Source organism: Lutjanus erythropterus, chromosome 21 (genome assembly GCF_056507025.1).
Source record: "Lutjanus erythropterus isolate fLutEry1 chromosome 21, fLutEry1.hap2, whole genome shotgun sequence".
Lineage (NCBI taxonomy): Eukaryota > Metazoa > Chordata > Actinopteri > Lutjaniformes > Lutjanidae > Lutjanus > Lutjanus erythropterus.
Genome location: NC_139337.1, coordinates 3,065,689 through 3,137,777, shown reverse-complemented (window position 1 = coordinate 3,137,777; position 72,089 = coordinate 3,065,689). Strand labels below are relative to the sequence as shown.

Here is a 72,089-nt window from a genome sequence, read left to right as displayed (position 1 = left end):
TCCATAGGTCACTTTATAAAGTCAGAACACAGTGAGAGACCACACAAAGACCAAGAACGTAACTATGACAGCAGTTCTCAGATCTTTACATCGAGTTCTGTTTAATCTGATTCATTCAATTTTTTTTTTCATTTAGTTTTTAAAATTCAGTTATTCCTATTTATGTGTCATCTTACATTGCTTGTCTCTTTTGTATCTAAGGTCCCAGTGCTGATCTTGAACTTCTCCTTGTCCATCTATATCATATTTTGGTGCCGAGCATGGACCACGTGGGGCATGGCTGAGAGGGTTATTAAAGAGATATTTCACCCAAAAATAAAAATTCAGCCATTATCTACTCACTATTATGTTGATTAAAGGTCGGGTTTAGTTTTTTAGTCCACAAAACACTGCTGGAGTTTCACAGGAAAACAACATTGCAGAATGTCCCAAACAATTGAAGTGAATGGTGACCAGATTTCAAAGAGAAAAAACACCAGAATAAAAATGTAAAATGTCTCCATACTGCTTGTCTGGTGTAATCCAAGTCTCCTGAAGACCCAACATGCCAAATTGACTAAAAAAAGTTACACTGTCTGAACTGAATGCTAGTGTCGTGACGCTGTGCAAACAGCATGTCGGGACTTTAGGAGACTTGGATTTTGCTAAATAAAATATTCAAATAAGATTCAGAGCTCACTGTCACCAATTTTTGAAATGCAGTTATTTTTGAAACTCAAACATTCAAGTTTATCTGAAGAGAAAAAAAAGCAAATTTTCTCAACTAAAGATTATTGGTTGACAAAATTTTTTATTTTATTTTTTTTTTTTTTTAGTTTATGTCAAAACCTACGAGTTTGAGTTGGGCACAATACTCAAAAATCTATTGTAGTTTTAAGTTGAAATTTGGATTGTCTTTACTGTTTTTTTTTTTGTTGTTGTTTTTTTTACAGTGTTATAGCTGTATTTCATTTTCTTTGTGGTAGCTTCCATCATATTCTGCCTAAATCTGCATAGTATGTGACTTTGCGGTGACATTTTTCCCTATTGGATTCAGGGAAGCAAAGATGGTAGTCTGGCATAGTCTCTCCACAGTGCTCAGTGCTGGAGAAAGGTCGGGCTCCACACATACGCAGTCTGCTATAGGGGAAAAATGCCCTCTCTTGTTCACATTTCGTTGAAGCAATCACAGACGTTTTGGATGTTTTTTGCAGCTTTGGTGCTGCTGCAAATAACTGTTGAGAAGGCAATTTTTTGGTGAAACAGGTGCATGTTGGGCAAGCTCTGGCATTAACATGACTACATCACTGGCAAACTTGTTTACATTCATACCACTAGTGTCCTAGGCCCTAATTTGCTGTTTAAAACCATAAAACTGGATTAAAGCCCAAATGGTCTGTCCTAGTGGTTTGACTTTCATCATCAACTGTCAAATGAAGTTGGAAGTTGTTGTGTCTCCATGTGTAATTTTCAACCTGCATGTTTTGCACACTGCAATTCATTTGTGTTCACCACTGCACTGCGTGCTGAGGATGGGTGAGACCAAACTTTTTAAATTCTCTCCTGCAACTTGATTGGATGCTGCCAGATTGGTTCAAACAAAGTAGATCTGTGTTCATGTTGGTTGACTCAGAAAATGAAGAGAATTATTTGATTTGTGGCACACTTTTTAAATATAATCTTCAAGTCATAAAGGCTCAAGTCCAAGTGAAGTCACAAGTCATTAGTTGTAAGTTGAGTTGCAAGTCTGTTTTGATTTTGTCAGGTCCACTCTAAAAAGTCATCATATTTCTGATTTGAGTCCAAACCTCTGCCGATAAGTTAATGTCAGACCACACTTGTTCAAAAGTTGAAAGAATTTCTCCTTTACTTTATTACAATGTCACACTCAGTGACTGTGAACCATACACACTGTGACAGTTTCTTTTTCTTTTTGGAATATGTGGGATTTTAAATGTATCGCCTCCTGTGTGACTGGTGAGAAGTTGAGCTGAGGCAGCAACGTTTCCAGTTTATTTCCTCATGACACTGGAGCAGCTTCCCTCTAACTGAAGCACATCTCAGCTGAGTGAGCATGGGACTGTCTGTGTCCACATTTCCATACGGTCTGCTGTGTGTGTTTCTGATCTGTATGCTGCTGAGAGTTGCAGTCGCTGGGAGCTCACCCTTCAGTCGCCTCAGCCGAGATCTCAACTGAACTCACTGTCCTCTTCTGTTTACTGCTCTCTCTGCTGCCTCACACTGACGAACACAGCAATGAAATGTAAGCAAATGTTAATAATGTGTATGCCTGTCAGGTTGTTCACATCCCATTTTCATGAATGCAACATCCCAAGAATGCCTGGACAGACTTTCTTTGAATTTGGCACAAACATCCATTTGGACAGTGTATATTAAATATTAAATAAAATAAATTACATTTTTTGTTTACTTTTTTACTTTGACTTTTGGGTATGAGCAATATGGATGTATATGTGTATATATATATACACACACACGCACACGGTATCCTTTAGCATCAGCATCACCAAGGGACGTGACAAAGACGTCAATATTTGACAACCTGGGAAAATAACGGTTGGTCTCTTGTGCTAAAGTTTGATTTTTAGTTGACCCATCCACACTCTCCTGAGGTCATTTTCAGTTGCATCTTCTGACTCACATAAAAACTGATACAAAAAGTTACCTTATTTCACCTGCTGCAGTGGATGGAGGAACTAAATTTTATATATGTTTTATTTAAGGTTGAATGCTGTGTGCCAACCATGACTTCTGACCCAGTAGAGGTGTGTGGTGTTAAAACTGCCTTACTGGCCTTTTCTTCATGCTCAGCCATAAAATGTGTCCACTGCCAGTGTCAGTATCACACCCAGGTGATTTACTGGTGAGTTTCTGGAACTGGATCCTGCTACTTCCTGTGAATCCTCACTAAAATCTGGGCCCATTTCTCTGGTGTCTGTGTCTATAGTCAGTGAATTACCTAGAGCAGATGACACGCCCAGTTTAAAGACACAGCAGGAGTACCGGTGTAGGAAGCTAAGACAGGGCAGATATTTCACGTCATGGTTGGTGGAGACAATAAACATGTCCCAACTGGTGCTGTGAAACGAACCAGATTACTTTGTCTTATCATTACAAAGTCTGCTGCAACTAGAAGAAGTAGAACATAGGTGGTAGAACCTTAGTTCTCCTTCTGTGTTGTCTGCCTGTTCTTTCATTGCCTGTTGTCACAAAGTTTCAGAGCGACAGAGACACTAAGCACAGTAAAAGCTTTTAGTCGCCTGGCACACAATGAGGGGAGACAGAGACACTGTGCTGCTGCCAGAGGAGTGCTGACTGGGATTACAAAAAATTACAATTCAATAAATTTTTGCATATTTCTCACTTTACCCTGAGGGTCTGAATAACTTCTTAGATTTGCCAATTTATATATTAAATATTTTGGCAGTTAAAAAAAAAAAAACTGCAGCTATAGGTAGGGAAGTGGAGCAAACTACTGTGAGGCATTTGAGAGGGTAGAGATCTTTAAAAATGTAAAAGCACATTGTTTTGCATAAATTAGAACAGGTGCTTTGTCATAATACTGAATCTCCCCAACTAACATTGACTAAACACTGACTGACAACAGCGGTTATATTTTTTTCCCCAAAATTATAGCAAGGGTTAATTTAGTAGTCCCTGGGATATGGGTAGGGACAGGTGCCTACTGTCCCTACCCAGTTTTACATCCTTGAAGCTACACAATGTACTGCTGTGGACAGTGGAGTCAGTAGCAAAACATATTTTATCAACAAAAAAAATCAAAAGTTTAATTATAAGCTATATTTAAAATATTTTCACCATTTTACCTTGTGGAAAACAGGAAACCGACATTGTATAAGCCAAATATCACACTCTGCAAAGCCACCAGACTCCTTTGTTTGTATTATTGTGTGACTTCTGCAAACCTGATATAACCTTTTAAATGCTGAAGTCACACAAGAACACAGACAAACACACTATCATAGATGCGCAACTCCCTGGATAGTGTTTATGAAGTATTCTGTGTGCACTCAGTACTAATACTAACAACTAGGCTATCACATTTTTTACACCATAATTCATAATAATCTGACAGTAAGATATCCCATGGCCCATGGTGAATACACATACTTAGAACCAAAATAATTTAGCAACCGCAGTGGTACAGCCAGATCATTGCAATGTTTCATAAATGCTATGAGAACAAAAACCACAGTCCCATGACAAGTTTTCACGTTCAGTGTTGATGCTATTTCAACATAGATTCCATCACTTTTTTAAAGTCCAGAGGGGATGTTCTTTTTCAAAATCACTCAAGCAGCTGTGACAAACCCCAGATTTATCACTGCAAAGATATTTAGATATAGATAGATTTGTTTGGTACCCCAGACGTAGTCTTGGTGATTTCGGTACTGTAGTATCTAACCACTTCCCTACATGTTTTACAACTTTTTCCCAAGATGGGTAAACAGGTTTACATGACCAGATTTCACATAGAAACGTTTCTGTTTCTGCCTGCCATTTCCAACATTTCACCTTTAAAATTATTAAGAGATGTGCTTTGAATGTTAATAAGGTGCCAGAGAACATTTTTAATAAAGCATCAAAGTAGAGCTTGTTAATTAAAAAATAAACAAATAAATAAATCATCAGCCCTCCTGACAGAAGTCTCCGGTAGAGCTGGGTATCAGTGCTTAATAACTTTAAGGTATCAGTTGAAATAACACTGTACCAAGTACAAGTAGTCAAACAGTAACGTCAGTCAATCCTTTTTGTACTCAGATTTAGAACAACAATACTATTTATATAGTTTTGCTTGCAGCCAATCACTGCAAGCATTCTTCCTGAAAGAGAACATATGATAAAAGTTATCAAATGAAGTATTCTATTGGTATCACTTTAGGGGTTTGGTATTTGTACTGGTGTCATAATTTTTTAAACAATACCCAGCCCTAGTCCCCAGTGCCCTCAAATCCTTTGCAATGTTGAAATGTGATTTTCCCCTGTGGGCATCAAATGTCTTCTGGGCATCTTTTCCTTTTGATCATAGCTGTTGTAAATATAATTGGACCTTATGTTTCTGTTATTTTATCCAATATTATTTGAGTGATTCTGGTAAAAATTAATTTTACATCACAACAAAAGCTTCAAACTTGATCTCCTGTTGGCCCTGACACTTTGCTCATTGCTCCACCTGCTGTATGTTGTTGTTGAGCAGGTTAGAGGTGAGGAAGTTTGCACCAATCTTAAACAAAATGTAAAAGTAGCTTACAAACTAACTTTTATTGTGCAATTCCTCAACAGAATCAACTTTCTCTAGACTCATTTCTCACTCTGAAGAAAAGTTGCTCTCTCTCCCTCCACAACAAACACAGTGAACATTTCATTTGCACAATGCCTATTATATTTGTGTGAACGGCTGTAAAATGATAAAAAGCCCAACACTGTTCACAACATTGTCATGTCCAAAATGGTTTTCAGCTTCTAACAATGTCTCCACACACAGCTGCGCTTTATTCTGGCAAGAGAATTCTGAGTTCTGACTTTGTGACTCCTTGATCCATAAAAGATGATGGCTCTGTTTCTTTCTTCAGCATCACATTATGAGAAAATGCAAGTGGTTTCTGACAGTGTATAACAGACTGAGTGTAATTGTGCCATCCTCTGCAAAGCTATGTTTCCATCTCTCACACATTTAAAATACATGTCCAGGTCTTTTTTCCACAAGAAGAAAGACTAGACAGGGAAGAAAGACTGTATCTGGTAAAATCCTCTAAAATGTTGGTGATTTACACACCTTGAAATAAGTTTGAAAGCATTTTTCAACCCCCTTTCAAAAATCTTCAAACGGCTTATTTTGCTAAAAATATGTTCAGCTAAAATCAGGCTGGTGAACAGACTGGCCCTGCTAGAGCATCCTGTAAATGTGGATTCCACGACTACAGTAAGTAGTTGTAGTATCTCTGTCAATTAAATGCTTAGTCTTAATCTATGAATATGGTAAATGAGGTTTCAGATCATAAATCTGTTCTCCCTATCAAACCAACCAAGCAACAGTCCGGTGTAACGCCCACATTACTGCTACCCTTGCAACATTCCTATCAATCTCATGCGTGAGAAAGACCCTGAGATACTCCTTTCATTGAGGCAGCAACTCACTCCCCACCTGCAGGGAGTAATCCACCGTTTCTGGCAGTTTCTGGTTTGCTGAACCCACTAGAACCTCATGATCTCCAAAAAGCAACGCAAATGTACAACAAAAGGCAGCCTTAGTGGCGCCATTTGACACTGACTGAGAACTTGTTTGACTTTGTGCCAAGGATATGGACACTGCTCTTGCATTGGTTATACAAAGATTGGATGGTTCACAGTCCAGACCTACTCCATACTCCCACAATACCCTCCACAGAATTCCCTGGGGGACATGGTTGCAAACCTTCACCAAGTCCACAAAACACAGCAATCCTGCAAGGGTAAAAAGTTGGTCCCCTGTTCCACATGAAAGACAGAATGTGCACTGTTCTTCCTATAACTGGGGGTCAACAATCAGTCCAGCATGTCCTGGGGAGACTGAGCAGTGTCCACTTCTCCTTTTTTCTGTTCTTTCTGAAAAATTTATGTTGGTTTGAAGCTTTATTGTTTAGAGGCTGTTGCTATCTTACTATCAAGACTGAACTAGAGTGGTGTTTTGCATCTTGTTTCTGCTTTTTGTTCTGAGTTTTGCCAAAATCTTTATCTTTCTTTGACAAGATTGTTGACATCTGACGAGTCAGTTGTTCTTCTCTCTGTCTTACACCTCATCATCAGCTATTCATTGAAAGGTATCCTCTGCATCTCTGTATTTAACTCCCTCAGACCACTCTCAGGAAAAACTGGAATATATCTCTCATTTATGGTCATGTCCCTGCCTTTTGAAAGTTGGCCAGTGTAAAGAAATCTGGCCTCTGTTCCCCTCCATTTCCAAATTGCAGACATCTTTTAGGTGCTTTTTAATCCTGAAGTCCTTGAAAGACTATTTGCTGAGCACCTTCTTTAAGTGGTTTCAAGAAATAAAGTCAGTGATAGTTTTCAGTTTGGCTTCCACTAAGAGCACAGTAGGGAAAATACACTTTGGAGTGTCAAAAATGACAAACCTTTATAAGTTGCAGTTGAATATTGGACTTCAGTGCTTCTTGACTTGAATGCTGCTACAATTGCTCAATAAGTACCTGTATGCCTTTATGTTATTATGAATATTTTATTTTTAGGTAGAGGCCATGAATAAGCCACTATGAGTTTGCTCTATGCACAAAATACTTATATTCTCAAGTTTTTGCCTTTCAAAAATCACTATGAAACTTGATAAACTTTGGGGGACAGCATACATATCAAGTGCCCCAGGGGTCAATTGTTGTTCATGTGCCATGTTTGTTTAGAGCAGCACTTTAATCGTGCTTGAAATGTTGAGCCGTCGAGGACTGATGCCGACAAAATTCTGTCGACCCGAATCCAACCCTCATTAGCATATTTCAGCCCGAATCCATTACAGCCTGACATTTTTCTTTAACAAGCTTTCCTCTGTGCACCAAGCAGTAGGAGTTTTCAGTGACAGGGGACGGGTAATTGGAATTGGCAACAACTAAATTGGGGAGAAAAAATGCAAATAAATAAATAAGTAAATATAGTACAGACTGAACCCAACATAAGCCCGTGAATTACATAAGAAATAAGGCCAGATCTGACCAGAACCCATCGCACCCAGTCAGATTTGGGCACAGATCTTAGAGATGCTTTCATATTATGCATCCCTATACCTTGCCATTTCTTTGTGAATGACATACAAATATATTAATCAAATCTGTTCTTAATTGCACTGTATATAATGTCTGCCACTAGGGATTTCTCATTAAAAATAATATCAAAAGATGTAGTTTGATGACATTGTAAAGTAGTGTGGAATCATAGGCGTTATTGTCTGTTGTTACTGTTAAAAAACACCATTGCCTGTAATGATGTATCTGCCATGAAATCATGTGTGTGGATGTGGTAGTTAGTTTTATTCATTGCCTTCCTTCCTTCCTTACCCTCTAATATAGACCATGTTTCCCCCAGAGGTTATACCAACAGGCAAACAAATGAAATTCACTGTTAATGAAAACAATAGACTTCTCTGGGTTCAACCATTGTTTGAAATATTACATCACAGATCTAGTCGTACTCTCTCCACAGCAGTCAGTGCTGGAGACAAGTCTGGCTGTTGATTGCCTTGATTGTACTTTTCTAAAAAAAAAAAAAAAAGAGAGAAAAAAAAAAACACTCATCTTGGGTAGCACTAAGCCCTGGATGCATCGATGGTGCTGCTGCAAAATCACGTTGACCGGGAACTTTTTTTTTGCTGGACAACTTGCACATGGGGAGGTGAGCCCAGACATTAAAATGACTGCATCACTGTAAAAGAGAAGGTCACAACTCTTAGCTGTACTATTAGCATCTCAGCTGCTAATTTGCCATTTTAAGTGAGGTTGCAGCTTGGAGGTTGTTGGTGATTCCTGGGGACCTGACTGAGAAAGATCACCCAATGGCAGGCTTATATGATAAGTCAGACTACATATTGTGGGTGCTTTTCATTACGTTGAATTTTGCCTCCTCGTCTCCTCTCTCCTTTGTCGACCCAGAAGTTGTTTCCCCTCCACCACGATGAAAGATATTCCAATTGCTTAAATGCACCTGGAGAGATGAGGAGAGAGGAGGCCATATAAATGACGCACTCCACGTTATCCTGAACACAATGAAATAATTTTAATTACGCAGTTTATTCTCAGTTACATGATGAAACGCAATATCATGCATCGTCAGTCTGTGCATGATGTGTCTGACACTTTAGGATATAAAGGTGACTTTAACTTTTTTTTTTTGAGTGATCGTCAAACAACACAAACCAATGCATATATTAGATGATTTAAAAGAAAGTTTAAATGATCCACACATTTAAAACAAATTACAACATTAAAAACTAGGGCTTCTATGGACATTCAGCTGCAGTCCCTTTGACAGCTAATACAGCTGTGCAACACGTCATCAGTAATTGACGTCGCTTTGGACTGATGCTGTGGAACAAGGATTTTTCATTTTAGAGTTTCGTCTCCTTCGTCCTCGTGTCTTTTCCTCGCATCCCTCTTTCATTTCCTCACTGGGTGGAGCTAAGACGTGTGGAAAGTGAGCAAGTGGAGGAGACGAGGAGACCAATTTACCGAATGAAAAGCACCCTGTATGTTTGATGACCAAGACATGAAAGAAAAAGAAATTTAAATAAACTCCAAAGACAGAAAATGATTGAATGATACAACCAACTTGGGGTTTTGCCGTATCATATCTGTCACAATATACAGTATAGTTATTACTTTATTCATGCTGGTGGAGAAGTTACTTCTAAAAAGGGGGAGTGACTCCACTAGTGTGGAACTGGTTGGGTTACAAAAGATCAGATGTACAAAAAACCACTGTAATATGTGAGAAGTGTAAGAAGACTCAGTTGAATATGAGGACAGACCAAAATCCAGTGAAGTCCCCTACAACCAACAATGGTCCAAGAGGAAAATAACAACTTAATGTGGAAATGACTAATAAATCAAATGTTTCAGAGTGTGTGTGTTTCTAGATTTTGAAGAATGTGTCTAGTAAAATGCAGCATGCATGCATAATTTGCAAATGGTATGTGTGTTGCCATATGCGTGGTTACATGCATACATGCACATAACTGCATATGTGTGTCTGAATGATTGTTTGCAAAGATTTGCAGGCTCTGTGTGTGTGTGTGTGTGTGTGTGTGTGTGTGTGTGTGTGTGACTGTGCCGTAATGTATTGTTGAACTGATGAGCGCCTCTGTGATTTGCATTTTGTGCGAGTTCTGCCAATGCATTTTCAAGTCTGTTTCTCCTGCTGTATTTGTGTGTGTGTGAACATGAACGCGTGTATTTACAAGATCTCTACATGTGTCGCAGTGTATGCATCTTAGTGTTTTTTTGTTTTGTTTTTTGAAGTGCTGTATGTGTTTGCTTGCACACAAGTAAGTGTGCATGTGTGTGTTGCAGCTGTGTGCAGGAGATGGGCTGTAATAAGAGTTTGGAGGGCCTCCTTCAGGCAGACATATCAAAATGCAAATGGAAGAGGCAGCCATTTTCAGTCCAAGACTCAATGCTGTGATGTATTCTGACCATTGTGCTGCTGTGAGAGGCTCTGTTTGTGACTGTGGAGCTCCTGCAGCTATAAAGTTTAAACAAGCACATCATGTCTTTGGCCATATTTTCATTTTGCTACACTGTATAATTCTTATTACCATGGCTACAGACTGTTTTATGAATAGCTTGTTTGACAATGCTTTGCTGCTTAACAGCTGCGTGACTAAAAGAGCCACAAACAACTTGGTATTTAATTTAACCAGCTTTTAACCAAAGTTTATCTTCACTGAACCTGAAGCTTTTGCCCTGTCATTTCTGTACTGTAGACAGACATTTAACTGTGAAGAAAATAGGAGGCTCATATTCTGTATTTATCGTCTGTCAACAAATCTCATGTGTAGGCCCAGAGAGACACAGAAAAATATAACCAATAACTGTAAATTCATCTAAAAAAGGTTTAGGCAATCTGTGTACCTTTTCTACACCTTCTTCGAGGTTGGCATTAAAACTTCCAGGTCACAAATTGAACAAATAAAATTTTGAAATCAAGTTCGACCAATAGCCCGTTTTTTTTAATTTTCTATTTTTGATGTGAGCATAAACTTGAAAGTACAATAAACAAACTGTTATTTGCCTTTTCATTTAAGATTTACAAATAAATAACAAAGCAACAATTTTTTTTTTTTTTTTTTCATTTTCTGATTTTGGATTCGCGATTGAATGGTACACAGACTGAACAGTTTCCTGTTGATAGTTAAAAAAAATGAAAACATCCAATTTTCTGTTTTTCTTCAATTTGCTTTTAAATGGAAGAGAATGTGTTGGTCCAAGAAAAACTGATCCTTTTTAATATCAAAAACAAAAAACAGGAAATGCATCCTTTTCTGTTTTTTTGTTTCCCTATTTCTCAATGGGAATTGCTAGACGGATAGTTTCCCGATTTTGATTGTCTTATTTTAAAAAAAGAAATCCGTTGGCCACCAAGTACACTGACTTATGAGGTCTGGGTGATGACTTAAGGAATACGGTCACCGATACAGGCAGCTGAAAAGCGTTTCTTCTGTTGGGTGACTGGACTCAGCCTTGGAGCATCTGGAGAGATCTCCCTCGCGTCGAAAGGAGCTAGCTGAGGTGGTTCTGTTCGGGCATCATTAGGATGCTTCCTGGATGCCTTCTTTTGGAGGTTTCCAGGCACATCCAACTATGGGTAGACACTCAACTTGATAAACATCTCATCCAGCCTGAGAACACCTGGATAAGTGTAAGAAAATGAATGAACTAATGAAGTAAGTGGAAATTCTGTTCTGGTGGTGATGCTAAGGGAAATTAGCAGGTCATAAAAGTAATATCCTATGAATATCCACAGCAAACTTGTGGAAATCCTGGGATGTGTTTTGTCTAATTGTGCCTTATCATGGATAACCATGTTAAGAGAAGTTGAAGTTCGCCCAACAAGTCAGGTCGAGGGTCTGTGAATATTATGAATCACCCTTTTGGGATCATGAATATGCATACCAGACTTTATTACAATTTCTTTCCACAATTTTCTTTCTCTCCTGCTAGTTCACACTAAGTGCTGCAAAAAGAGATGTTCTAACAGCAACTGGAAACGTCAGGACCAGCAGTAAAAACAAAACTTGTCAGCTACAACATCTATATTTTGCAAACTCTATGCACAGAGCGTCTCCAGCTGGACTGATCAAAAGCCTGGTCTGTCTGCCTGTCTGACTCACTGGTTTTAAGGTGACTAAGTTAACAAAAAAAAAAAAAAAAGCTAGAAAGACTCGACTGTAGAGCAAAGAGAGAAAAAGAAAACAAACATTGTGAGGCAAAACATGAAATATACATGTCAAAGGAAGCGCCTTCTGCCTGCTGAAATGTCAGACTTTATACACAGCCCTGCTTCAAAACACGCAGCTTGACATTTGTGTCTGTTTGGCTTTGGTAGAAAACTGGTAAATACATGTACAGACAGCTTGTGGTTGTATGTGTGTGTCTCAGAGCTGTCATTAAAGTAGATGACATCTGATGTATGTAAATCAGCTTCATGAATATGATGAATGAAGTCTTTTTGTTATGTTCAAATCAGCCCTCTTTTACATTTATTAACAAAAATCTGTTACCTTACTGAAAACAGCTAGCTAGACAAGGGTAGGGATGGGTATTTCAAGCCAAAATGCTATTTGATGTTCATTGTGCATTATTTGACAATTATTCAAAAATCGGACACCTCCCCCCTCCCCGCCGTGCACGCACAACCACAGAGGAAGCCATTTGCACACAACAGCAACACACAGGAATCCACAAAAAGCAACATGAAAAACGGTTACAGCATCTGATCGCCTACTGTCGCCCAGTATTACACAAGTCCAACAGCGCCCAAACCTCTGGGAAAAGCCTTGTTAGCAACATAGTAGCGCTGAATTCAACAGGATAACACAAACACGGCAAACTTCGAGCTTTTGCTTTAAGTCGGGTCACAACAGCTGGTATTTATCCATCACTGAGCTTGAACCCATACCGGCAGGTGCTTGTCAAGAAAGCAGTCATTTTTGTCTTCAAAAATAAACTTCGTCCACTCATCTGTTCCGTCCTCTGAGGGGGCTGATGTAATGATTTGTGCTGCTTCTCTGACATAGTGTCAGTTTGGAGCCACTAAATGTTCAGCAAACAGTCAGTCACTCTGAAATAAAATGCACCAGGGTCTGCAGATGTACCGTCGGCGATACACCTGTGCCTGTAACAACATCTGGTAGTATTGCATTATTTCCAGGTGCCGGTAAAATAAGGGAAACAATTAAGGGAAAATACTTAAGATTTTAAAAGACAAAACGACTGTCACATGAACTATCTGAAAATCATGACCCATCCTTAGACAAAGGTAGGAGAGGTGTGATTAGACCTTAAAAAGGCTTCTGACATTGTGAACCATAATCTTGAACAAACTCGGTATCTTTGATGTTTTAGAGCAAGCAGCCAGCTGGTTTGCATAAAATCTCAAATGCAGACAGCAACGCATTAAAATCAGTGAGTAATATTCCATCTCTGACAATCCAGGATGCATATTCCACAAAGATTTATATTAAGGGCCTCCGTTTTCCAGCTTACACGAGTGCTGAAAAAGAGCTAGTTGTCAAAAATATACTGATGACACAATCATCTATGTATCAGCTAAAACATTTATGAAATTGATTTGTAAATGTGTGAACAATGTCACCTCAGCAGTCACAAAAACAAATACCAACAGAATAGCCAGCAGACAGTCACTAACTGGTAACTGCAGGGTGGCACAGTGAAAAACTTCTTTCAGTCAATCATCTTTTTAAGAAAAAGGAATACATTTTTGGAATACCCTACTCATCTGATAATGTTTCATGAAACGGTGAAACTGAAACCAAACTTACAATTACTGTTCTCTGATGATGCACATGGACATGTACAGGGTTGGGAGGAAAATGTATTCTGATAAAAGTACTGATTTACTGTTAAAATATGTAGTCAGTAACCTAATCCAAATATCCCAATATTAAAGCAATGTAACTTGATTACTCTGTTACTTTTAGATTACCTGAAGTAGCCTTTAGTCCCATTACTTGTAATCTATTACTCCCCAAGTCTGGACATGTACACAGAGAGAGACATATATAGCCTACGCATAGATAAACATACAGACTCATTAGACTATGTGTGTGCATGCAGGTGGACACACACCTAGAAATATAACACACAAAATCCATGAATTAGCACATGCAACATATGCAAATTCTGTAATTTTTCTATGATCATGACCAATGTATGAGAATGTCACTATAAATGATGTGCTCAGTTTAACTAATGTACTCTTGGTAATGATGATATGTTATGATGGCAAATATTAGCAGTGATGTGAAGAATTGTATGACATTAGCTTTTAGCTGAAACATGCTATGTTTGGTATGAGCTCAGCTGATTTGATGTGATAAGATATTTTTCTCAGCAGCTAAGGCAGCGCATGTTGCACATGTGCAAACTGGACCTCTCAAAGCTGCTGTCACCAGACTGGAGTGGTTTCTGTGCTTAGCCTTTGCCATGAAAATATTGAAATTTTACAATCACTGCAGAATTGACTTAATCCAAGTTCAACTAACCAGGAGACGTAACATATCAGTCTACACCTGGTTGTAGTATCCAGGTTCAGTCACCCAGTGGTGTTTGTCAGCTGGGCTGCCCTGCTGCAAACAACACCTAGCAGGTTTTGCTTAGATAAAATACTGCTGCAAGAGCTCCTTCATCAATATTTAATGGACCCCCCCCCCCCCCCCCCCCCAACACCACTGCTGGGATACAGGATGACTCTGAGAAGAAGAAGAAGTTTAAAAGTGAGGCATCAGAAAGAGCTAATTAACAACTGAGAGAAAAATGAGCTAAAACCATGAAAGGAGAGAAAAGCAAAGAACGAGGAACTGAAAAACAACGAAAAAAGAGGAAAGCTGACCGAGGGAGAGGAAAGAAAAAAAAAAAGCGGCGAGTTTCTGGAGGACCCGGCAGCCGACCCCGGACTGCCGGCCTCACACTGACACCGCTGTCACAGAAAACTCATAAATAGCATTAAGAATGCATCAGAGCTGTGGTAGCCCTGCTCCTATTGTGAACTGGGGATGAGAGTTATGTTGAGGAAAAGAATGGAGCACGTCTATGAATTATTGACAGTGCTGTATCAAAAGCAGCAGGAGGATAATATTTTTGTTGTTCGGTGAAAGCAAAAGCTGACTGGCCAGGCTGGAGACTGCCAGCCAAAACTGTCTGCCTTCACTTTTCCATACAGAAATGTAAAAACCTTAAGGGAAAATGTAGTTTTTGTAAGTATTTTTGACTATGAATTGTTTACCACTGTCCACTACGATAGTTTTCTTTCCTTTTTTTTTTTTACATGGCAGATAAATTCCCCATCTGGAACAACAAATGTTCCCTTATCAGTCATGAAGTTGACATCATGTGCTGTAATGACAGAATAAGAATCCTTCACAAGTGACAAAAAGTCCCAGAAAAACAGCTAGAATGAAATTCACCTGAGTTATTTTTTTCAGATGAGCCTTGAGGTCACTGTGTTCTTGTCATTGACTGAACAGTCAATGGCTTTGCCTTTTATACCAGGCTCATAAAGTGCCTCTCTTTCACCGCTGCACGTCAATAACCCATGGCAACCACATCGGCTTTGTTTCAGTCTCCGCCACATCACTCAAAGAGCCTGAGACAAATGAAGAGGAAGGGAAAGGCTTCGGCAAACATGCGAGAGCTGGACTATTTTCAGGTCCTGGCTGGGCCGCTGGGCCCGTCCACCTTCCCACATGGTGTTCACCCTGTCTAATGTCTGTAATTACCCCCAATGACGCGCCTGACGAACAGAGGAGTCGACAGTCCAAACTGAGGCGGGAGGTGCTGAGGAGGTACACCTCACTGTGAGCAGATGTGTTCATGGGTTATGCATCCTGCCTGGCATCACCAGAATCAAATCATTTTTTGATTTCCAAAGGGGATATTATCAACACATGGAGGGCAAAATGCCTCTACACGCAACTGGACAGACCTTCAGCCAAGGAGAGCAACTAAACCTACCACATAATGGTTTTTTTCTAAGTAGAACACAAGAGGGCTTACCTTGTGAGGCAGTGGGATTCACAAGAATTTATGTTTTGGTAGGCTGGAAAAAAAAACCAAAAACATTTTGTATCTAAGTTTCTCTTCTTCACAGCTGCAGCACTCTTTACAGGATCTCAGTTTGTCACTGTTGTCCTGCTGTAATGTGTTTTGCAGCTTTGAAGCCTCGTAAATGTTGATCTGAAAACTGCACTGTAGAGACGGAAAAGGTGAGAAAACAAAAAATTTCAAAGAAACACACTGCAGTAGATTTGAGTTTTGAGCCCAACTCAGATTCATAAGTTTTGAGTTCAGTTCATTTCAAAACTTAAGAGTTTGAGTTGGACTCAAAACTCAAAAAATCTATTGCAGTGTCTTGAAATTTTCAGTCTTCTAAACTATTTTTTTTTTTTTTTTTACAATGTGTGCAGGAGCTGGCAGAAATCATGTGACTTGCAAATTTGCAATTGTGTGTGCAGATCTTTGAAAAGTGGGTGTTGGAAGAAAAAGTAAAATCTGCAATATGGGTGTACATACACACACATATGGGTATGTGTTGGAGAAACTCTAAAAAGAGCACTGCAGCTGTGAAGACAAACTCAAACACAAAATGTTTGCAGAGATTTGCTTTTTTTCAGCCTTTCAAAAGTGTTCAAAATTTGGTATCAGCTTTGCTCTTTTAAATTACATTTCAAGCGCTGAAATACTGAATTTCATTTTTCATTTAATGTCTTTTTTTTCTCCGTTTCAAATAATGGCGTGATATTCTGCCCACAGAGGACTGGGATTGAGGAAATAAGGCCAGGATGAGGTTTGGTCACACTGGTTTCAACAGGACATGAATGTATAAATCTGCTACATGTGATGTAGTGTTGTTTTTGGCAGCCTGTTTTAATTTTAGTTTTAGTCTAGTCTTTGTGTCAAACTGTCATTTTAGTTTTTATTAGTTTTAGTCACCTTCATACTCTTTTTTGTCTACTCAAGTTTTAGTCGACTAAAAGTCTGAGCATTTTAGTCTCATTTTAGTCAGAATAACACATGACTATTTTCGTCTAGTTTTAGTCGACGAAAACTGATGACATTTTAGTCTAGTTTTAGTCAATGAAAATTGTATTTTACTCTCTTTTTAGTATTCTAATTCTATTTAATCCAATCAGTATAGCAGGGGTATTCAACTAAAATTCAAAGAGGTCCAGTTAGAGAAAATTTCCTAAAGCAAAGGTCCAAAACATCATAATGTCTAACTTAGTAACTAAGTAAAAACACTAATACCACAATGTAAAAATACCTAAGTAAAGAATGTGAGTATTTTTTCCATCACAGCAGGTCAGTGATCAGTGAATAGTGTTTTATTTATGGCGGCTGCCATATTAAAAACATCGACACCACGACATGATTTTCTATTTTTGGAGCTGCGCACCTTTTTCGGTCGTGTCTAGAAGGTAACTCTTTATTTGCACAACTCTCGCGAGATTTGTGTTTGTTATTTCTACTAAAATAATCAAACTCGCGCGATCTTTCGCGGGTCTAGGGTTCCCTTCCAGACACGACCCTCTCTGTCAAACTACAGACAGCAGACTGTCTTTAAACAGCACGATGTTAAACTCTGCAGTGTTTTACATAAAGACTTTATTTGTGTGAACATCCAGGTTTGGTTTGTCACCAACTTTGTCATTTTTATTTTTTTAATCAGTCCGAGAGGACGACGGTATCAGTGATTGATTAGTGATCAGTCTGTCCTCCTCTCCTCCCTCACCTGTTCACTCTGCTGTGAGAAGGTCTGAAAGTTTCTCACAGAGAAACACAGACTCTCCTGTTTTACGTTTAGGCCTCTTTATACAGTTATAATATAAGTGCATCTGGTTGGTGTCGATGTCATTAACCATCACGTTAGTTTCTGTTGTAATAAACGCCGTCATTAACAACAGTCTCCTCCACACGCAGCTTCTCTGCAGTTGGTCTGTGTGTTTCCTGATCAGATAAACCAGCGCCGGAAAGACTAGAAAAGTTGCGCCAGTTAAAATAGAAGCGTCTTTAAAATCTCTTAATAATTTATTGGTTATAAGTCCGGGTCCGTATAGGACGGCGTCTGGGTCCAGACTCGGACCGCGGTCCACCTGTTAGCGACCCCTGGTATAGACAAAACCAGATTTTTCTTTTAGTCAAACCCATTTCACAAATCAAACATGGTTATCTTATTCTTATATTGTTACCTTATAAACTTGTCATGTTTTTCCCCGTTATTTTGTGGCCGCATTTCTCCCCATCTTTTTCCACGACACATTCCGTTTTGTTTTCCACTTGTTTGTACTCAAAGTATGTCCACATATCATGTTTTCGTTTTCTCCGCGGCTGCCCGGCCATGATCCCACCACAGCTGCATCTAAATAATGCCGCGAGTGGGGATTGGAAGTAACGTCGCCTGCGTCTGCGCAGTGCGACACACAGCCTAGGAAACAGAAACACTGCAAAATAATAAACACGACTAAACATTAAAAAGTTATTTCGTCTCGTCTCGTTTTGGTCAACGTAAATGAAGAGACATTTTAGCAGGGTTTTTATTTTGTAAACCACATTTCGTCTTGTTTTTATTCGTCAACAATATTGCATTATATATTTTATTATAGTTATCGTCACATAACCACCATTTACGTTTCGTCTCGTCTCGTTTTCGTCACGTGATAAAGGTTCGTTGACGACGATATTTCGTCATAAATTTCGTTGACGAAAGCAACACTAATGTGATGTGGACATTGTGGACTACAGGAAATGATGGAACATGAAATTTTATATTGGCCAAGACAAACATGAGACACTTAAAACTACACTTCAAATAAACTAGATGAACCTAGACGTTAGAGTATTGCGAAGTCTGTACTGTGCAGACTGGACAAAATCTTTAAAAACACACATCAGTTCAGGACAGAGACACAGTAACATTTGGGAAAGATACAAAAGTAAAAGAGGTTATCCTCCATTTGTCTCCTCTAACATTAACACTCAGAAACATTCATTCTTGAACGTACCTGTGAGTCCATAAAAAGTCTCTTTCATGGAGCAGCTGTCTCTGTGGACGAGGAAGAAACAAAACTGTTGTTCTTCTTCTTTGGTTTAAAGGGCAGGATACAAACCAACGTTAAGGTGCATGCTGCCACCTACTGTAAAACTGTTGTGGACGCAGCAGTGAACATATAATGACCAAGTCAAACCAAATAACACACAAGAGGAAAACAAGATGGACACCAACTACAACTAATACAAGACAAAAACTAACTAAACCCTGACCCCCCCCTCTGACTTGGTTTGGTCTGATGAGCTGGCTTCAGGATTTAAGAGGCTCCACCCCCTCAGACACACCTTTTGCTGAACCAGGAAGTGAACCACCTCCAACAACCACAGTTAGTCAAAGACAAAGAAACACATTTAATATAAGAGAAAAGAACTTGTTTAACACAGTGTGAGAATGTGTTCACTTCATTTAAACAGTGTGAGAATGTGTTCACTCCATTTAAACAGAGTGAGAATGTGTTCACTCCATGTCTTGTTTGAGTGTGTTTGACTGCAGATGAAATGAACCTGTGCAGGTGAGTGGGAATGGCTGTTAGCATGTGTGGCTGTTAGCATGTGTGGCTGTGGTCATCAAACATTTAGCACTTTTTTTTAAAGACACCACTCATACAGAGCAGCAAAATATTCTCTGCATCTCAGAAAAGTACCAAAAATGGTAGAACTATTGGTGTTAAAATGTTTAAAGGGACATTCATCCCCAAATAATTTTTTTCCCTCATCTGTTTATCCATCATCAGCATGACAAAGAAGAAGGATCTGAGCAAATCCAATAGGGTCATGGCACCATGTGGTGCTCAGGCCCTAATTAAGGACAAAAGTTCTCCACAAGCAAGACACCAAATACAACAAAATGCAAGTGACACACACCTCATATCATCAGGATTTCTTTGACGGAGCTATTTTGCAAGGTATGAAAGATCCACATAGACGGTACCCTGGACCTTCGTCTTGAAGGTAACAACTGGTGTTCACTATGGAGAGGCTGTGATATATCATTGAGGATTGCCTGCCTCACCACTCGGGACTTACAAAGCTGTGTCCCACTGTTTTGTTGTTGAGCAGCAATCTTGCTGGACATTTTAACAATCTCATTGAATTTGTTCTTGTTAACAACAATGAGAAATACCAAGCAATCAAGCAGAAAGTTGGAATACTCTCCACGAATGAACAATAAAGAGAACCAGGTCTGTTCATTCCAAATTGTTGACACTTTTGCATGAAGTATAACCGTTGTTATCCACTCCTGTAAATAACACTTGTATATCAATCCCATATTTACTTAAAACTTAAATTTAATCAGTTGTATACTTGTCGGTGTATCCTTCTGCTTGCTCTGAAATTAAACATGATTGATGGTGATGGTGTTTGTATGATGATAAATTGAGTTGCAGTAGACTTGTTCACTTCTCTAAGTGTGCTTCATTTATTTTACTAACCTATTTATAGTGGAGGAAAGTGTACTGAAAATCTGCTCAATTACAATTACTGTCATATGATTCAAATATTACTCAATTACAAGTAAATGTACAGGTGTTAAAAACTACATAAGTAAAAGTACAAAGTACTCTTCTCAAAGACTACTCAGAGTATTACTTACTTTTTAACTGGTGATGCTTAAAACATTATCATTAGCGGCCAATCAAAATCCTCCAAACTCTTCCTCTTTGTTCTGCTCAGTGCTCACAGTCACCTGTACATATTTTGTGTATTTTTACTCAACTGATAATTGAAAAGGCTAACAACTGATTAATTGATTAATCATTAATAATCTGTAAGATGCAAAATGCATGTTTTGTTTTGTTTTTTTGTTGTTGTTTTTTTTTCTGTTTTTGGTTTTTTTTCCAAGTTTCCAAATTCCTTGATTCAACAGACAGATCCGTCAGACAAAACAAAGTCAACTGAGATCCAATTACTGCCATTTCTAGACTATTGATTAATACATTTTTATTGGTGAAATTTGTAACACCAATTAATTAATTAATTAATTATTAATTAGTGATCAACAATTAACATCCTCACTCCAAACCTACAAACCCAAGCTCCTCCAAAAACAAAAAAACACTTAATTACAATAATTTGAGTATTTGCAATTAGTAACTTCCACCCCGCCTATTTATTAATTTACACTTATATTTTTTATTCTTTGTGTTGGCCCAGCAGGTGTTTTCTCCCAACAATATTCTTTTTCATGAATTTCATTCAAAAAGTATCTTTACAAAAGTCTTGAGGAAGAGATGAGGAAGGAATTTTGCATGATTGAAAAACTTTAGCTGACAAGTATGACAGAGCAAAATAAAGTGCAGGCTCAGTGCTCTGTCATGTTCCATCTGACTGCCAGTAAAATCCAGCCGTCTGTTACTGGACTTCTTGTTCTTCTCCTCTGACTTCGTCTGAACTCTCTCAGGCAGTCAATTTGTTCACACAGAGCAAACATAAACCAGAGTCGGCAGACTTTGTTCTACTTGGTAAATGTCTGAGTGTTAAAAAAAAAAAATCAAACAAAAAGCTCAGAGCTCTTTCTGGCTTTCCAGCGGCTTTCCAGCCAATGAGAGGAGGTTGTCTTGTCCACTTTGTCCCATTTCACCCCAGAGAGAGGCAGAGATTAGGACCACTTTTAGATCAAATCTGCTCCATCTGTCAGTGCCATTACAGAAACTGACCAGCATCACTGCTTCAGACCATCACACAGACACACACACTCACTCACATGCATTTTTACCCAGCAGCAGCAGCGTCCCTTCCACTGCCATCACCACCAATCTGGCACCACGGGCCCTCAGGGAGGGCACGGTGCAGCTTCGATTAGCTGCTAGTTGGGAGCAGTATACTGGTAATTCAGACAACACTCACCAGTGTGTCGCCGCCATATGTGGTGTGCTCGCTGTGGCCAGTGCCCGGCCAGGGTGTACCGTCTGCCTGCAGTCCCATCAGCCCCTGCACGGTGTTTGTTCCCGTCACGCCATCTGCACCACCTGTGGAGAGAGGGGGAGTAAGACTGTCGAGACAGAAAAATCCAGAGAATAGTCAGCGACTGTTGGCCAGCGGAACGAAATAAACAGGACACTGAGAACACGAGAGTTCGGCTTCAGACCTGGCAAGTTACAACAACCATATGAAGACGTGGAATGAATGTTGGTCAGCATTAAAGGCGTACTCCAACAGTTTAGGATTGCACCTTCAGGAGGTTGGAGGACTCATAAGAGACAGTGAAAGTGAATGGTGACCAGTTTTCAAATGTATAAAACAACTGAAAAAAAAAACTAAAGTATCTCCATACTGCTTGTCTGTTGTAATCCAAGTCTCCTAAAGCCCTGACATGCCATTTGCACACCGTCACACCACACACACCCAGTTCAGACAGTTTGCACATGTACATGTCTCCAAGCTAAGGCTCTACAGTGAAGATTCAGGCTAAAAACATTCTGTAAATAACATTTTATTAGTCAGCTTGGTATGTCAGGGCTTTAGGAGACTTGGATTACACCAGACAAGCAGTATAGAGGCATTTTATGTTTTTATTTCACTGTTTGAGAGATTCTGCAACACTGTTTTTCTGTGAAACTCCCGCAGTGTTTTGTAGACTAAAAAACTAGATCTTCAATCAACGTCAGGGTGAGTAGATAATGACTGAATTTTCATTTTTGGGTGAACTATCCCTTTAAGAAGGGCAGTGAAGACATTTTAAACAATAAATGGCCTTCCAGTGAGCTGAATTGTTTTCTGGTTGTTTTTTCTTTCAACTGTTTGGTATTGTTATAGAAAAAAACTGAATCCATGGAACACAGATATATGAAAGGTTTCATTTTATAGAAATCATGAAACATACAATACTACAGTATGAACAAAATTATGTTGTTGTCGAATTGCTATTGACCTGAAACCCAGTTTTAGTGCTCTCCAGATCCATAAAGTTTCTAAGCTGAGTCCACTTTAGTTACTTGTGTTAGTGTACCAACAAACTGATGAGAACAGATCTGGGCAAGAAAATGCCCCTGAAAATATTTAGCTGTTAGCTAAGGGAAATGATTTGGCACATGACTGAGCATAAGGGGCAGAGGGGCTGGCATGGACCAGAGCCATACCGTTTAACTGTTAGCAGCAGGGGCATAACTGGCACCAAACTGGACAGCAGACCGCACCCAGGACTGGGCACGAGGACAGGGGGAGGAAAGCAAGCCAGAGGCTGTGCGCTTCCATGAAGTACTGCAGGGTGCCTGTTTAGGTGCCTGTCAGTTCTTGCTGGAGCTGCCAAGCAACGCTGTTACAGCCCAACGGCTGCATCTGTCCCTTTGTAGGCATGACTCAAAACAGCAAAGACATTAAGAACTGGATTGACTCTTCATGATGTAAATACACTCGTCATGTAAAGAGTGGGAGGAACAGGCACACGCTCATGTTTATGTAGGCATGTATTACATATCTTGTGTGTGAATGCAGGAGCACTCCATGTGTATTTGCATGCTGTGTAGTGCCATCATATGCTGCCTTGGCTGCATTCATTCTGTGGTGACATTAGGAGTGGTTCTGGCAAAGCCGTGGATGTTGATGGCCTGGTGGGCCCAGCGACAGATGTTCCTCCCCGACTCTGGGTCCTTGACAAGAGCAAGAACGAGAGCAGTGCAAACACTAATAATAATTTAATCGATATTGTGACGGTAAAACTCACCACTCCTGTTGTAAATAGTGGCCAATTTTCTCAAACTCAACAAGCGTAAAACAAGTCAATCAGTTGTAAAATTGCATCTGCATGTCATTGTTGGAGGGGTGACTAATGTTTCCCAATATTTTCCACAGTGTAGCGTATAGAGAGAATTACTGTACCAGTCCAACTCAATCTTTCATTGTCAGTGGGTATATTAGACTCCTCTGTCCAAAGCAACTTACCTGGTTTACTCAATGGCCACACTCAACAGATGCTGTCTGGCATCAGTATCTTCCTAAAGGGCTCTTTGCCTTTGCTCCTGGAAAAGTAACATTCAATCAGCATATGATTGTATACAGGGCTGATTAAACATTATAGACTGGGCCTAAATGCAGCAGCACTAGTACTTTTTTTAGTACTGTGTAAAGGGATAAAGGGTTTTTCTTCTGAACAAATTATACATGTTAGAAAATGGTTGCTGAAAATGTGAAAACACTGAGAACTATGTAGTACTGAATTTTGGAGTTAGACTGTTAAATTGTGTTTCTGTGTTCAGGATTTTTTTGGGTGGACCTGAAACATGGCCTGGAGCCATGGTCTCCCAACACTATACAACCTATATAAACAAATGTTCCAGGCCAGATCAGCCCAACAGCTCACTTCAGCTCAATTTAGTCCCAACAACCTGACAGAACAAAAAAAAAAAAAAGAAAAATCATTCTGTCACCATCCTCTGGCTGTGGTGGCTCAAACATGTCTGGACATGTCCAATAAAGCAACAAGATGGTTTCAGGTGGTTTTTACTTTGTAGTGGTGTTCGACACTGAGACAGTGGAGTGGACACATCCCAGGCATTTCAGAGCAGATAAACCTGCTCTCTTTGAGTTTCTTTGTGTTTTGTTGTAATCCCAACATAAACAATAGTTACTTCTTTATATTTGCCATGTTTAAATATGGTTACATTGCACAAAATCTGATGTTCTCACAAAAGCTATTTTAGCATCAGCCAGGAATGATTCAGCCATGATCTGCCTCCTACTGGATACACTTTAATGTTTTTAGTAGTTTCTGTCATTTAATCATTTATATCAATTTTGTACTAGTTTTTTCCTCTTTGTGGACATTTTTTAGTCATTTTGAGTTGTTTTGAATCTCTTTCTGGTCTTTGTCTCTTAGAAGTTGTCTTTCTTCTCTTTGTGGACATTTTGGATCTTTTTGTAGTCATTTTGAGACTCAACTGTTTTCCTTCTCTCTGTAATCATTTTGAGTCTTTTTGTTGTTGTTTTAAGCATCTTTGTGGCCTTTTTGTGGCACTTTGTACTTGTTTTGAGTCTCTTTGTAGTTGTTTTGAGTTGCTTCTGGTTTTTCATTGTTTTGTCTCTGTGTTAAGTCTGATTTCTTTTTAATCTCTTTGTAGTTGTTCTGTGTTTCTTTGTAGATGTTTTCATCTCTTTGTGGTCATTTTAAGTCTTTTTGTAGTTGTTTTGAGCATCTTTGTAGCCTTTTTGAGTGTCTGTAGTTGTTTTTGAGCCTCTTTGTGGTTGTTTTGTTTCAATTTTTCAAGCATTTTATCTCTTTGTATTGGCAGAATCTCTTTGATTTGTTTTGAATGCCTTTGTAGTCTCTTTGTGTGTATTTGTAGTTGTTTCTGAGTGTCTTTGTGCTCGCTTTCAGTCTTCCTGTAGTCATTTTGAGTTTCCTTGTTACATTACAACTTTCTGTTGTAATCTCAACATAAGTTACCTCTTTGTTTGTAAGTTCTGATTAAGTCACAGAAAATCTGATGTTCTCACAAAAGCTATACTTTGGTGTCAGTCAGGAATGATTAAGCCATGATCTGCCTCCTACTGGATACACTTGAATGTTGTTATTGCTTCAATCATTCGATCACTGATATCCTGTTTGTATCCCTTATTTACCCCCTGATGTTGTCTAAGTCTCTTCCAACTCTTGCTTCCGTCTCACTTCTCTCCCTGATCATTCCAGGTATATATGGATGTTCACTATTGTCAGGAGACAATGGCTCTAATAGCTTTGACCTCCTTACTACTGATTGCTTGTAATCTAGGAAGTGAAGATGATTCTGTTACACTCATTAAAAGTTTCTCTCGATCAAAGTGTTAGCTAATGTAACCGTCACTGTGCTAAGTGGAAAGGCAAATTTGCAGTGCATTGGAGACGCAACATTTCAACTCTTCTTTTTTTTCTCCTTTGGGGAATTTGTTCTTCATCTTGCAAAGCATCAATTTTCCCTCCGCTCCCCTTTTGTATGCCTTTACTTTGGTCTTCAAATTCAAGTGAATCACAAATGTGGCTAAAAAGCTGCATTTCATGAAATACACATAATACGCTGGAGCTGATACATTAGGAATCTAAAATATTCCCTTTCATCTTCAACCCCCAGCCATCCACTCTGCCCCCCACCCACACAGATACTAACTTTTTTACCCAGGTATCTATTCTCAGCTTGTGTACAAAAATGGAGGTTGATAGTGAGAGGTAACCCCCCTGTGATTTTAATACATTATATTCAACTTGGTGCTCATTTGCAAGCCAATGATAAATAATTAGCATAATTGGCACTTCCTTGCTAAATCCTATCTTTATCAGTGACTGTAGGGTTGCATTAGGGAGGAATAATGGTTGCGTCACCCCCTCACCTGCTGCTTTTATTTCAGCATCATGTCTTTAAACAGCAACAACTGGGCCAGCATAATAATTACACAGAAACGCTGACCCCTTTTTAATTTTCCTGCTTTTTTACACATTTAAAATAAACTTTTATCCAAAGTGACTCATGTTACCGCTGTGCACAAAGCTGCAGATTAGTATGTAAAATTGAGCCATTATCCAGGCTCATCAGCCCAAATCACAAAGTGTAGTATCAGCAGAGACACCAATAACAGAAATACTACAAATTCATCATGTTTGACTAAATGAATTGATGATACTGTTTGGAAATCTTCCCCACACACGAAATGTTTGATGCACACTCAAGTGTGAGATCCAAACCTTCCATTTGCCAGGACTCACCAACACTGGCATTTTGTCTGTATGCTGGAAAAAAAACCAAAAAAAACCCATCTCATTTGGATGACAGAACACAAAAGCAGCATGAGCAGAAAGGACAGAGCTGCCCTCCCAAGAGAAATGATGGCATCATTGTTTACACTGGGTCAGGTACCTGTGGGTACCCACCGGGTGACCTGCAAAAATGTTATGGAACAGGTAAAAATATGTTTATATAAATTTTCAGGTGCGGTGCAAAAAGGGTAAAAATGAACCACTGAGAACAATAATATAACACATACAATACAATAATATGTTTTTCCTGTGACTCGGCCTTTGACCCCTAAAAACAATGGGATGTCACTGTTTGATCTGACAGCAATGTAGGCTAGCTGATAGCTAATATGGATGATATAATGGCACACGTAGCCAGTGGCTGATATCAAATTGTGAAAAATAGATCACCAAAGGCCAAGTTTCAAAAAGTATTAGCTTTTGATAGCCGCAAACTAGGCTCATCGTTGCTATGGATACACAACAACAGCTGCAGGAGCACAGGAGCTGCGCTACTTGAGGACATAGATGAGTGACTTAAGTGTGTATTGTGTTTAATTGTGGGTCAGGTCTGGGTGGGTGTCAATTTGGCAGGACCCTTGCAGGACTCTTTATCTTTACTGTAGTGGTGACAGATCATTTTCTGCATCAAGTGGCCTCTGAAGCCGCCAAAGCTCTTCTCTGCAGGGCTCCTGCGCTCGCTGCCACAAACTTTGCGTGTCCATTTAAACTGGAGGTGGACATCGGTGCACTCGGTGCGGGCAAGGTGCTCCTGCAGGTGGATCCAATCTGCTGTTTTTCTAAAAAGTTCAGAAAGCACCAGTTACACCACAGTACAATTGAAAAAGAGGCATAGAGCTTATTATTAGCTCTACAGCATTTTTGAGTGCACCACGGTCCCAGCTCTGTGCCGATCATTTTGTTTTCTGACCACAATCCTTGACTTGGATGCGAAATTGTAATCAGGGCCTTACGTGCTGGTTGGTCATTGTTGCTCCAAGACTTTAATATTGAGATCTGTTACAAGAATGGGCTAGAAAACATTATGGCAGATGCTCTGTCTAGATTGCATTGAATCGGACATTTACTTTAGGCGATCTGCACTCTCAAACTGTGATTTGTAACAGTTTTGAAAGGCACTGACGAACTATGGCCTTCTGCTGATGGAGGAGCCAGATCAGAAAAATCTTTTCAGTCAGACACATTTAAGATAAGACATTCATGATTTATCAGAAAAGGTTAGATTTGTCAGAAAAGATTCTGCTCTTCGAGGAAGTTCTCAAAGAAAAACCGCAACAACGATTCTGCTAACAAAACTGTCCCTACATAAATATTACATCTTAGTTCAACAATAGCATGAACTTCTACACATGAAGAGGATTATCAGCAGAGTAAAAATGTCTGTGTGGTCACTGTTACTGGTCAGCTAGCCAGCTAGTGACAGATGAAGATGATGAATGAAATGAAAAAAACATGAATGAAGCAGCTTGGGCCAGTAAGCTGATGCAAGCACAACCTCAGTGTTCTGCCTGAACTCAGACTGTGCTGCCTGTGAGGGTTGGTTTCACAGCAAACGTTTTAGAAGACTTATTGGAAAGGACTTTCAAAAAGCCCAGCCACTGATGGACAATGCACAGAGACATAGAAAAGGCCCTTCACCTTCATAACATAGGAACAAACATCCAGTCTGTAAGAGACACACAAGCACTGCAGAGCTCACCGTTATTTTGTATCTCTCCTTTTTGAGTGTCTTTGTGGTTAATTTGAGTCTTTTTGTGATGACTGTTTCATTCACATCTATTTGTAGTAGTTTTGAGTGTCTTTGCGGTCATTTTGAGTCTCTATGTAGTTGCTTTGTGTCTCTTCGTAGTTTTTTTGCTCCTGTTTGTGGTTGTTGACTGTCTTTGTGGTCATTGTGAATCTCTTTGTAGTTGTTCTGTGTCTCTTAATATTTGGTTTGCTTTGCTATAGTTGTCTAGAGCAGGGGTGCCCAATACGTCGATCGCGATCGACTGGTCGATCGCAAAGGTAGTGTGGGTAGATCGCATGCCATTCAACAACAAAATTAGATGTTAGCCTATCATCCATCCCCAGTATGGCATTTGCCACTTGACTGACGTACAGGGCAGCCAGTGTGAGACATAGCCGTGGGAACATATTCTCAGCAGGGGGGGGCTGAGAAAAAAAAAGCTCTGCGCTGCACTCGCAACTCCCTGCATTGATAATAATGATTAAAAAATACCCGCACAGTAATTAAGACTGCAAAAATCTGTCTGTATAACTGTCCATGGTGCCGATCACCTTGTCAACCATAAACAATTTGTCACGGCTGCTGTCCATGTCACTGTGGTGCTGAACTCTGTGTGTAAAGGCGCCGTGTGCTGCGCGGCGGCAGCATTAGAAAAGAAAAGTGTCTGACCGGCGTCACACAACTCCATATGTGGCTTTCCTCTCCGGGTTGGCGCTGATGAAGCTCCTCATTAGGCTGCCAATGTCCAGACTGTCCAAAACATCTCCATGAACATGAAACAAACAACGCGATCGCCGTCCTCAATATAATGGAGCCATCTCCATTTGCTAAACCAGCTCGCACTGAATGACCGACAAAACGTTTCTTTACCAAATGACCTTCCCGGAAATGTGAAGCTAGTTGTTTGATGCGGTGCCTCTGAAATACTCGCATTTTGACCTGGGACGTTAGCTTGAGTTGCAGGTGCACAGCTGATGTCCCGGTCCCGGGGGTCACAATCTGGGGGTGCTGCTGCTGTCTTGATCATTTTCGGGGTGGGTGGACTGGGCTGTGAGTCTGCCTCCTCATTTTTCATCTTTTTGTGGTCGTTTTGAGCATCTTTGTAGTTTTTTGTAGTTCTGTTTTGTCATCATTTTGCTTCTATTTGTGACTGCTGAGTCTGTTTGAGTCTGTGTTTTTGATTTTTGAGTTTCTTTATAGTGTCTTTGTGGTCATTTTGAGTCTCTTTGTGGTTGCTTTTTTTTTGTATGCCATTTTGCATGTGTTTGTGTCACTGAATGTCTTTGAGGTCATTCTGAGCTGTGTTGTGGTTTTTTGCATCCCTTTGTAGTATTTTATGTCTCTTGAGATATTTTGCTGTGCACTGTATGGAGTTTGGAAACTCACAGAAAATGTACTGACCATGTACTGAACCTCTTAAGAGTGAAAGGGCTGCTTATTGATAGTGTTTTGTATACAAATTCACATTCTTTGTCTCAGCCATTTAAGGACCTCTCACCCATGTTGACTTTAGACTGTAACTTGTATGCTTATTTTGTTGGGTTAATTAAATTAAGGACTGTGACCTGATTTCTATTGTCCACCTCCATCGATATGATGGAGGAGAAAAGCTTTAAAGGGTTGTTGTCCCACATTTGTCACCACTATCTCTCCATGTAGATCATTTTAGATTAATTTCTCTAGGCTTTATTGAATCTGCCTTTGCGTTTTTTGCCTCTATCCTACTGGAGGTCAGGAGAATTTGGTTTGTGGTGAACGTAAAACTCTCACAGACCAGTATTTTAAAACCTCCAAAAATGAAACCTAAACTAAACTATGGCTAGATACTGCTTTTGTAACAAAGCCTTTAAGCTTGAAACACTCTGCTTTTGCTGCAAGTAATAACAGTAGTTTCCTTTTATGTTCCCTTTTTCTCCTGATTCACTCTGATTTATGGCTCCTATTAGCAAATGAAAGTGCCACTGTTTCATAAAGTGGCTTCTTATCTTTTTATTATTAGACTTTATGAGCCTGTGTGTAAGCTCTATTTCCCACTGCTGGTGAGTGGATACCTGTGAGTAGAAATGTCATGAGTGGGCTTATTTATATGATTATTCTTTAAGGTTACCTGTTCTCATCATAGTCCTCAGAGTCTGTTAAGTCCTGTTTGAATTAAAGAAGGTTCAATAATTAATCATGCTGTCAGAATCAAACTCCAGCTTGCTGTCTTGATTCTTTTTCCACACTTGAAGTCAGTTGTTGAGAAGCTCATGAGACACTTGGAGGGTTCTCAGTCACATTGATCCTTCCTCCTGTTTAAACAGGCCCTGCAGCGTTCTAACCGCACAAGACCAGAGTAAAGAAATGAATGCAAATGAGGTGCCAAATAGGTGGTTCCATGGATGCTAAAGTTCAGCTGAAGTAAGGGTGAAGGTTTTGTGAGTTTGCAGTCTTCAAGAAAGATCGGAGTTTATAAAAAATCAGAAAAAGTGCAAAATGGTGGGTGTGTGGATAAAGGGCTCAAATGTGTGCAAGAGAGCCCTCACCTGAGGATTTGACAGCAATAAAACCTTACAGACTTAGCAGGAATGCACCTTAAAGTCAACAAAGGTAGACACTGGGCCAATCCAGTGGACCTAACAAGGAAGTGGGCGTTGTCGGCAGGATTTGAACCTACGCGGGGAGACCCCAATGGATTTCTAGTCCATCGCCTTAACCACTCGGCCACGACAACTGTATATTTTATATATTGTTCACTGCAGTTCAGTCGCTTTTTCTTACAAATTTATTAACGCCACAGATAGCACGTTTTGTGGAGGAGCCATCTGTTTGTAATGGCAGTATGACTCTGACTGTCCCAATAATAACTTTGTGATGAAATACAACCAAATGTATGACAGATGACAGAAAGTGTCAAGCATGATTCATCGCCACAAATAAAAGGACAAAGGGCTCAAAATGTTTGCAAGAGAGTCTTCATACACTGGAGGATTTGACAGTGGGACAAGCCTAACCCTTCCAGACTTACTTGGAAAGTTTCTCAAAGTCCTTGAGGGTAGATACTGGGATTGTGCCTTTGTGGCTATCAAGTTTTAACCTTCCAGCACACACAACAAGACAGCAGTAGTTGTTGGCAGGATTCAAGCCTGTGCAGGGAGACCCCAGTGGATTTTTACCCTTGCAGACTTACTTGGAATGGACCTCAAAGTCTGTGTGAGGATGGATGCTGAGCCTTCATAGTTATTAAGCTTTAACTGTCCAGCAGACACAGCAAGACGTTGTCGGCAGGACTTGAACCTGCGTGGGGAGACCCCAATGGATTTCTAGTCCATCGCCTTAACCACTCGGCCACGACAACTTTATTACTCATGTATTGTTCACTGCAGTTGAGCCCCTTTCCTTAATATGTCGCGGTGATGACAGAAACAGAAAGCCAGTTCAAGGCCACCAAAAAACACACACAAAAAAAAAAGCCAAGTAATTGAGGAAGCTGCATTTTGTCTGGCTAAAAAGCACTGAAATTATTTATATTTCTCAACCAATTTCAGGGAGTCATTTTTATATTCAAGCGTTCATGATCTGCTTTTTTTGACTTTTTTTCTACTCAATGAAGATTATGAACCATTAAATATAATATGACTTACTGAAACTGTTTGAGAAATAAATGTTATACTGCTTTTTATCCGTATGTTTCATCTGTATAATTACATAATTATTCTTGAAGGTTACCTGCTCTCATCATAGTCCTCAGAGTCTGTTAAGACCTGTTTGAGTCGGCAGATAACCTCCAGCCTGCTGTTTGAGTTCCTTTTCCACACCTGAGGGGTGTACTACGAAGCAAGATTAATGGGTTAGCGAGCTATGTTGAGTCTAAAGCCAGGGCTTTCAGTGTCACAAAGGCGTCTCTCTTTTAACCTGCTAGATCACCATGGTAACTTATGCTTAACTCATAACCTGGTCGGGAGCAGGTTATGTTCAGAGTTTAAGATTAAATCGTCTGTACAAAGCGCTGTTATTTAACTAATTATTGCCCTAACAAGGTTTTATAATCGATATAGCTTTTAAACTGAGGGAAGATGTTAAAAATGAAAAGTTGCTGAGCTGTATGTTCTTAATATCACCGAACGAATCCATATAATGTAAAAATTTAACATAATGTAATGTAACAGCAGCACGAACTGTAAGCATCGCGCTGTCAAACCTCCGTTTGGTGATGCAGAGTCATTTTTCCTGTTTGCTCCAGATCATATTAACACTTTAAATTTACATTGTATATAATCCACACACTAAAATAATGATGAAGCAACTACAGACACTTTGAATACTTTTTACTGTTATCCATTTTGCATTGCTGATATTGCAGCTCAGATCACTGATTAGAAAATTCATCATCATTTATCACGGACAATCTTAAATCAGTTACACTCATTTTACGTTGGTTTGGTCAAAAACTTCAGTGATGTCCACGTCTCTGTCATCAAAGGACAGTGTCAGACAGACTTCATCATGTTTATATCTGCTGTATGGAGTTTTATTGTTTAATGTGCAGTTTTCATGTTAGAATAAATGGCAGCATTAAGACCGCATTTAGTTGATCAGTAAACATACTTCTTCTCCTGCTTTATTTGCAGCAACAATGTTGCTTTTTGCCTTAATGTATTTTGTATATTTTCCACACCTAATTATAACAGCTTCATCATTTTGACTTAAGTAGGTGTCTCGCGATCGCTTTACTTTATGCGGAGGAAGAGTCTAATGATACAACAAACGACCCTTTTATGTGAGCGCGCACAGAGTCTGAAGACGAAAGCCTGGATTAACAAAGCAAGTTGATAGCTACTGTTGTGATACCTGTTATCTCTGACTGGGGTTTTAGGTTCTGTCGAGCCAGCTCATGCAAAGAAAGCCTGGCTGTGTTGAGCTCCCTTCATAGTACAGCCTTCATAGTTTTTGGTCACATTGATCCTTCCTCCTGTGTAAACAGGCCTTGCAGCACTAAAACTGCTGAAGACCATAGTAAAAACTGAGGTGCCAGATGCTCAATCCTCGGATTCTAACGCAAGCAAGAGTGATGCCGTAATGTATTTTTCAAACTGCAGTCTTTTTAGTGAAAGGTCTCTCAGTTATATCTTTGCAAGAGAGTTCTCATACACTTCACAGTGGGACAGCACTAAACCCTTGCACACTTATCAGGCATGCACCTCAAAGGCTTCATTCACACGGCAGTGAAATGCGACCCAAATCTGATCTTTTTGCCTACATGTGACCCAGGTCTGATTTTTTCATGACCATGTGAACAGCTTAAGTCACATGAAATCTGATTTTTTTAAATCCAACCTCGGATACATGTCTGATATTTTGCAACATCATTCATGTCGTCCTTAATGCGACTTTTACATCACTTTTACGACTGAGTGACAGTCGTCACAATTGTGCACCCGTTCCTTGGCGGTAACTACAGAATAGACATGGATTTCGAACAGAGTGACATAAGGGGGTGCATTTCAAGGCAGGGGTTCATTTCTCGGCACAACACTGTAAACAGTGCGCTGCGCGTGATGTCCTGACGTCTTTGTTATTGTTCTTCTGCGCATGCGGGTCTGTTCAAGGCCGTGGACTGTTCACACAGGAATCAATGTAGGTCAAATATAGGTCATATTTAAAAAGTAATGTGAACTGCCAAACAAAAAAATCGGATTTGTGTGAAAAATCAGAATTGAGCATTAAGACCTGCCATGTGAACTATGCCTATGTGCATGAGAGTCGACATTGAGCCTTTATTAAGGTCAAGCTTTAACAATCCAGCAGATATGAGAAGAAAGCAAGCGTTGTCGGCAGGACTTGAACCTGCGCGGGGAGTCCCCAATGGATTTCTAGTCCATCGCCTTAACCACTCGGCCACGACAACTCAGTTTTCATCTGTTCTTCACTGCAGTTGAAGCCCTTTTTCTTATCAGTGTCACAAATAGTGCATTCTTTTCCAGGAACTTTCTGTTTGTAAGGTCAGTATGACTCTGACTGTCCAAACTGAGACCTTGTTATGAAATACAAGCGAAGACGTGACCGATAACAGAAAATGAAAACCATAGTTCATCACTGTCAAATAAAACACCTGACTGTCTTTGCTTTCCTGAGCAAGAAATACTTCACCATAGACGTACTATATGTAGATGCTCCCTCAACCTTTGGTTGGAGTGGATAGACGGGTCAAACAGAGGACTTCATCCAAGAGACCAGAGTTCATATCGCAAATCTTATTACAATTGCAAAATCAGTGCAAATAATCAGAACTGGATATTTTTCTAGAAGAGGTGTGAAAACTGCCTGAGAATGATTATCAGGACAAATTTGACAGCAACTGAGCTGTTAGACCCAATCTCAGTGTCTCCCCTAAGGTCTAAGGCCTAAACCCTTGCAGAAAGTGCAGCAGGGTAGATACTGAGCTTGGGCTTTCATTACTATCATCATTTAAACTTCCAGCAGATTGAGCAGCACTGCAGTTCTTGTCGGCAGGATTCAAACCCATGGAGGGACGCCCCAATGGATTTCTAGTCCACTGCCTTAACCACTCAGCCACAGCAACCACATTTTATATCTAGTCTTCACTACACCTTAGCTTTCTTTCTCACAAACAGAGACAGTGCATTCTTTCCAGGAACTTTTTGTTTGTAAGGGCAGTACAACTCTGAGTCCCAGCCACAACTATCATGCGTAGACACTGCATTGTACTTCAGATCATATGACAATGCCAAGTAACTGTGGAAGCTACAACTGAGCTACATCCCCTGTGAAGACATCACCTGTGAAGACAGCAGAGACGCAACAGAACATATTTGACACAGTGACGTAGGTTACCTTGCTATTTAGTAACAGTATCACTGACTATAGAACTTTGTAAGCTGTGTGAGCTGTTTGGCCCAATACCAATGTCCTCCCTAACTCCGCATTTACACCAGGCGCGGCTGCACTGCGGAACGGCTGCGCCGCGGCACACACAGAAATAAAACCCATTCTAGTCAATGCTGTAATTTACACCAGAAGCGCCGCGGTGCATCTCAGCAGCGTCCCAGAAGCGGCTCGGCGCTCCACTCCACGGAGAATATGCAACGAGTCTATTTTCGACGGATGGCACGTCAATTGGCACAGAGCTGGTCGAACGGGCAGGAAGTCAGGCACGGAAAACAGGGGAGAAACCGGTTGATTTTCAAAATAAAAGACCCCGTGCAGACTCGCGATCATAAAGACAGACAGAAAATAAACGATTTAATTATATAGCCTGCTTATCCATGGTAGAAGCACAAAGAGCAAGGAAAGAGGACTTAATCAACAAAATCAGAGCAAGAAACATAATCAGACGGGCAAAACACTCCACTGCTGAAACGCTTCTGAAACGCTGTTGGTGTAAATTGAAGTCGCGTGCATGACGGAGCAAAACCGCGGTGCAGCCGTTCCACGGCGCAGGCGCGCCTGGTGTAAATCCCGGGTTAGGCCTTAAAGCCCGAACCCTCACAGACTTAGCTGGCATCAGGTAGTGGTTGAGTACATACCTGCTTGCTTTACAGAATCTTTAAATGATTTGTAGCTAATTATAATAAGCAAAATACTGAACAGTAAAATATGCTAAAATAACAGTGCTTTACATTCATAATAGTTAATTACTGTTAACCTCAGTGTGTTGCTGAGCAATAGTACAGGTGTGTTGGTCACAGAAATGCATGATTGAGTGTTGCCATGGAACATAAATGAAAGGCTATATGGATACAAAAGCTACAAATGCATGGCATCCATTATATAGACAACACTGACTGACTGAATGTTAATAAAAGCCAAATACTGTCCTTTTATCAGTGGAACTCCAGTGATCAATGAGTGTGTGCATGTGTGTCTATGTAAGTCTTTCTCCCCCCTCTGTCTCTCTCTGTCCCTCTCTAAAAAGAAACAAGCCCTTTTCATGGCTGAAGGTTAGCATTTGATTTTGAAAACCATTAGCGACATATTGATTTGTAAGAGGAAGAAGAAGGAAATAAGAGAGACTGGCTGAGGGGCTCTAAGAGGAATACATTTCCTCTGCTCTATCCAGGTCAAACAGCAAGGAAAACATGCAGCTGTGTATTGAGTGATATTTGGAGATTGGAAGTGTAATGCCGTGTGGGTACAGGAAAATGCTGATGGTTTATACAGTCTGTGTGCATAAAGTAAGCATGTGGTTTACAGTGGAGGGCAGAAGTCTCTGTCTACCATCCTTCAGAACTCTTTCTGCACTGAAAATCTGCTGAAAAATGAGATAATTCTACTTGAATATGGTCCATATTTAAGACAGAAATACAAACTCAGTTATTTGTTACACTGTAAAGTTAGAGTTTTGGAACAGAGAGAACCAGTTTTATCAGAGATGATAATAAACAGATTAAAATATTATCAGAACTTCTTCTGTGGGAAAGTTCAGCTGCATTTTAAACAGGAGCACATCCCATTTATTTATTTATTAATGAGATATCCTGTGGTGACACAACAGTAAATGTCTCTTTATTGGACAGCAATCAAGGAAATAACTTTAAACATTTGTATTTAGAGTCTATCTAGACTATCTAAAATTTTGAGATGGGATCAGAAATTGGGATATCAGAAAAAACAGCGACATAAGTCTGTACAAGCAGGTTATATTTGCATTCATTAAGTGGCGACCTCTCATGGCCATAGTAATTGTGGCAGGAGTATAATAATAATAATAATAATAATAATAATAATCTTTATTTGTAGAGCACTTTTCAAAATTCACATTACGTATGAAGGGCAAGAAAGTTGGTACAGGGAGGAGGCTGGAGTGGATAGATGGGCTTCACCCAAAAGACCAGAGTTCATATTCAGGCACAGCGCCAGGATTTCAATTTTGGGAGGGGCTTTATTAACCAAAGTTAACACTCTTTCCAACTGGTAATCTCACTTTAACAAAAAATGACAACACAGTCAAAAAAAAAAGTTTCAATGCCAAGATAACTTATAGCGGCAGTTTGTATTTATTTCAAGTGGCACAGGATATCTCCTTATCTATATTTTCGCAGTGCATCAAGTAGATCAATAGATCAATTAATTAAGAAAACTTACATTTTAATTCCTTTTAATGCATTTTCATTTGATCTGGCTGGATTACTCTTTAAATTGATTGCAAAGAGAAATGGAGCGATCAGAATAGTGGGTGAGCTACAATGACTTTTAACAGGAGAGAGCGCAGTGCACAGTGCTGTTCATTCACTGTCTCTGCTGTGAAGGTAATCTCAATCAAGTCAGGCAGGAATATTTAGCTCTACCTCCCGTATTGTCTACATTTTCTAGAAGTTATAGTTTCGATGAGGAATGCATTTGGAGGTACAAAATAAGACAATGATAAGGTTTCTTCAGTACACCGGCCATCATTTTCTGCTGAACAACTGCCATAGTGTGATGTGCGTGCGCGGGCGTAACATGTCTGGGGCGACAAATAAAAAACTTTGTCATCAATAAAAAACTTGACTGTCTTTGCTTTACTGAGCAAGAAATCCTCAACCATAGAAATATCATGTTAGACACCACATTGACCTTTGGATCGTCCGACAGTGCAAAGTAATCAGGTAATCTGTGTATTTTCTGGATACAAAGCATTGCAATGATTACATTTCTCAACCAATTTCATTGAGTTGTTTTTTTTTATATTCAGGAGTACATTATCTAACTGTTTAAGTTTTTTCCTACTTGATGTAGATCATGAACCCTTCAACATAACATGACTTACTGAAATCGATTGAGAAATAAATGTATTTTTTATCCAGTAAAAAATGCAAATCCACCACTTACACATTTGTTTAATGGGCAGTTTTTACCTGGACAGCAATGCTGACATACCAAGAGACCAAGAGTCTACGTGTTTGTCCTTTCTAAATGTGTTTTAGGTTTTTGGTTCCTTCATTCTTGTTTTTTCATCAGTATGAAATGCTTTTCACATACAAACCGACCAGTGGCCACAGCTTCATTTTCATGAACTTAAAGCCTGATGGAGGGCCTAGGGATTGAACCCAGGGTCTCATACATGCAAAGAATATGCGCTACCACTGAGCTATATCCCTCTGTACAACATGTCTGAGACAACAAGAACGGTTTTGACAAAGGTTTGTAGATTAATATGCTTGTAACTAATTAGTAACAGTATCACTGATTACATAACCCATTTGAACAATTTAAGACAAATGCATCTGGATTTGCTGTTTTCACTACTCAGCAATTCAGGAGGCTTCTCCTGATTACTAAGGAGTCCCCTAATTTTTAGGCCTTTTTGGATTGTTGAGGTCACATGGACATAACTCTATTATTTAGAAATATGATTATTGATATTCATTAGATATGATTGTTTGGTAAATCAATGATTCTTATAGAAAAAACAGAAAAAGATGAAAAAAATGTTTGTGAGAGAGAGCCCTCATATACTTGAGGATTTGACAGTAGGAATGCCCTAAACCCTTGCTGACTTAGCTGAAATGCACCTCAAAGTACCTCAGGTTAGACACTAGGAATGGGCCTGTGTAACTATTAAGCAGATATACCTTATCGTGGTGGAGGGGTTTGAAATCCTGAATGATCTTAGGAGCTATGTGGTTGGGGGCTGGTTGCCCCTGGTAGGGTCTCCCAAAGCAAACAGGTCCTAGGTGACGGGTCAGACTAAGAGCAATTCCAACACCCCTAATGAATAGTTAGAGACCAGGCATATCTACGTTGCCCGGATTGGCATTACTGGGGCCCCACCCTGGAGCCAGGCCTGGGGTTGGGGCTTGCAGACGAGTGCCTGGTGATCGGGTCTTTGCTCATGGGACCCGGCTGGGCTCAGCCCGAATGAGCAACGTGGGCCCATCTTCCCGTAGGCCCATCACCCGCGGGAGGGTTCAGAAGGGGCCGATGCGGTGTGGTCTGGGTGGCAGTCTTGGGTGGGGGCCCTGACAACACAATCCCAGGACATGGAATCTCACTGTGGGGACATGGAATGTCACCTCGCTGGGGGGGAAGGAACCTGAGCTAGTGCAGGAGGTTGAGTGGTACCGGCTAGAGATAGTCAGGCTCACCTCCACGCACAGTCGGGGCTCTGGAACCCAACTCCTTGAGAGAGGCTGGACTCTTTTCTACTCTGAAGTTGCCCATGGTGAGAGGCAACAGGCTGGTGTGGGCTTGCTTATAGCCCCCCAGCTCAGCCGCCATGTGTTGGAGTTTTCACTGGTGAACGAGAGGGTCATTGCTCTGCACCTCCAGGTCGGAGATAGGTGCCTCACTGTTGTTTTGGCCTATGGGCCGAACGGCAGTGCAGAGTACTCGGCTTTCCTTGAGACCTTGGGAGGGGTGCTGGAAAGTGCTCCGACTGGGGATTCCATCGTTCTGCTGGGGGACTGGGGGACCCACGTGGGTGGCGACAGTGTTACCCGGCGGGGCGTGATTGGGAGGAACGGCCCCCCTGATCTGAACCCGAGTGATGTTCTGTTATTGGACTTCTGTGCTAGTCACAGTTTGTCCATAATGAACACCATGTTCAAGCATAAGGGTGTCCATCAGTGCACGGGGATGCCCTAGGTTGGAGGTCAATGATCGACTTTGTAGTTGTGTCAACTGACCTTCGGCCATGTGTCTTGGACACCCGGGTGAAGAGAGGGGCTGGGCTGTCAACTGATCACCACCTGGTGGTGAGTTGGATCTGCTGGTGGAGGAGGAAGCTGGACAGACTTGGCAGGTTTTCAACTCTCACCTCCAGGAGAGCTTTGACCAGATCCCAAAGGAGGGATGTTCTCCTCTCTGACGCGGCCATTCAGAACTGTGGCCGTAAGGTCTCCGATGCCTGCCGCGGTGGCAATCCCCGGACCCAGTGGTGGACACCAGAGGTAAGGGATGCCGTCAAGCTGAAGAAGGAGTCTTATCGAGCTTGGTTGGCTCATGGGACTCCTGAGGCAGCTGACAGGTAACGGCAGGCCAAGCGTGTTGCGGAAGCATAAAACTCAGGTATGGGAAAAGTTCGGGGAGGCCATGGAGGACTACCGGTCAGCCCCGAGGATATTCTGGCAAACCGTCCGGCACCTCAGGAGGGGTAAGCAGTACCTTGCCAACACTGTTTACAATGGTGGTGGGGAGCTGTTGACTTCAACCGGGGATATTGTTGGATGGTGGAAGGAATACTTTGAGGATCTCCTCAATCCCACTGACACGCCTTCCGTAGAGGAAGCAGAGGCTGGGGACCCAGAGGTTGACTCATTCATCACCCAAGCTGAAGTCACTGAGGTAGTTCAGACACTCCTCAGTGGCAAGGCACCGGGGGTGGATGAGATCCACCCTGAGTACCTCAAGACTCTGGATGTTGCAGGGCTGTCTTGGTTGACACGCCTCTGCAATGTCACGTGGCAGCTGGGGACAGTGCCTCTGGACTGGCAGACTGGGGTGTTGGTCCCTCTTTTTAAGAAGAGGGACTGGAGGATGTGCTCCAACTATAGGGGGATCACACTCCTCAGCCTCCCTGGTAAAGTCTATTCCAGGGTATTGGAGAGGAGAATTCGCCCGATAGTTGAACCTCGGATCCAGGAGGAACAATACGGTTTTTGTCCTGGTCGTGGAACACTGGACCAGCTCTATACCCTCCGCAGGGTGCTTGAGGGTTCATGGGAGTTTGCCCAACCAGTTCACATGTGTTTTGTGGACTTGGAGAAGGCATTCGACCGTGTCCCTCGTGGCATTCTGTGGGAGGTGCTTCAGGAGTATGGTTTTATGGACAGAATTTCTAGGCACAGCCAGGGACCGGAGGGAGTCCGGTTTGGGGACCACAGGATCTCATCTCTGCTCTTTGCGGATGATGTTGTCCTGTTGGCTCCTTCGAACCAGGACCTTCAGCATGTACTGGGGCAGTTTGCAGCCGAGTGCGAAGAGGCTGGGATGAGAATCGGCACCTCCAAGTCCGAGGCCATGGTAATTAACCGGAAAATAGGTGGCTTCCTCCCTCTGGGTCAGAGAAGAGTCCCTGCCTCAAGGGGAGGAGTTCGAGTATCTTGGGGTCTTGTTCACGAGTAAGGGGAGGATGGAGTGTGAGATTGACAGACGGATTGGGGCAGCGGCAGCAGTATTGCGGTTGTTGCACCGGTCAATCTACGTTCCTACCCTCACCTATGGTCATGAACTTTGGGCCATGACCGAAAGAACAAGATCTCAGATACAAGCGGCTGAAATGAGTTTCCTCCGTAGGGTGGTGGGACGCTCCCTTAGAGATAGGGTGAGGAACTCTGTCACCAGAGAGGAGCTCGGAATAGAGCCGCTGCTCCTCCACATCAAGAGGAGTCAGCTGAGGTGGCTCGGGCTTCTATACCGGATGCCTCCTGGGCGCCTCCCTGGGGAGGTGTTCCAGGCATGCCCCACGGGTAGGAGGCCCCGGGGAAGACTCCGGACACGCTGGAGTGACTATGTCACCCGGCTGGCGTGGGAACGCCTTGGGATCCTTCTAGAAGTGTCCAGGGAGAGGCTGCTGCCCCCGCAACTGTTATGATCCTATGGGTCATTTGTGAATGTGTTTCTCCTTTGCTACAGTGTCTCCTCTCCCCAGTGTGTGTGTGTGTGTGTGTGTGTGTGTGTGTGTGTGTTTTGCTCTCCAGCGTGAATTGGGAACAGGTGGCGCAAGATGATGATGATGAGGATTGCTGCTGCGCGATTGGTCAGGGGGTGGAGCCGAAGGCCTATTTGAATATGAAAAAATTCAAAGAACCGCCAGCATGGTGTTACGAATTGTTTGGTCAGAGTAATTCTTTGTAGACGAGTAGACGAAAGATTGTTTTTATTAACTTAGAGTAATTCTTTGATAGATCACTGGGAGCATGTGTAGACTTGAGCTTTTGTAAATATTGTAAATAAGTATAAATAGCAGGGCAGTTTAGTAGGGGGGGAAAGCCTTTTTATTTTGAACCTTGTTTTCTCCTGTTTATATTAATTTAGGAGATCAGGTTAGTATTTTGTCATTTATTTTCTGTTGCTTTCGTTAGGTAAGTTCAGGGATTTCTTTAGGTTGTTCTGTTTGTTATTTTGGCCTGTTTCTCCCCCTGAAGTAAAATTAAAAGCTGCACCTTTTCTTGAACTTGGCAACTTGGTCGCTAGCCTTCTTTGGAGTGGGAAGACAGAGGGAGCACATTATCTGTTATGTCCAGGGTTCCCCCTAGACCGGGGTGTAACACAACCCAACCCCGGATAAGTGGAGGACAATGGATGGATAACAAGACCGCAATCGTTGTCGGCAGGATTCGAACCTGCGCGGGGAGACCCCAATGGATTTCTAGTCCATCGCCTTAACCACTCGGCCACGACAACTACATTTAACATCTGTTCTTCATTGTAGTTCAGCTTTATTTTTGTCTCAAACAGTGACAGAATCCAGGGTTAATGTTGATAAGAGTCTTGGTTACTGGTCTGTGGAGTAGGATATATCAGTACAACATATCTGCCAGGCTGTTCCAGTAGGTTCACAGACAGCTCCTCCATGGACTTGTGGAAGAACCTGTCATTTATTCTGACTCACTTCACTTCTCTTATCTTGACCAGCCAATAATGATCTTCCTCCTTGTTGGCAGTATTGGTGTCAGACTCTGTAGTGTCACTGCCATCATCCTTGTCCTCATTCTCAGTTTGGTTGGCAGTGGCACAGTTTTGGTGGTGGAGAAGCGCATCTGTGCAAATCTTGTGAGCAATACAGCTGTTGCTTGAGCAGGTCTCCCAAACTTTACCATCACCGATGCTTCATCTGTAGTGCTTCAGACAATGTGGTTGTTCATGTTGAACATGAATCTTTGTAGCTGAGGGCTGACCTGCTCTTCCACCCTCGCGGCTGGCATGGTTCCTTGGATCCTGGCTGAGGTTCAAATATGTCTTTAAACCATGCAGGTTTATGCTCCTGAATCTTTTGTTCTGAGAGGAAGTATATTTGTTGATTGTCAGAGAAAAATGTGCACCATTATTCACTGTGTTTTCTAAGTGCACCGCCAGCTTGTCCCTCATTAGCAAAAGCTCTCATATGCTGTGAAATTTCAGAGGGATTCTTCGGAAGAATATGGCTGTCTTTCTTTAGTGCTGCTCTGAGATACGCGTATTTCGCTATGCTGTTGAAGGTAAATCCATCAAATGCTGCCATCTCTACAAGTATTTTACCCAGGGACGTGCTAGTTTTGCTAAAGTAGGAATCCATTGTTCTTGTAAGCTCCAGAATATCTGATTACTCGGTTACACAACCTGCACTGAGCAGCATTGTCATTGCCTAATTTTTTGAAGTATGTAAAAGGTGTTTACATACTACCTACAGTAGAGGCACAATCTCACAAGGTCAGACTCAGAGCATGCATGTGCGTTTTAATCATAGCACTTTGTATTAACTTATAGGCTGCGTTGTGTTTTACACAACAGCACATAGCACATATCTGCTGCATGTTTTATGTTAGCAAACTGTCATCCTACATTTTTCTGAATATATTTTAATATGGTATGTGTTTGAAAAAGATAACTAAATAAAACACTATTTTGATTAGACTTCCCAGGAATAAACTCTAATAGCAGTCAATGCATTTGTCCTTCAGACTGTTTCAGGTTTTCCATCCATCCGTCCATCCTTCTTCAACTGCTTATATTTAGTCAGGTTGCAGAGGTAACAGTTCCGGCAGGGGACCCCAGACATTCCTTTCCCCGCCTACATTAACCAGCTCTGACTGGGGGATCCAGAGGTGTTCCCAGGGAAGGGTGGAAATATAATCCCTCCACCTAGTCCTCGGTCTGCTCCGTGACCTCCTCCCAGCTGGATGCGCCTGGAACACCTCCTTAGGGAGGCAACCAGGTGGCATCCTTACAAGACACCCAAACCACCTCAACTGGCTCCTTTCTATGCGAAGAGGCAGCGGTTCTACTCTGAGTTCCTCCTGGATGATTGAGCTTCTCACCCATGCTTCCCCCAGGCAGGGTCATTGCACTCCTTCCTCATTCTTTCTTGAGGTCTTCTGAAACAGTCTTAGTGTGGACCCACACCATAAGTTCTCATCAATATGAAATCAAACTGGGCACTGGCCACAGATTCAGCTATATTATCATAAAGCCTGTTGGAGATGCCGGGGATTGAACCCGGGGCCTCATACATGCGAAGCATGCGCTCTACCACTGAGCTACATCCCCCTTGTACATCATGTCTGAGACAGCTAGAATGCTTTTGACAAAGTGATACAGATTGATGTGTTTAATAATTAACTACTAACAGTATCACTGATTACATAACTGTTTGACCAACTTGAATTTGCTTTTTTCATGACTCGGCCACTGATTACAGTCACGTAAGTTTTTTGGCTGTTTGGGTTTTTGAGGTCACATGTAGGCCTACAAATAAGACTGTTATTTAGTAATATGTTGATTATTGTTTGATAGGTCAATTACTTTTATAGAAAAAACAGAAAAAAAGTGAAAAACTTGAGGATTTGACAGTGGGACAGCCCTAAACCCTTGCCAACTTACCTGAAAGGCACTTCAGAGTCCACCAAGGTAGACACTGAGATTGGGCCTTCATAACTATGCAGTTTTAACCTTCCAGCAAATACAACATTCATTGTCAGTAGGATTCAAACCTGCATGGGGATAGTCCAGTGGAATTCCAGTCCATCACCTGGTCATAATGGTCTTTAGAGTCTTTAAAGATTCATGATTCTGGTTGTTTTGTTCTTTATAGTTGTCTTTAGTGTTTTTGTAGTCATTTTGACTTCAAGACTTCAAGAACGATAGGAGATGATAAAAAAGTCAGATAAAAGTGAAAAATGTTGGGTGTGTGCATAAAGGGCTCAGAAAGTTTCAAGAGAGCCCTCACTTGAGGATTTGACAGCAATAAACCCTTGCAGACTTAGCAGGAATGCACCTTATAGACAACAAGGGTAGACACTGGGCCTTTGTAACCATCAAGCTTTAAAAATCCAGCAGACCTAACAAGGAAGCAGGCATTGTCAGCAGGATTCAAACCCACGTGGGCAGACCCCAATGGATTTCTAGTCCATCGCCTTACACACCTGGCCCCAACAACTATATTTCACATGTATTGTTCACTGCAATTGAGCCACTTTCCTTTACAAATTTATTAATGTCACAGATAATGCATTCTGTCGAGGACCCTTCTGTTTGTAAGGGCAGTATGACTGTGACTGTCCCAGTAGCGACTTTTTGATGAAATACAGCAAATATGTGACAGATGACAGAAAGTGACAAGCATAGTTCATCACCACAAAAAAAAGAAAATTAAAAAAAAGGGGGGCTCAAAATGTTTGCAAGACAGTCTTCATACACTTGAGGATATGGCAGTCCTAAACAATCACAGACTTGGAATGGACCACAAAGTCCTTGAGGGTGGATATGGAGCTTTTGTCACTCTCAGATTTTTACTATCCAGCAGACACAACAAGCCATTGTCGGCAGGACTTAAACCTGCACCACTCGGCCAGACCAGCCCTAGGTGAATGCTGAGGGTGGTGGGTGGGTGGAGGACCAGCCCTGGGTGGACAAAGAGGGTGGCTGGTGGGTGGACGACCAGCCCTGGGTGGATGCTGAGGGTGCCTGGCAAGTCGAGGGCCAAACGTGGGACTGTGCCGGAGTTGAGGAGGGGAGGTAAGTGGACCAGCCCTGAGAGTGTTCCAGGGGTGCCTCAAGAAATGAAGACCAGCTCTGGTAGTGTGCTGGGGCACTAAATCCGTCTCCCCCACCCGAGTGTGGAATTGTACCTGACACTGGCACTGGAGCTCTGGCACTGTGTCGCAGATGGATCTTTGCCTCACCCTCACAGTTCTCAGGCTCCTCAAACTCCAAAAGACTGTGCCCATGCTGGACTGGCTGAGATGGCAGGTCACAGACTTCAGGGAGGGATTCCGTAGCCATGGCAATCTGCTGTGGAAGCCGTACGCCCTGAAGTAGAGAATCCCATTTGGTTCTCTTCTGACGATCATGCAGCCTGCAGAGACAGAAAACAAAACACACAAGAGCACATTTTTAGTGTGATAACTGTTTAGAATTTTGTTCAAGTATCCAATTCAGTCAATTTCTAAAAAAATATTAAAGATGAACTCACCAGGAGGACACTGTGTTGTTGTTAATGTTAACCAGTACCAGATCACTCTTATCCATTATCTCTCTGCAGTCCTCAACCAACTGCTTGATATGGCAGTAGGTCATGACAATGGATTGAGGAATGGCAAATGTTCTCCAACTTGTTGTCTTTAGGCCTGTTTCTGGCTTCCCGGTACTCTTTGTACAGCTTGAGAGCAACACACTCTGACACCCTGTTGTGGTCTGGTCTGTGAGCAGCCTGGCCATGAACCATGAACAATCTGAAAAATAGATGACCGGATCACATAGTGCTCATCATATATGCCTGCTCACACATTGATGAATACAGCTATATGTAGATACTTTTCAGCTGCTTGCTGGCCTGGAGCAGAGCCACTGTGCTTCCGTGAAGCTTTCCGAGGTCCTGGCAAAGTTGTTTTCTTGCTCTTGAGAGTGTATCTCGTGGGGGTCTGGTCAAAGGCATTTAAACAGGAAAACAACCTCAAAATCTCCACCAATTCAGTGTTGGAGAGTGCGGTTATACTCCAGTTAAGCCCAACCAGGAACCCTGCCTAAGCATCAATTGCCTCTCTCCCAGGAATCCCTCTTGGATCACACCTAGAGTCCTGTCATGATAAATGAACCAATACAACTAATTCTAGACATCCGATACAAGAGCAAATATAAAGAAGCTTAAATTTGCAATGGTAAAAAAAAAAAAAATACTCTCTTCAAATGGGGAGAGGGCAGGCCAAGCAGGAGCATCACTGTCCTCAATTGGGGTGTGGATGGACCTGGCTGAGGCGTCACTCTCCTCAACTGGGGTGTGGATGGACCTTGCAGAGGCATCACTATCCTCAATTGGAGTGTGGATGGACCTGGCAGAGGCATCACTATCCTCAACTGGGGTGTAAATGGACTTTCCAGTGGCATCACCCTCCTCAAATAGGGACCTGGGATCTGGGCTGGGCCTGGGATCACCACTAGCAAATTCCTGAGGGGATTAATAAAAGAGTACAATTACCTAAATTGTGTCTGTTCTACTTTAAAAACAAAAGGAACTGTTTATTAGTTGTCCAGTATTTATGTGATAGCTGATAATTCTGTTGTCATAATATTACCTGCAAGGTGAGTTAATGAGCCCTTGGTGGGGTCACATCTGGACATTCATCCTCCAGCTCTTCAATCAAGATCTCTGGCAGAATGTCAGTCTGCTGGCTCAGAAGATCCCCTCTGTTGGATAGTGCCAGAAGGTACTCCACAGCAATACGCTCTCCTGCAAAAATTATTCAGCGAAATAAAAATTATTGATTAATTGTATACCATGTCACCGCTTAGGTTTGATCATCAGCAACAGCAGACTTTTTTTTCTTACCGGTAGGTTTCCCAGGGGGGATAAACTCTGGCAGAACCGGTCTTCCCAAAACTCTGTTGCTGAGCACATTTATATTGGACATCAAGCATATGTCATACAGTTTCATCTTGGATGTCTCAGTCATACTTGGTGCTTGTGCTGACTGGTTTATATTCCATCTTGACACACCCTCAAGCATGTACATTTGAGTGTGCAATGTGTTGCATCTCCACCCTGATTAAAAAACAGTCAGGATCACTGATTACAACAAATAATCAATATTATGCACAGCATTTAATAAAAGTGTCTTGCCTCCTTTCTCCAGCCCTGACCCAACGTTGGTGTACAGCTGGACTCCTGGTGGATCCTGGATGCAGGCAAGGTGTTTTTGCTGCACCTCCCACACTTGAGACATGCTCTTATTGATTAATGAGGTGCAGTCCAGTGCTGTCCACGAGCTCCCACATGGAATCCAGTAGGCCTTTGATGAGGGCACGGGTCTCCTCCACCCCCCGGGTTCTCCTGCGGCAGTGCCTGGCTAGCTCACCGGAGCTGATGCTGGCCAACACTTGGGCTTCTGTTGGCTCATGGCCCTGCTGTTTCACCTTCAGCTCTGCCCGCTTGGCCTCTTTCAAGCGACGGACGTCCTGCTTGTCCCACTCAAAAATGCATGTGGACAATTTTGAGCAGAATGTACCATACATAGGATGGTGTGACCATTGGTAAATCTTCTCATGAAATGAAACACATCCAATGGTCGTTCATGGCTGAAATAGGTGGAGAACTGGGCTCACCCCTATAAAAATTCACAAGATGATAAATAGAATTTTTTGGTTTGTAATCAGACTGCCACCAACTGCCTTAAAAAAACATTACAACACAAATTACAGGCAACCCACCACTGTCACTGCAGCAGTCTCTGTCCACATAGATGGCATCTGGCTGTGGCTCGCCAGCATCACTGTACCGCTGGACGACACCTTGACACAGGTCATCCAGCCCAGCCCCCTCGCCTGTTGTGAGGACAGAGTTGAGGACTTGACCGTACTCATTGCCAATGTTTGTCATCCATGTTGCAGTGTCCTCAATTCCCCCAGCCAGTTTTTTGGTGATCTATATTATAATAAAAATGCATACATCATTAGCACATGTATTGTTAGCCAACAGAACAAGAACAAATGAGCTCAAGCTTACATAGGTTTATATTTACCTTCTTAGTGGAATCAAGCTTAAGTATTCTGCCAAATGTTGATGTGATGACACCTTTCAGTTCATCTAGGTGTGCGACAACATCGTTGGCATGTGTAACCGAACTCAGTTAGGCCTGCTGTAACTGCTGGTAAGCACTCTCAGGATCTGCGTTGTGATATTAATGAAGAGGCTCGTCGTCCATCTTAAAACTGCCATTTATTTCTGTACAGGAACAGATTAAACACTGGTCAGTTCTCAGTTGGCTCGTTATAGGCAGCTCTCACACAGCACACTCGGGCACGTCTCTCAAGAACTGGCAACGTTTTTACGCCAGTTTACTGACACAAAATCTATATAATACAATAACAATAATACAAAAAAATATGTACCTGTACAGGAACAGATTAAACACTGGTCAGTTCTCAGTTGGCTCATTATAGGCAGCTGTCACACAGCACACTACAAAATAACAGCATGTTATTTAGCAACTAGCTTGTTCACAAAGTGCATTATGCCATTATTTAGATATTTCATTACCTAAAAAGTACAGCAACCTGCTTATAACTTTTTCCAGTAACATCTCTATAACTTTCAGTACATATATATTCATATAGTGAACATGCGGACAATATTTGTAACCAGTGCTGTGCTCGACAACTCACCTCGGGCACGTCTCTCAAGAACTGCCAACGTTTTTACAGCCTGCTGTGGCATTTGCCTACTAGCTCCGAGAGAGGGCGCCCATGAGCCAACAACAAAATTATAACTGGTTAACTACAAAGGTGCATGACTATAATTGCAACCATAATATGCAAGTGGAATGAAATATAATCAACTCTGTTACACATGCACTGTCTCAAACCACTGGGCCAGGGGCAGGGGACTGAAGGGTGGTGGAGGGAGATAAACTGCCTGTGACTGCGTCAGGCAGGATCTCTTGTGAATTTCACAATCTGTGAAATAGTCACAACATCTCCTTGCCCACTCCTCACTGTGCGCCTCTTGAAAGGCCTGCTCCAGGTAGAGGGAACTATTCCCTGCTGTTCTGGAGCGCAACAGTGTCACACATCTTCGGTCCAGTGCCAAATGAGTGGTTAAAACAGCAGGGAATTTGTTGCGGCTAGAGGGGTCAAGCTGGTTTAAAATGTCGATACTCCAAGGACAGACAGGTATTTTGCACTGGCTGCACCTTGGGTAATCGCCCCCTACCAGATAGTATTTTGAGTCCACATCAATGACCTCTCTGACTTTGGTGTAAATGCCAGAGTGGTGCATCTTGTGGTTGCACTGACTGCATTTCAAAGGGATGCCCCACATGAGCATTGGAGCCCACAGGAACATCCTCTGCCGAAAGTAGTGATGTGGGTTTGGAGGTGCAACGGATCTGCTTGGGCTTGGGGGGTGGTGCCAATTCTGCCTGACATCCTGCCTCAGCTGCCCACTCGCCTCATAGAGGATGTGAGCAATCCACTCCTGGTCACCTGGCTTGATGACCCTGAGGAACGGCTTGGGTAAAGACCTGGTCCGGCTTACCTCTGGAGAGTGCAGAGGGAGTGGGGGCCCTGGTAGTGCTGGAGGAGGGGCAGGAGCAGAGACAGGAGGAAGTAGTGGGCTGATCTGAGTTGATGGTGCCGTCTCAGGTACTGGGGGAGGAGCAGGACCACCTTGGAGACGGATGTCTGGTGTCTCCTGCTGGGCTGTGAGACGGACTGGAGGGGACAGACGGGACAGAGGGTTGATACCTGTGTCATCTCCTGGGCTGGTCGAGTGGAGGAGGGGGCAGGAGAAATGTTTGGGAGGCCTGTGGGAGATTTAAAGGCATTACACTTCTCAAGGTGCTCTGATAACCCTACAGCACCCATGGCTTTCATACCGCAGTGCTCACACTGCTCCTGGATATGGTAGTCTGACAGGTGCTGTGTGAACTGGTCAGACAGCACTTCCTGGGCAAAAGGGAGCATGTCATAGAAGTACTGGCTGAACTCTCCTGACTTCCAGCTGCTGCATTAGCCTTTGGTGTGTCTGCTGCTCTACTGCTGGTAACCTGCACTGCCTGTGGACCTGCAGCTGTGCCTGCCTGCTGTCCAGACTGGGGAAAACATCATTTTGTATATTTTAATAAATGAATAAATAAAACAATACTTTGCACCCAAACAACATTTTGTATTTCCTAAACATTTAATCCACTAAAATCAAACAATATTTCAAACAATATTCTGACAATATTCAAACAATATTCTCAAAACAAGTCACTAGGAGACTTAACTTACCTCATGGTAGCCACATTTGCAGGGAATCTTTTTGCCGAAAATGTCGGTTTTGCGGACAGTTTGGCCGAACTGAGTGGTCAGGGGACAATCCTCAATTCTCTCTATCACTGCCCTCCAATGTCTGGACCCGGGCCTTGCTCCAGTTGAAAGTTTGTTTTCCATGGGCATACAGGACCATGACACCGGCCCACTCCGCATCTGTCTTTCCAATCTTTGGCATGTCTTAATAGGATGAGAGAAGACAATTATTAGGCAACAACTACGTTATTATTATAGTAATTTTTGACACAAAAAACTGTGTTCATAAAAATACACAAAAATATTGCAGTACTGCAGAAAAAAGCTGGCGTTTTCCTGTCACACACTTTTTTTTTTTTTAATGAGGACTAAGCTATATCAAATCAAATACTTCATTCCCAAAGCAATAATATGACACCGGCCCAGCATAAATCTGTATGTCCTGACTTGGGCATTTAGACATTTGGGCATGAGAGACAGTCATTTAGAATCTTGAGTAGCGCTGCTCTTTACGCGGTACGTTTACCTCAGAGAATTATAAATTTAGGCTGACTAGACCAAAATTAGCAATGACATAAAGACTGCATCTTGATACACACACACAAAAAAAAAAAAACGGGCATCTCTACTCTAATTTGGGTTGGTGAACACAGGGCAGACACGTAAAAGATATTTAATCACGTTTATGAAGGAGATATCTTGATAGTGCAATTCTTCAAAGACTGTGTTTGGCGTGACGTCACACCAAGCTAAATTTAACCTGACTAGAATTAGCAGTGACATGAACACTGCATCTTGATACATACAAACGATTAAACGTCTCTGATTTAATTTATGTTGATTGTCACAAGACAGACACATGAAAAGACACTAGAAAATAGTTTACAAGAGCAAATGGACATAACGTTTGATCAGCGATTTCCCCCTGTTAATAGGTTTATTAATATAGACCTTTACGTCTAACATTTCATTTATTAAACTAATCGACCAACTGTATATGACACACGTAACAGATGTGGCTAAATCCTTAGACTACCGTCACTGTTTGACTGACAAAAAAGATTTGTGCCCGTCTTATCAAACTTTACAAAACACCTCACGTCTGTCACAATAGCGTTTAGAAAAAACACGACCTACTTGTTAACAATTAGCTGGAAAAAAAAACTGTATGCAGCATTAATTTCGATTTATTAACGTAAACCCTTTCATTCAACATTTCATTCATTAAACTAATCGACTAACTGTATGACAAACATAAATCATTAGACAGCCTGTTTGAATGAAAGTTTTGTGCCCATCTTATCAAACTTCACGAAACACCTCCAAAACAGTTCAAAACAATAGCATTTAGAAAAAACACCACACTTAAACGATTTCACTTCAGTTATTTACATAATTTTAGCAAGTTGTACTTACTTTTCGTGAGGAGAGATATTCGCCTGCCAGTAAATTAAGTTACCTGATGAACTGTAGCGTCTCGTCTCACCTATCAGAACACTGTGTGCGAATCCATGCACAAACTCTGATTGGTTCCTCTGCCACTGGCAGTGGCAACTCCTTCCAAGCATGTGATTGGCTCCTTTGCCCCTTCGAACGCTACCTGTTACCAAGCAAACTATTGGCTCTTTTGCCCCCTTTGTTAGGAGTTGTTAGGCATTGTTAGGACTTAATTGTACTGTTCATTCAGTGGAGGGTAACGGCCACGACAACCACACTCAGCATTACTTCTTCACTGCAGTTCAACTTTGCTAACAAACAGTAACAGTGCATTCTTTCCAGGAGCCTTCTGTTTGTAAGGTCAGTATGACTGTCCCAGCCGTGACCTTGTAATGAAATACAAGCAAATATGTTGCGGAGATGACAGAAAATGACAACAATAGATAACTAGGTTTGATAGAGTTCTTGAAGACACTTTGCCTCTCCAAGAAGTTCTGGAACAGTTTAGAACTGTAGAAGCTTCTTGGATGAGAGGCAAAAGTCTTCAAGAACTCTATCAAGTCCAGTTGCCTACGACAACCCTTGCTACGAATACCATGACCTGGATGACTGAGAATCTTCACAGACATGTTGCTATGTTGTTGCTACACACAACAATAGATAGTTCATCAAATAAAAAACAATGCAAAGTAGTGCACTCTACCACTGAGCTACATCCCCTTTGCACAGCAACTTTCTGACAGCAGCAACAAATAGAACACCACTAAGAAGAGTTTTGACAAAGGGATGTAGGTTAACTTGCCTATAGCTACTTAGAAACTGTTTCACTGATTATATAACCGTTTGAACAAATGAATTCAAAGGCATCTGGATTTGGTGACAGCGACTCAGGAATAACCTGGCACGCCAGGTGGTTTGGTACACAAAAGTATCTGGGAAGTCATCCATAGAAACTGTTTGGAAAAGGCTGAGCACTTTTGTAAAGAACACTTGGCAGGTGATTGGATGAGCCATCTGTCACATCTAACATGGGCTAACTTGCCAGCCAGAAAACGAGCAAATACATCTTTTCCATCGATAAAAGACTTAAGTGCCGTACTTTGCTCTTCTTTCAATGAAGAAATACTCTCCAGACTAACCTATTCAAGAGCTGCCATTGTTTGTTTGAGACGATTCGCTTCCATGGATGCCTCTTGCTGTTGGCACACCTAAAACCATGCCCGTAGCTGCCAGAAGTACCTCAGAGGACGCTGACTGGCTCACACCACCTTTGGTGCGGACACAACCTGGTAGCTTGGAACCTGTCAAGATGGATTCTTACATGATCTTGTGATCTCACAAGATCCACAAATCCAGCTGCCCCACAGGGTAAACTCAAGAGGCCTCTCCTAATTGCTAACAAGTCCTAGTAGAGAATGGTGCAAACACTGTCAGGGAATGCTTTTGTAAGCAACTGAGTTGTTTGGCCTAACTCCAGTGTCCCTGCTTAACCCTTTAGCCTGGAACAATGACAGACTTAGCTTACGTTGCATAGTTGTGCCTGAGTGTGACAGGCTGCAAGTGGCCAAAATTGTGTAAGTGAGAATGGGACAGTACTTTGCAAACTTTCGCATCAGAAGTTGGAATGTCTTATTTAATGTTTTTTGCTTGTTTGTTTGTTTTAATTGCCTGAACAGCTAAGTCTCTTGTAGTTGTTCCTTTACTGTTTGTTTACAATGTGTTTGTTGTTGTTGTTGTTTTTTTTTTACAGACTTTTGGAAAGTGTGCATCATGGGCTCAAAATGTCTCCAATTAAGCCCTCATGCACTTGACAATGGGACAGCCCTAAACCCTCACAGACATACCTGGAATGCACCTTGAAGTCTGTCAGAGTGGACATTGGGTATGGGCATGTGTAACAATCTAGTAGATACTTGATGAAAGCAGTCATTGTCATTGGATTGTCGTCATTGGATTTCTAGTCCATCACCTTAATCCCTTGGCTGTGACAATGATACCTCATAGTGCTTTTCACTGCAGTTGAGCCCTTTTTCTTACAGCTTCACAGATTTTTTCTCATTTTCTTGTTTTGCATATAGAGTCTTTTTTGGAGTCATTTTCTGTCTCTTTCTAGTTGTTTTCAGTGTCTTTATAATAATTTTGTGCCTGTGTTTGAAGACTTTAAGAAAGATGGGCGAATTGTGAAGAAAAAAAAATAAAACAGACACCCTGATATGCTTTAGGATTTGATAGTGGGACAGCATTAAACCCTTCCACACTTATCAGGAATGCACCTTACAGCCCATGATGGTCGACATTGGACCTTCGTGTACATCAAGCTTTAACAACCCAGCAGACTTGACAATAAAGCAATCGTTGTCGGCAGGATTTGAACCTGCGCGGGGAAACCCCAATGGATTTCTAGTCCATCGCCTTAACCACTCGGCCAAAAAGTACTTCTCTTTTTGTGCAGCTCACAGTCTGACATGTACTCAATGACGCGCCTTGCCCACGCCTCACTGTGGATTTCCTCCATTGCTTGCTGCAGGTAACTTGAACTATTACCTACAGTTCGTGGTTTAAGCAAGGTGACACACCTTCTGTCTAGTGCCAACTGTGTAGTGAGGACAGCAGGGAACTGGTTTCTGTGGGCAGGGTCTAACTGCTTTAATATCTCCGTACTCCAAGGGCAGACAGGGACCATGCACGTGCTGCACCGAGGATAGTCCCCGCCTACCAAGTAGTACCTGGAGTCCAGATCAATGACTTCTCGGACCTTGGTGTAAATGCCACAGTGGTGCATCTTACGGTTGCACTGATGGCACTTAAGCAAAATACCCCACATGCACATTGGCGCCCACAAAAACATTCGCTGCCTAAAGTAGGCTGTGGGATCTGGAGGTGCAGCTCTTGGTTTTGGTGGACTAGGGGGATAAAACCAGTTTTGGGACAACTGTTGCTTAAGCTGTCCAGTGGGCTCGTACAAACACTGGGCAATCCACTCACGGTCAGCTGGCTTAATAACTCGATAAAATTGTTTGGGGTGGAAACTGACCCAATTCACCTCTGGTGGCCTCAAGTGGACAGGATATGGATGTGTGGTGGGAGGGCAAGGTGGTGGTGGTTTTTGTAATGGTGGAGGAGGAGGAAGCAGTTGTTGTTGTGATGATGGAGGAGGAGGAAGCAGTCGTTGTTGTGATGATGGAGGAGGAGGAAGCAGTCGTTGTTGTGATGATGGAGGAGGAGGAAGCTGTCGTTGTTGTGATGATGGAGGAGGAGGAAGCAGTCGTTGTTGTGATGATGGAGGAGGAGGAAGCTGTCGTTGTTGTGATGATGGAGGAGGAAGCTGTCGTTGTTGTGATGATGGAGGAGGAGGAAGCTGTTGTTGTTGTGATGGAGGAGGAGGAAACTGTTGTTGTGGTGGTTTCTGTTGTGGTTGATGGCCTTCCTGAATATGGTTGAGAAGCCCAACAACACCCATGACTTTTTTCCCCACACTGGTCACAAGACTGCTCTGCATGGAAGTCTGACAAATGTTCTGAGAATTCTTCCACATCAATGGCTTCGGTACATAGAGCACACTTTATCTGATTTTTAGAAATGCTCTGAGCCGTTTGCCTCTCAGTACTGGAGCTGCTCTGTGTGGCGGGGTCCGTCGGCTGCGGCTGCCTCCCAGTACTGGAGCTGCTCTGTGTGGCGGGGTCCGTCGGCTGCGGCTGCCTCCCAGTACTGGAGCTGCTCTGTGCCTCCGTCTGCATCTCTGAGTTTGCCTTTTCCACAAAAGTTGGAACATAATTTCTTGGTTAACAATTGAAACAATTCAAGCACAAGTAATTGGCATTTTCCTGTCTAGATATTTTAAAATTACCTAGAAAAAAGCTAATTAACAATGGTTTATGGCAACCTTCATTTCTCTTACCTTGTGATATCCACATTTACATATGATTTCCCCACCAAAGATGTCATACTTCCGCACTGGCTGGTTGAAGACTGGGGTCAACGGACAGGCTTCGATTCGCTGCATAACAGCTTTCCATCTCTTGGTCCCTGGCTTTTTTCCAGTTGAAAACCGATATTTTCCCTGCGCATATTGGTGGAGAATATCCGCCCAGTATACATTTGGTTTTCCTTTCTTTGTCATTTCTGCAAGTATTAGAGTAAATGTCAGACAAAAATCAGACATTTTAAGCTTTCTAATGATATACAAAGGAAAATTAACTTTTGTCCACCTGCCACTTGATTCCAAAATATATTATCAGACACCATCTTGTCTTAATCTGCACAGTGTAACTGTATGAAAAATAATAAAACAAGACTTACAATATTCAAGTAAAAGGCTATGAATACTCGTATGGAAAACTATCTTAGCTCAGTTCAAGAAAGCTTTATTGTAACCCACTTTCCAAGGCCAGAGCTACTATGTATAATTGAACCTACCTATGTTGTATGTTACTATGTTTGCCTGTATGTTGGACATAATACAGATGCATGTATACATGTGAAAACTTTTTGCTGTTTATTCATGTGTTTTTTGGTTTTTTTTTGTCAGAAAAAAATGTTTCAGTGTTTTCCACAGAATGTAGGCGAAAAATATGAATGAAGAGACAGTCCAGGCATTTTATCCAAAATTGTGGCTCAACCTCAAATAAATTTCACTCAAATGAGAGAAAAAAAAAAGTCCTAAGGAATCCTATGGGTGGAAAGGTTTGGAAATCACCTAAATGTGATCCTATACCAAAAATGCCTTTTTAGCCATATCTGCTTATTAACAGAATGATCCAACAGCAGGCCTAATCAACATACTGTTTTTCTGAGGCTGTAGTGAGCTCAGTTCTAAGGCTACAGTGAAGATACAGATATCATACAAAACTAGACAAGCTAGGGAATCCATACACAACAAGCATGTCAAGGTAGATTGTTGAATTTGTTGGTATGGGGGTGAAAAAAAAAACACTCCAAATTTGGCTAAACTTTCCATCCATAGGATTCCTTAGGACGTTTTTTCTCTCATTCAGAACAAATTGTGGATATAAAATCAAAACTGAGTTTGTATCTGTTGTAATTTGTATGAGCTTGAGCCACATTTTTACTGGAATAATAGTGAGTTTTATACACTGTATAACCTGTTTGTGCACTTGCAAACTCCCTGCCCGTGTTGACTAACAGACTAAAACTGCATGTCTTCACCTCTCATACACTGATACTGTATACAAAACCAACTTTCACCCACATGCAAACAGCTAACGTTAGTCAATATTCAAACTTACTGTAACGTTATTAGCATATTTTACCAGTAGGCCTAACGTTATTTGGCTAGTGGTTACCAGCCTGGCGCTAAATTTCAAACCTGGATAAGATAACCTATTTCGCTATGTAATATTAACGTTACCGTATTTCGATTGGATTGTTTACAGAACAGACTTTCAAACAGCACCCATCTGTCATGAACATTAATCTTAGGTCAAACACAGGTGTATACTGATATGATACTGATATGTAATTAGGTTCAGTGCGCAGAACAGGTGGGACGTTTGAAAAAAAAACAAACACTACGAGAGTACAAGATATAGAAAGCTATACATCGACTATTTCAATACTAAGCCAGGCTAGTAAAAAAAAATTAGCAATTTTCTACTGGTGTAACGTTTAGACGCGAAAACGCCGCGAATGAGTCAACGCCATTGCTCTGCTGTATGGAAACACATATCTTACATCAGTAATTTCAATATTAACGCAGACTACTGGAAAAGGGAGAATCGAAGTTGTATAAACGTGCGTTAAATATAAATAATAGTACTTACTTATTTTTTTTTTCTACTGCTGTTCGCCGCTAACAGCGTCTCTCCCGCCGTCCTGTCCAGACCTACAGCCTTCCTCCTGAAAAAAAAAAAGGGGGCGTTCCTTTTACACAGTTCCTAACGATTCCTAACGAGGCAACCAATCAAATCGCTGCATTGTTAGGAGTTGTTAGGAGCTGTTAGGAATTGTTAGGACTTTGTTAGGATTTGGTCAGGAGGTGTTAGGATTTGGTTAGGAGTTGTTAGGAATAGATTTCCCAGTCCATTCGCTGGCAGGTACGGCCACAACAACTACAATTTTTTTATGTTCTTCAATGGAGTTCTCTCTTTTCTTACAAATTTATCAATGTCACGTTTCTCTGAACGAGTCTGTTAATGAGTCGTAAGAAATCATAGCTTCGAAGACCAAAAATCGTAGATCTTCTAGAAGGAAAAGATGTTTTATTGTGAGATTGGCACTGTTAAATTTAACAATATGTTACTGAAGCATGCCAATGCGCCCTTAATCCACAGAGAAGTACTACGTTAACATAACTTTTGGTTCAAAAGGGGACTTAACATACATGTTATTGAATCAATCAACTTCAATCAGAAAAGTGTTCACAGGTCGTTCTCCTCTTTCATCTCTTCTCTTCTCTGTCTTTTCTTTTCTTCCCACTTGACAGGCTGCTGGCGATGGTGAGGCTATATTTATTACTTATTTGAGATGGCTGATTACTGTAATCTAATTAGGTTGTCCGCCTGAACAGAGCCAACTAATTGGTCTTGTCTTTATTCATCAGGGCAGAACCAACAGAGATTTTGTCTTATTTTTTGTCAATATCTTTTAAATTTACATCGTCATCACAATTTAGTCATGAAATCAAAGAACGTCAACGAATATTATTTGTAAAATTTTCGGTGACAAAATGACCACTGTTTGCAACCAGTGGAGTTGCCCCTTACTGGCCATTAGAAGAATGCAGTTTTAAGGCTTTTCCATATTGGCTTTGCTTGTCAGACCCAGAGGCTATTTCAACTTCTTTTATACAATCTATGGACACACACACACACACACACACACACACACACACACATTCAGTAATGTATTACAGTCCACCAAAGCAAGAAGGTGTTGAATACCAGTATAGGAGAGCATTAACACCATCATCAACACCAGGATCACCTGTGTGTGTGTGTGTGTGTGTGTGTGTGTGTGTGTGTGTGTGTGTGTGTGTGTATGCATGTTTCTGTGTGCATATAACGTGTGTTGGCAGAGATGCCTCTGTGTGTGTGTAGGGATGGAGGCAGAGGTAAAAATGAATGGACATGTCAAGTGAGTTGACAGACACAGTGTGATTGTGAGTGTGTGTGCAGGTGTGCTGAAAAACATGAGAAAGACAAGCAGGAAGCCAGTGTGTGGGGGTGTATATGCCCGCATATGTGTGAGAGCATGTGTGAGTGTATCCCACGATTAGCCCCAGGCAAGGTTGTGGTGGGGTGAGGTCCGCTGAGGCCGAGCTGCCGACGGAGGTATTGCAGGAAGAAGGGCTTACTGTCAGTTTAACACCAGGTATCACACAAGCACACGTGCGCAAACACAATACCTAGGTCACACCCTCCACTGAGCACTGCAGCAGTGTGCGTATGCGTACAAATGTGCTTGTGCATATATACAGTGGGTGTGTGTGTGTGTGGAGATAGGGGAGGGGTGAGCGTTGGGTTGATGGAGGCTACTTGTCACCTCCAACCCATTTGGGAAGGCTGGAGAACAGCCAGAGGGGTTTTTAATTTGTGAATTGGGGGGAGAGGAGGGGGAGCAGAGGGGATGTAGAGAGGAGGAGGGGATACAGTGATGGGCAGAGGAACAGAGGGACTGATTCCAGGAGACAAATGTTTCGAGCATCACCCCAAATCTACAGTATCTTTAGAGAATTAAGAGGTTTGAAAGGTAGCTCTAAAACATTTTTTTTTTGAAAGGTGGTAATAGGTGGCTCCTATTCATAGAATTTCCAATGGATTCCAATACTCGCAGCAGTTTTCAGGTGGAAAAAAAGACAACAAAAGCCCCAAACTGCTTACCTACTATGTAGCAAACACTTATATCAACTGTATCATTAAAATATTGCTTCATCAAAATATGCATATGCATGTAATACTTAAAAAAAATACTTAATGTGTGCAAAGTAAGGGAAAATGATACACAAAGGCTGCCAAAATGTAATTAGGTGAAGTATTAATGACCCTAAATTAGACAATATCCCTTTCTTTCTTCTTCTTAAGTTTGAAACGTGTTCAAGTAGAGGATGTGTGCTGACATCACTTTCCCACCAGAACACATCCTGTAACACAGATGCCTTTTTTCACTTTGAAACCACAAGTTAAACAATTGATCTGCTTAAAGGAGAAAGCTGTAATATATTTACTGTAATAAATCACAAAATGACCACAAAATGAGATCAAGGAAACATGTTAAGTTGAAATACTCGCTTCTCTGACATCCACATAGCAGTTGCGGTGTCCCTCCTTGAAATTTATATTCTGGGCTGAAATAACTGTTTTTATATGCTGGTTTCAAGTTCATTAGAGTTCATATTAATGCTGAATGTTTGCCAAATGTTTATGAGTTGTAAGAAATCAATAATAATCTTGTAGGAGCTGTAGATGTTTATAACTGTTAAACTGAGCAAAATGTTAATGGAGTTTGGCAGCAGTGAGACAGGCAGCTACTTAATGCATCATCCAGAGTGTGTTATTTCAGAACAGTGGGCTTTTGTTTTCAGGATAATGGACTTAACTTTACATCGACAGACCAGCTGACAGTTTTAAACAGCTTACAGTGGAGGAAACGTCCTCACTTGTTGTCAGCTTACAATGTTGAATATGTCCTGTGCTCCTGCAAAGCTCCTGCAGTCTGCAGACCTTCCTCAAGTCTGGGATGTAGTAGGCAGGGGAAACAACTTCCTTCAACCCTAGATCGAATATTAAAGGATTTCAACCCTAATTAATATACTGTATATAGCTGCAACTATTTGTATACCAATATTTACGTATTGGTCCATTAAATTAAAGGCAATTGTACCTAACAGTAATTCATGGATACTGGTATTTTGGCCTAGAATCTGGTTTTCTGACATTTATATGGATTTCAACAGCAGGGAAATACACAAAGCAAAGAAAGCGTACAGTGAGGATGTGGGATGCACTGCATATTAGTGGAACAAAAGACTCAGGTACACAGAATATGAATGAAAGACGCAGAATATTTAGTTGATGTAATGCTAGTCAATATAACATTTAACTTGCAGCAATCCATTTCCTTCTCTTTTCTTTAGCTTTCAGTAGTTTGGAAAACGCTGCCACTCAGTTCTCTTTTTGCCACTCAGTGGGTGTAAACACAGTTTTTTGTTTTTTCGAATCTTCATTGAACATAAAGACATCAGCATACAATCAGCAATTGTGCATCAAAATGGACAATGAAAAGAGCAATTCAGTATCTAATGTACACATATCAAATGAATAAAATGAAAAAGTTAAAGAGGTAAAATTAAATATGCTGTTATGTCCAATAAAAGCCCAAAAAATAACCTTTAAACATCTGAAATAACAATAATAGTAGAGTGGCGTATTATGATATGTTGCATTTTGGGTTATTTGTAGCCTTAATGTTGCTAAGCAAGCAAGTTAGTCTTTTTTAAAGGTTTTGTTTTTTGTATGTGGCACTTTTCAGCTTTATTAGACAGACAGAGAGTGAAGAGGCAGATAGGAAAAGGGGATAGAGAAAAGTGGACACAGCATGCAGCAGTCACTGGCTGGACCAGTGACATTGCAGTTATGAAGCATAATAACCATTCGGCTAACAAGGCTCTCCCTTTCACAGCCAAGGTGTTTTTGGAAGCCTCATTTCACGTACAGAATTGCATATTTCAATTTTGAATGCAATTACAAATAATGCACTTTGTCTTTAGAAAAATAGATTTCTTCACTAAGCCCCACCTCCAAACAGCAATTGTGCAATCATAGGTTAGCAACTATAACTAGAGCTGTCAAGGTTTCCATTTCTCTACATGTTGAAGGTGTGTAGGAAGCTCTTAGAGGAGCGATACTCTGTGTTTAATGAGTCTGGACAGTGGTGCCTTTTTTTTCGAGATCTCTCGAAAACGTAAAACACAAGAGCACATGTGTGGGGAATGGATAAATCGCTGTCTTCATCTACTCTAACATAAGCTGTGAATGTTAGCATGCCTACACCACTGCATCTGCACTGGCTCTGACTCGATCACTTTCCAGCTAATCTGGCTGAGTGACCTGTCTCAAGGTCCGCTGCACTAATGAAGTCCCCATGCTTCCTTTTCCCACTTATTGACTGTATTTCTGTCATCTATTATGTAGATGAACCTGCTGTATTTCACCATCTAACAAATGATTGCTGAGATGTAAGCTAGCTTTAGCCCCAGTCTTTTAGCATTAACTTTATAGCATGTGCATAGCTGCTAGCTAACTTTATGTAAACATTTTCACAGGGTTCTTGTTCTAAAATGTGTCAGATGGAGACATTTAATTGTCAGCTGGAGGCCTCTCAGCTCTCTAAGGAATCACAGACTCTTGTTTCAACAATTGCTCCCAATGTCGATGTTGCCGTAACGTGTAAATGCAGTGTAAGACTGGAAAGTTTGGCAAGCTTAGCAACAGTAACTAAGGGTTCAATTGAGGAGCTGGACTTTTAAACGGGGAATGCTGATTCATTCTACCCACATGATGGAATGCTCAAATTTGGACACAACCATGTTTGTGACACCCTTTTACCAAATGTGAAACAGGACTTGGCAGAACCCATTCATGCAATCCTGAGGATGTATGCTACTGATTTTAATCAACCTGTGCTATTTTCTCTTTGCCACTCTCAGAACAACCTTAGCATTTTATTAATCTCCACTTCTGCAGTGGTGGTCTTTAGGCTTTTTCTTGATGAGGCTGCTTTTGAGACCACAAAAGACAACACAAGGAAATATGCCTGTAATATTCATAACTGATGAATATTTACATTTTCAGCCCTGCAGGATAAATCAACATCCCTAACCTTAATACACGACTAAATGTTAGACTAGAGCCCCTGAAGAAGGAATGAAATATGTTCCTCGACCTTAAACCTGATGGATGGTTGCCTATGAGTGAGCAAGCTGGAAAAAAAATGAGAGAAAGTACGTGTTAATAGGCCATTAAAAGGAAATTTCCCTCCAATTTCCATATAACAAGAACTAATGTTTTCTCAGAGCAGGGGAGAGGAAGAGAGGGGAGCGAGCGTGTGGCACACTGAGTGATGGAATGATATTGCTCTCTCTTTTAGTTCATGCCGGGGTTACCTGCCCTGAAGGCAGGAGCCTTTGATTAGCTTTTTGTCGTACAGCTGAGAAAGCTCCGGCAAAGAGGGGAACATAACTCAGGAAATTTACAGGCACCCGGTGAGAGAAAATAGCTTTGTCTCTGTGCCTCCTCTCTGCTCGGAAGAGGAAAAACCCAACACTTCATTCCCGGAAATGACAGTCAGGATGGCAAGATGGATTTTGTGGATTTCTCTGTTTGCCCCGTTGCTGGGTATGGGCCTGAGGGCAATTTGGTGATGTCTCTGTGTATGTGTGTTTGGATGTATACTTCCAACAGTCGAACTTTGTCTGCTCCTGGAACTACAATTCTTACTTGTAGTATTTTGGCATCGACATTTTTTTTTCCAGACTAATTTTTGTCTGAATTGTTACATGCATGCATGTGCGTGTGGCTCGTTTTGAAGGCTATGTACACTCTTAGAAATAAGGGCTTCAAAGGGTTCTTCTTGAAGAGCTGAGGTTCTATTCAGAACCATTTGCTTCTGAGGAACCCTGTTGTGTATAAATGGTTTGTCAGGCATTCTTTGTAAGACTTAACCCTCCTATTATTCTTGGGGTCAATTTGACCCCATTCAATGTTTATCATTCAAAAAATAATAGTTTACTTTTTTTTTTTCTTCATATTTCATGACTTTTCCTAATTTGATGGGTACAATTGATTAAGCATAAAATTGTAATGATAATATTTTTTCAGTGTGCTGAACACATTTGACCCCAAGCTGTTAGCTGTGTAAAACTTGTCTGTCTGTCTGTGACCCATGTGTGACCTAACATCCCCACACCTGCAGGTGCAGAGTTGATACTTTTGAGTTGATACATGACATGGGGGAGGGGGAACAATATTGGCAGGTGTCAGGTTTTTCGCACCCGAAATGATTCTAAGACCAGTATGACCTGTTCACTATGCAAGAAATATGTCTGCAAGGAGCATTCACACACTCTCTGCACATCCTGTGTACAGCAGTGCAGACTAGAAGCTTGACTGTGGGCATGAAGAACTGTTCCATGTTCTGACTATCTGACTGATGTTCTCATTATGATTTTCTGTTTCATAAATGGGTGAATTTTCAAACATGTAAACCCCCTCACATACACCAAAAAAAAAAAAAAAAAAAAGATCATAGACAAAATCATATCATAGACAAAAAAAGGATAACAAGAGGAGGGGTGAGTGAGCCTTTATAGTGACTAACCACAAATATGTTGCGAAAAAAGGAGATAAAAATAAGTAAATAAATATCCCAGACAGCACGCCTACGTCTTGCTGACGTCGGCACGATGAATAAAGTTGCAACACTGCGACGTCGTATGGAGAGCATTTGCTCATTGGGAAGAGTCACCGAGACGTCGGTATTTGGTCACAAATGCTCTCCAGACGATGTTTGGACGATGTATCAAAGCTGCACAGCGTAGCCTCTCTACAGCTTCTATGACCTTTATTTATTCAGGTCGAATCATTCTATCAGCAAATATCTCATATCTCATAATATCTATCATAATATCTCATCTTACATGTGATAGGAATATGGTAATATGACAATAAAAAACAATATGCTTATGCTTATCTTGCTAACCCTGCATGTCATATTTATAAAACAGCTATTTTTTTATATATTTACGTTAAGTGAGCTTACCTGAAGACCAGTCGTAGCTGACATGAAGTAGCCTCCCCATCTCCAACACTTGCTCTCAGTTCCGTTGGCATCAATTGGATAACGTGCAATGTATCGATCCACAGCCGACCTATCGCCGACTTTGAAATGGCGCGCATAATCCCGCCCTCTGGCAAACCATGTCCCTGCTATGGGCCGATGCTTCTCAGATCCATTTACAGACGTCAGGAGGAGAATGCCGACGCACGATCTGAGGCCGATGTCGGCGAGACATATGCGTGCTATCTGGGATGTTTATGAGGATGGGGGGTCACCAACATCAATCAATATGGTTCATTCTGTGAGAGTCATGAATGTGCACCCCAAATTAGAAAAGATTTGGATGAAAGATTTTCAAGATACACTAACTCTAAAACTGAAAGTTTGACCTGATGGTGGCGCTGCAGGAAAGGTCACATCATCACCAAAACCAATAGGGTTCATACTCTTGTGGTCATTAATGTTGTCAGTAAATGCGAGAAGATTTGGATGAAAACTTTTCAAGATAAATTAATTCTAATTAATTTCCTCTAATCCTCTAGTGCCTGATGGTGGCGCTAGAGGACAGGTCAAGGCTTCATTATCAAAGGGTTATTTATGTATTCAACAAATAAACAAACTGCCTGACACAAAAACTTGGTCAACAATTTTCTGTAAATCATTTTCTGGAGGTAAATATCCCTGGGGTCAGATTGACCCCAAGGGTAAAATGTGTTAGTGATATTTGAAGATAATAGGAGGGTTAATGGGAAGAAAGGTCTGCTGAAATCATTGAACCCCTAGATCAGTTCTAGATAAAACCCCTGGAATGTAAAAAAGTTCTCAGTAGAACCCCCTTGGTTGGTTCTAGATAAAACCATTGGAATATAAAAAGGTTCTTGACAAGCCCCCTGGGGTCGCTGTAAATAAAATTATGAGAACATTACAACATTTCATGGTATTCTGTGATATATTCTTAACGATATGATGAAGCACTGAAAAATATTGTTGGTTAAGAACTCAAAGTAGCTGCTGAGCTCTCCTTGCTGGATTTTTTCAGCTTCATATTGTGTAAATAATATGTTCATGGTGTGTGTGTGTGTGTGTGTGTGTGTGTGTGTGTGTGTGAAATAATAAACTAAGTTCTTACCATTAGAATTACCATTGTGGTAACTGTCTCCATGTTCATCAATCTTGACTGAAAAGATCAGAAAAAATAACTATTACTCATCTTTATTTCACATTAGAGTATTGTCTGTGCTACCAAAAATGTTGCATTCTGAAACTAGAAACTCACAACCTGTGTATTTAGCATATTTGTGATGAATGGATAATTAGTTGTCTGTTCATTTTTGAAGAGGATATACATGAATTTGGCTCATATGTAGACCGAATCAACAGAGGTTGATCTGAATTAAATTCATGAGCATTAAAGGGATAGTTTGGATTATTTGGTATGGGGCTGTATGAGGTACTTGGTAGTTAGTGTAGTAACTACAGTGGATGCTGGTTGGTGTGCTGGTGGTGTGCCAGCTGACATCTACTGTAGGTAATACACTGACTATTTACAAGTACCTAATACAATCCTACAAAAATAATCTGAACTATTCCTTTAACATTACAACAGTGATGGTGGCATTTTGACAGTTTTCAAATATATATGTGCAAGAACTTTGCTGGAATCTTTTTCCTTAAAGTGTCTGTATTTTCATTTATTTATTTATTTTTATATAAATTACAAAAAAGCCAAAGAAAATGTGACCATTTTCACCTGTTTCAACCACAGGCGGTCATACTGACCACATGCAAATTGTCACTGTTATATTGTTACCGTCTGCACAATTAAAATACAAGTAATTAAATAATTTGACTCAATTAAAAAATAAAGTAGGGGAGACAAGTGATAGTTGCAACACTTATTGTCTGTGCACCTATAAGTTTGAATTTTTGTGTTAAAGCTCTCAAATGTTGAAACAAAGTACCTTTACTTATTACAAAGAACTGTGTCCAACTTTTTAGTTTTATTTTTGGATGCGTTTCTAGTCTTTTCCCACAGGCTATGATTACTTTTTGTGATGGTTCTCAGTGGAAATTTGTTATTAATATAGTCATAAAAATACATTTGTTTGTCACTCTTTCTAATTCTAGATGAATCTAAAATATGAATCAGATCACTTATGGTTATTATCCTACAGAAAAATACTGCTGTAAATATATACAGTTTACTACATGTGATTGCTGCATATTAATGAATATATAAATACATACGTTACTTCATGTTTAAAAAGATAAACTAATAGAAATGCATTAATGGTATTTATCATGAGAGATAACAGAGTTTGGAAGTTAAAGGTCAAAATGATGATGGCTGTTCTAGTAATTTTAAATGACATTTGTCCAATTACATGTATTCATGTGAAAAAAAAATGTCCTCAGTAATACTACAGCTGATAGCCTGAGCCTGTCTGACATGGTAGAATCTAGGTTGAAAGTCATTTAGAGCCCTGTGTTATCAGGGTGGTTCTTTGTTTTATAGTTCATACATAACTTTTATGAGTAAACTGGTCCTTGTGTAGATTGGACTGATGATTGTTACACTTTTTACAGCTCGTCTTTTGACCAAATATTGGTGCCATTGGAAAACAATTTACCCGGCGATTGTTTCCTACAAATCATATCACCCTTACTATCCCTCATATTTGTATTGTGGCTCAGTGCAAGGAGTCGTGCAGAATTACAGGCTCAATGGATCCACTGCTGAAAGGGTTAAAATGAGTGTTTGCAGAAAGGCTTTTTACACTTGGAGTGAATTTTGGACTATGCTTGCATTGCATTCAATAAATAAATAATTTAGACCTTCCCAAACATAATTTAAGACAATTTAATACATTTTAAGGCCTTTTATTAGTAAATTTTAATTTAAGAGCCTGCTCTATGAGTGTGAACAGTCATTATTTGCAAATATTAAAACAAAGCAAAACAATAAAAAAATGTCACTGAGATATTCCCATTCACTCATTGCAGAGGTGTTTCTATAAGAGGAGTTTTGGGGGACACTAGCTACCCCTGAAATCTGATTGGCCACCCCAAGTGCCACCCCATTATCCTCAATTATGACTGGCTATCTGCCTGGTGTGAGGTGGGATTTGGGTTCCAAACTTATATTTTTGAGTGTGTATTGTGTTCTTTTACACTACATTTGTAGGCTACATATAAACATATATATTTTGTATGTAGCCTACAATTTTAATGTTAATTTACTTTATTTACCATTTCACAATCAGGGTTGTGTAAGTAGACAGTTGTACTCCCCTTTATGCTACTCACACAAACAAGAATCAAACTACAAAATCTAAACTGAAAATTGATGAATAAATAATAAATCACAAAAAATATTTTTTTAAGCACAGGAACTTAAGAAACTGTAAGATACTGTAATATCAGTAATTAGAGAAGATGTTAGAAGTGGTAAATTAATTCTAAATTATTACTAATAGCACCTACAGAATTTCTACCACCCCTGCACAGTCAGAAAAGTCTCATGGTGTGACAAAGCAAAAATATAACATCATTCTAATGATTTACACTAAATCCAAACTAGCAAAGTTGTTCAGACAATGTAAGTTTTTCAGATTGTTGCTTTGTATAAGAAGATAAACTTACCTTAATTCCAGGGAACTGGTCAGTATACAAATGACTATCAGCGATGTAGTCCACTTTGAGAATTTTTTTTTTCTGATTTCTGCTCATGTTTGGCTCGCAGGAAAATGTCAGGAAACCTCTGAGTGGTTCAAATACATTATCTCCCCTGCTGGAATTTAAGACCATCACAGTAATGACATCATAACAAAAGGATTCCAAAACTGGGATGTCATAACAGCTGAACTAGTTTAACCCAAGAGCAGCTGATGAGGCCTATTATAGACACTACAGCTGAAAATAAATATGGCATCTCAGTAATACACAGAAACTTGGCTGTTTGGAGGCACAAATACCTCTATTAATAGTAAACTTAAACTGATCCAATGAAACTCCTGAAAAAAATCAATAGATCCATTCTTAGTATCCAGGACAGTGGTAGATAAAAAGTCAAAAATATGAATTAAAAAGTTGAAGTTATGAGTTAGAAAATCATAATTATGAGTTACAAAGTCATAATTATGAAATAAAAACTAGGAATTAAGATAAAAAGCTCATAATTATGAGATTTAACGTTTAAATCATGTGTTAAAGTTCTAGCCTAATTTTGAAATAAAAATATGACTGTTTTTAGTCTCATAATTATCACTTTTTGTCTCTTAATTATGACTTATAATGGACATATATTTTTCTTTTCTTTTTTTTTTACTGTTGTCAATAGACTTCCATTTGACCAGTGGTTCCCAAACGTTTCCTAGCATGCCCCCCCTTCAGAAACTGAAAAAGTTCGCCCCCCACCCCATAATTTTTCTCATATTATTAACAATATTAACAATAACTGGAGAAGCAACTGATAAACAAAGGATGCAAGTTTAATTTTAGCGCAATAAAAGTCAACATGATAGCATCAGCAAACCACTGAGCAAAACATTTCTCCAGTTTTGCTCATCTAGTTTTTAATTTACCTACGTGCTCACTGTGACTGTCGCTTGTGAATGCGTGCAGCCTGTGCGGTTTCTTGTTAGATTTTTAAATTTACCTTCTGTTTGTGTTTGTGTATGACTGATCAGCTGTAATACTGTTGCCCTTGTGGACTATTTTCTGTATCAGGGTTCATAGTGGTGCTGGAAATCCTTGGAAACACTTGAATTTTAATGTGGTGCTTTCAGGGTTCCAAAAGTGCTTGGAACTGAATATAGTTCACTTTCTCGATACAGAAATGAAATAAGTTGGATACTGGCTCCGACAGGTTGTACAGGACTCAAAATCTACTTACTGACAGGTACAACTGGGCCACTTTTGACCCTGCATTTTTTGTGTGTGTTCAAGCACTGGTAAGTCTTTTTCAGCAAATTCCATAAAAACATATTGCTAAATCAAAGCTAAATAAGAATTAGGGTTTAACAATGTGAAAGTCTTACAAAAACTCTTACATTTTTTTAAAGGCTACTCACTGACTATCCTGTCAAACTTTTTGTTTCTAACATTTTGCCAACTCCAGTAACACCTACATTTAAAAAATAATGTGATCACTCTGGATGTTGGCCCATTACAAGGTTTAAAGTCCACCTCCAGTCATGTTTTAAACAATTAAACAATATAAATACTCTGCCAGAAGTAATAAACTGTGTCTGATATGTTTTTTTTTATGCAAAACAAGTTGAAAAACCTTGTTTAAATGGCTTACATATAGCTCTACACCTTGCCTTCATTTAATATTCAGGACTTTAGGGGACTTGGATTACACCAGCTGAGCAGTATGAATGATTTTCTGTTTTTATTTTCTTGTTGTTTTTTTTTTTCACGTTTGAAAATTGGTCACCATTCACTTCCATCGTTTGGGAGATTCTGTTGTCATGTGAAACTCCAGCTGTGTTTGGTGGACTAAAAAACTAAACTGTGAATCAGCATGAGGATGATCAGATAATGACTGAATATTCATTTTTGGGTGAACTATCCCTTTTAAAAGGTCTATGCAAATTGTTGCCTTAAATTTTTTAAGTTGAGCCAGTGTACTCTTTTTTAGAGCGTACATCGCTGGCTGTAATGTAAAGTGTTACTTTCTTTACTCTATCATGGGAGTATTTGTGGCAGTGGGACGAGACAGGAGTGAAAATCCACTCCTGTGTCACCCTCGATCATCTCTCTGTGACACGACAACAGAAACAGTGTGGAGTCACCAGAGATAACTTTATGTTCTATGGGCCAAAAACACAAAAAACCAGAGGAGGCCTCAAAAACTTTTTTGGTCAGGATTCACCGGCTTGCCCACAGCTGAATGACTGACTCCATTCCTGCGTGATGATTCACATCAAGGAGTGAAGCACTAACTCGCTCGTTGCAACGCGCCTGACAATAACAAAAGCAGAGTAGCTCGACAAACACTCCATTTAATTCAGAATCAAAGCTGATGGTGCACAGGGAAATCGCCGGGCGAACAGCGAGCTGGCGGATTATCTTGTGAGGATTATTAAATTTGCTGAATGATTCCATTAAACGGCTTTTTATGGTGGAATAAGGGGTGGTGTCAGTACACTCGCAGGCATGAGCGGGCCCTCCTCTGGAGTGGAGTGCCGGCTATAAAATGTTGAACCTCACTTGGCTGATGGTTTCACCGTGCTCTTGTACTCTGGCACTCACAGCTGATTTAACTGCAGAGTGCAACAGAGGAAGAGCGCGGCGTACGAGTGACTGCACTCCAGCCGGCGATCGAGGCGGCCCGCAACCCTGTGCAGAATTAACGGAGCGCACGGTCGAGGAGAGGCTCTCAGTCAGGAAGAGAACTCCAATCAGAGCGAGACGTGTTCAGTCACACACATGGAAACATGCACAGATTCTTTCACACAGTTGTGCCAGCATGTGCACAAATATACACGCTTATTGCAGTTATAATACACTGGCACACAAATACACACACATATACACACACAGGGCAGCCAACCGAGTTCAATTAAATCAGCTGCCATCAACTACATTCAAACTGTCAACAGAGTGGAGAAAGATTATTGTAATGCTGTTAATCATTCAGAAACTGAAGTGCAGC

The 72,089-nt window shown here is 41.0% G+C and overlaps 1 long non-coding RNA gene and 6 other non-coding genes across 7 annotated transcripts; all 7 read right to left on the bottom strand.

Annotated features, from left to right (window-relative positions):
- Positions 1-30,928: 30,928 nt before the first annotated feature.
- Positions 30,929-31,010, bottom strand: trnas-aga (transfer RNA serine (anticodon AGA)). The gene has a single exon. It is a non-coding gene; the product is annotated as a tRNA-Ser (tRNA).
- A 542-nt stretch (positions 31,011-31,552) lies between these two features.
- trnas-aga (transfer RNA serine (anticodon AGA)) lies at positions 31,553-31,634 on the bottom strand. Its single transcript has one exon. It is a non-coding gene; the product is annotated as a tRNA-Ser (tRNA).
- A 2,468-nt stretch (positions 31,635-34,102) lies between these two features.
- On the bottom strand, positions 34,103-34,184 carry trnas-aga (transfer RNA serine (anticodon AGA)). Its single transcript has one exon. It is a non-coding gene; the product is annotated as a tRNA-Ser (tRNA).
- Positions 34,185-42,540: 8,356 nt separating this feature from the next.
- trnas-aga (transfer RNA serine (anticodon AGA)) lies at positions 42,541-42,622 on the bottom strand. Its single transcript has one exon. It is a non-coding gene; the product is annotated as a tRNA-Ser (tRNA).
- Positions 42,623-44,392: 1,770 nt separating this feature from the next.
- On the bottom strand, positions 44,393-44,464 carry trnaa-cgc (transfer RNA alanine (anticodon CGC)). The gene has a single exon. It is a non-coding gene; the product is annotated as a tRNA-Ala (tRNA).
- Positions 44,465-48,478: 4,014 nt separating this feature from the next.
- LOC146307199 (uncharacterized) lies at positions 48,479-49,020 on the bottom strand. The gene is made up of 3 exons (XR_014772694.1): positions 48,931-49,020; positions 48,620-48,833; positions 48,479-48,516 (listed from the first exon to the last, which is right to left on the bottom strand). It is a non-coding gene; the product is annotated as an uncharacterized LOC146307199 (long non-coding RNA).
- Positions 49,021-54,989: 5,969 nt separating this feature from the next.
- Positions 54,990-55,072, bottom strand: trnas-aga (transfer RNA serine (anticodon AGA)). The gene has a single exon. It is a non-coding gene; the product is annotated as a tRNA-Ser (tRNA).
- Between the last annotated feature and the right edge of the window lie 17,017 nt (positions 55,073-72,089).